The 72,089-nt window shown below is 41.9% G+C and overlaps 1 protein-coding gene across 6 annotated transcripts; it reads left to right on the top strand.

Moving 5' to 3' along the window:
- Window positions 1-54,014: 54,014 nt before the first annotated feature.
- LOC133818517 (25.3 kDa vesicle transport protein SEC22-1) lies at window positions 54,015-58,099 on the top strand. Of its 6 annotated transcripts, none has more exons than XM_062251434.1 (7): window positions 54,015-54,409; window positions 55,528-55,612; window positions 56,284-56,472; window positions 56,989-57,149; window positions 57,229-57,375; window positions 57,487-57,563; window positions 57,700-58,099. In XM_062251434.1, exons 3-7 carry the CDS (start codon window positions 56,285-56,287, stop codon window positions 57,781-57,783), a joined length of 657 nt encoding a protein of 218 aa, XP_062107418.1. In that variant the 5' UTR covers window positions 54,015-54,409; window positions 55,528-55,612; window position 56,284; the 3' UTR covers window positions 57,784-58,099. The 6 variants fall into 6 exon arrangements, with proteins under 6 accessions (XP_062107418.1, XP_062107419.1, XP_062107416.1 ...); XM_062251432.1 differs by having other exon boundaries at window positions 54,016-54,409; window positions 56,250-56,472; XM_062251435.1 differs by lacking the exon at window positions 55,528-55,612.
- Window positions 58,100-72,089: the final 13,990 nt, after the last annotated feature.

Raw genomic sequence — 72,089 nt, 5'->3', positions numbered from 1 at the left:
TTGTTAGTTTGTTTATTCTGTCTAGACCAATATGTCCCAATCTCAAATGCCACAGATATGTTTCACTATCGGAATCTGTCTTTTGTCTCTTAATAGATTTGGGATTTTCAGTTTTAAATAATTCAAAATTATAAACATGCTCGACGTTGGACTCTAACTTGTAAAGTCCACCTTCAAACTTTGTAGAACAAATGTGAAAACCATATTTTGAAATTACAATCGAATTATTATTAAAACCTTGCTCATGCAAATTTGATAAGGAAATCAAATTTCTAGTAAATCCAGGAATAAAATAAACATTGTCCAACACAATAAATTTATTATTATAAAAAATAAGGTGAGCTTTTCCAACTTCAGCTACCGAGATCTCCTGCCCACTTCCAGCTCTCATGGTCACCTCTCCATGAGCCAGCTTCCTTGAGGTACTAAGACTCTACGAAGAAAAAAAAACATGATTAGTGGCTCCAGAATAAACTATCCAAGATGAAAAATCACCTTCCACTAAACAAGATTCTAAAACAAGCAAATCAAATTTACCCTTCTTTTTGTCTTTGAGTTCAGCCAGGTACTTAGGACAATTCCTTTTCCAATGACCATCAACTCCACAATGAAAGCATGATCCTTTTCGGTGCCTTCTTTTTGGAGTTCTTTGCATAATCATTCTTTATTGGAAGACTTTTTGGTTTTCTCTGGTTGTTTGTCCTTTTTCTTATCCTTTCCTTGGCCACCCTTCCTTTTCTTTGAATTACCATTTGAAGAGGAATGCTTGGATTCAGCAACATTTGCCTCCTCAACTTTAGTGGAACTTTTGTTTAGAGATTCAAAAGTTTGCAACTCATTCAACAGTTGGGTCATGTTGTACTCCAACATGTTCATGACATAGTTGGTAGTGAATGCCGCAAAAGCTGGTGTGAGAGATTCAAGTATCACACTTACATGAGTACTCTCATCAATGGTGTCACCATGGATTGTTGCATCATGTAATTTTTTGATCATGTCTAAGACATGTTCTCTGACAGAAATATTTTTCTTCATTTTCATATTCACGAAGCTTCTAGTAGCATCATGACTGCACTTATCAGATTGTTGGCCAAACATGTCTTGTAGAGATTCTCAAATCTCATAGGCTATTTCAACAGTTTCAAACTTCTTTTTGAGCACATCGCTCATACTAGCAAGCATATAACATTTGGCCTTATTGTTAGATAAGATCCAATTGTCATACTTCTCTCTAGCAATTTTGGCAGCAGTGAGAGTAGGAACCTTTGGAAATTCCTCATTAAGGACAAACATGTAGATTTTACATATCAAAAAAATGTTCATGTTTGATTTCCATTTCATGTAGTTATCACCAGTCAATTTCTCATTAGCAAGTAAAGCAATTACAGGGTTTGGATTGGACATATTGCTGAAAATTAAATAAATAAAATATAATGAATTAATACATATAATAAATATCACTTTATATTTGGAATAGTAAATATGATGCATGAATGCAACACATAAAATAACACACACAAAATAGTTACTAGTCCACAATAGATTAAATTGAAAATTAATGGACCGCCTTAGGGTAGGTCAGACTAATCACATATTAATCTTGAGACAAGTTCTCAACTCCATAAGTCAAAACTTAAAAACTATTTTTTCTCTTTTGACTTATGAATTACCATTAGTTTGGTCAAGATGCACTCATGCTCGAAAGCCTAGATACACCTTCGGAGTGTAACCCATTATTTTTCGATCAATGACTTAACTCAAGAGTGTGCCTTAGGGCCAATCAAACTTTAAATACATCACTAATCTTATTCTATTATGAGAAGTCATCCTTGAGATAAAATAAACATATTTGGAAGCTTTTCCTTAGGGAGGTCGCAAACGGAGGCAACACGAGGCCCTTCCTATGATTCTCGGTGTTCAACCAATATTGGAGACCACGAGACTTATTGTCATAATTCCATCTCCCACTCTATTTTTAAAATTGTGTTTTTCTCAAAATCAATATTTTTCAATTTGGTTGTAAGACTAATTAAATTAATTTTACCAAATGATATTCTAATAAATACTAATCCAATTATGCAAAATAAATAATCGTGTCCTAAATTTTATTTTTCCTTTTTAAATAGAATACCATTTTATTTAATAAAAAAAATTTATTAAATAAGAAAATAAATAACTGCAAATTTTTTTTACCATCTTAACTAATTAAATCTAAATTAATTATATGAGTTATCAAATAAAAACATATAATCAATCCTAAGCATGTTTAAAAAAATGCTAAATATGTATTATGTGGGTAATATGCATGGCATGTTATCATGCATGATAAAATATTAAACAATTTAATCATGTTCAAGTAAATAAATAAATTTGGGTTGGGTGCTTTAGGTATTTCTAGAAAATTACAACACTTGCAAAAAAATACACAAAAATAATTAAACTAACTAAGGCCTAATGAAGAACAACTCCTTTGATCTTGGACCTTCTCTTTTCGTATTTGGGTCATTACCATTTTAATTAACCATTATGAATTAAATAACATTTTAATTATTTTAAACAAATTTAAAATAATCAAACTTTGGGTTTTAATACCCAACAAGTTATTGAGGCCCAATTGGAATTTGGACTCACCACAATTAACTCAAACTTTATAATTAAAGCACTTTTAATTATATTGGGCTTAAACATGCCCAAATGGATAATTACACATCCATTAGGGTTTGCAAGACACAAACCCTAATGGATGTGTCAATGGTGGTCGACAGCTGGCAGAGGTGCAGGTGGCTGGTAGGGGCACGGCACCGCGCGGTGCATAGGTGCACTGGGCCCAGGGCGTGCTGGAGGCTCGAGGTGGGCACTAGTGCAGACGCGCGGGGTGCTGGACACACAGGGGCGCTGGGCCACGGGTGCACAGGCTACAGGGGTAGCGACTCGGGCCTCTGGGTTTGTGCTCGGGCCTCGGGCCATTATAGAATTTTTTCAAAATTTAAAAGATAAATTACAAAATTCCTATGCCCCAAAAATGGCTTACAAAGTTTGTATATCTAGAAAAATTAAGAAATTTTCCTAACCAAAAAAATACCTTGAAAACCAACCCTTAAGAACATAAACATCCATCCATTCATATATTACACATAATATAAAAAATGCATATGATACCCACACAGTAATTAACATATGCATGGATTAAAGATGGCTCTGGTACCAATTGTTAGGAACAGTTCCTAGTGCGTAGCGGAAATTGCGGTAATGGTATACAACAAAAATTTTCATATAAACAACTTTATATGAGGATCCTTTAATATGCAATATGTTAATCAATATATAATATGTATATGAAAAATAATATGAAACGATTTACCTCTTGTAGCCTATCAAGAATCTTTGAATCTTTTTGTATATATTTCGATCTTCCTATCCTCGCTAGAGTACTCACACCTAGATCTTCCAAGCCATTCTCTACACCTCAAGATGTGGGTGGGCACATAGAGAACAATGATCAATTTTGTGAATCAAAAGTATTCTCAACTCATGAGACCTTTGATTATAGGCTAGAGAGAAAAGAGTTTTTGTTCTGTGAAAAAGATGATAGTTTTTCTTCTCTGTATAGACTTGTTGTTTCTATTTTCTATCATATACATTATTACCATAATAATAAAAAAAAATCAATCATCTTTTTATAATAATAATAATGATAAAAGACAAAGTATAACATTCCATTTTAAAACCCCTTTTAAAATGTGTTATTAATTAAATAAAAATAAAAATAAAAATATATATATGATTACATCATAAGTGCCACACGCATAGAGCAGTTCAAGCCCCATGTATGAAGTTCAAGCCCTATGTGTGTGGCATATCCCTGAAAATGAGATTTGATTTTTCATGTGTTTTTTATTTTAATTAATTAATAATTAGAAATTCAAATAAGGTATCATTTTTTTAATGAAAAGATAACAACTTAAATTTCAAAATTCAAAATTTGAATTTCCATTATCATCTTATTATTAATTAAATAAATATAATAATCAAAACCAATTTTGACTGTCCATATTTATCTATTCACACTTAAATAAAATAATTGATTAAAATTAATTTCTTATATTTCTACACAATTTCGAAAATTGCACGAATGCAATAATAAATTGTGCAACTTCAATTATCACATAATTACAAATTCATCCCGAAGAATAAATATTCTCTCAAATAGCTCATTCACAATTTAACTCTTGTATCAACTCTTATCTCCATAAGTGTTGATAGAGTCGCCCCGGGGACCCCCGGACCAATAATTCCAAGCTCCAATAAATGAAAGATTATTAACCAAAGCTCTTTGATTCAATAATCATATTTATTAATCTCATGATTATTCCACTATAAATATGAGACTGAACTCTTGAGAATTAAAGACATATTTACTGAGTACTTTATTGTACCCATAAAGTCTCCATTGATATAATCATACATACAAAATAATCCTCTATTGATGATTCATAATTAGGTGGGAATAAAATTACCGTTTTACCCTTTTAATTATATCTTGATTCCTAGTGTACCATCGACTTTACTAGTGAAGGTTAATTCATAATCTGATTATGAATTTGACGTCAATAACCTTTTCAGTTCTAAAAGCCAATCCAATAGGGAATCATCATTCAATCTATAAGATGGTATAGATTCCATGTCTGTTAAGTTATGTCCCCAGCCATATACATCATTGAGTCCCCAAAACAATAGTTGTTAGCCTAATCATTCTAACAAACCGTAACACATGAATCAAAGGATCAAAGGACATATATAAGAGTTCATAGTAACTTCGAGATTAAAATCAGTTTGTATATGATCATCAGTTGATGTGTTTTATAATACTACGAAACAGTATTTAAACAAGTATCATTAAATTACATCTGTTGACACGGTTCTTCGCCAACAGGTAATTAAGAAAAGAAGAGAAAGGGATTAGTGCTTAGGTTGAACCGAAACAGATATATGATCTTATGAAATGAAATGGTGACTCAAAATACATTTTTTAAGTGGTTCAAAGGTTAAAACCCTTCTACTCCGCTAGTCAGTATTATTGCTATATACTGGGTATTTGATTACAAGGTATTTCTTACAATCGAGAATACAACCCCTATTAACTCCCAAGGTCTCCATATTTATAGGAGAAGGCACCTGGGAGTTGGTAAGAAGGTCATCCCGTGACCTTCTTACCTATCATGTCAACTCTGTGACACTCATGATTAATTCCTAAACCTGACACATAAGTGTGGTCAAATCAATAAGTAAGGGGATAATGGGCCGCACGGCCCAACCCAGTCGTGGGTGTCTGAATACGCACGTTCCTGCTGCGTGTCCGAGAAGTCAGGGGTATATCAGACACATGATGTCTGATATATGCACGTTTACCTTGCGTGATTGACTTTATAAAAGGTCACAGCCTCCAACTCTAGCTCGTACAACGAGCTGGATGCTTCCCTCGACCTGCGGTCCTTAGAGCCCAGTTTCAGTCCTCAGGCACTCTTGGTGAGCCCTTAGGTTACCTCGAGCTAAAGAGGTAGGACCTTACGATGACAGCTCCAGTACTGGGTACATCCATACAGTAATCATGATTAGGCTGTGTCTCAGCTCGCTAATCAGCCTGTGGGAAAATCAGGGCGTACATCTGCCCCCCAAGCCTCTGCTCGTGGTACATGACGTCGTGTGGGGCCACAGTAGGGGCTTTTAGGCTTCCCCAAGAACTCTTCATCTTCCACATTCTACGCAGGCGCCGAATACGTGGAATATCATGGTTGGTGACGGTACGTCTTCCGAGAACCGCATTTAATGGCCTAGCCTATGCCCAGCCGTCGTTTCGTATTTCGAGTGGAGGGCCTTGGATCTCACATCAAGGCCATCCAATGGCCCTTTTTACGTGACCCTTTGCGTATATAAAAGGGGTGGCCACCCTACGCATGGGCCACCCTTTCATTTGAAATTTCTCAGAAATTATCTCCTTCTTCTCTCTTCATCTCAGAAGAAAAACCATCTTCTTTCCGACTGCCATTCTCAGCGTTCAAGAAGCTCAGGCGTAAGGACTCCTTCAAAGCTTTGGAAACAAATACTCCGATGAAGCTCCCACCTAGGCGACACCTTCATCCACCTCCCAGCCAAACACTCTGTAAGTCTCCTGACTATGCATGTTTTGAAAATATTTTTCACTGTAGCTTAGGTAAATATTTATTGTAGCCCCATGCAAGGGTTTACTGGTTTTTGTGGGTATGAAGGGTGAAATCCTTTTAGGTTAGGGTATTTTGGCTGTAGGAAATCGTTTAGGAGTATGGTTTACAGGATGCATTTTCTGGGGAAAATTTCTGGGTTGGAGTTTTGGAATTTTGGGTGCAAAACCGGGTAGCTTAGGGGACACGCTTCACAGGCGGTTTTGCCCTCTTTGCCTATCGAAACTTTCCTTCCAAGGAAAATTCTATTCTGACCCTCCTGACACACGAATTCCGAGTAATCGGGGATCTGTTGGGAGCACAGGCGCGTGTTCATTGAACCGCGTGGTCCCACTCTCCACGGGCTGGGCTTATCTCAGATCGTGCAAAGAACACTCCTTTTGACTCTTCCTTATGCTTAGGTCGCCTTTTTTGAAATTTTTTCTTTTGTTCGCTAGGCGACCAGATGGCACCGAAGAGGAACGCTCCAAAGAAGACCATCGGCAGCTCGGCCTCGCAGCAAGACAAAGGAAAGGCGGTGATGCTGGAATCCCCGATCCCCAACTTTAGGCCGGCAGTGGAGCAGGAGCTCGAGGTGGCTCCTGACGCGTTCTTTGAGGCGGAGAGGATCGTCTCAAATATTACCGACCAGACGAAGATCAACAAGCTATTCCTCTCCCGCAACATCGGGCTGGGGAGAGCGTCAGTGGTTGCCCGACCTCCCGCGGAAGGCGAGCGGAGCTGCGCGCCGCTCGACGAGGCATTCGCGTCCTGGAGCGGCGAGCATTTCAAGGTGGGGGCCTTCCTCCTGTTGGATCAGTATTTCACTGACTTCCTCAATTACATGAGGTTGGCCCCATTTCAGCTCCCCCCCAACTCTTATCGGTTGTTGGCGGGGTTGAGATATTTATTTTTGAAGCACGAGTGGGAGGTCCCCACTCCTGCGGATATTTTGTACTTTTTCTGCCTCAAGGCCAGCCCAGATCAGCGGGGGCGAGGTGACGGGTTTTACTATTTAACCCGATTTCCCAATACGGCTGCAGTCATCGAGCTGCCTAGCCACCCCAACGACTTTAAAGATCAATTCTTTATGTCGACGGGGTTCAGAAACTACGAGCTCCACTACTTCAATCGTCCTCGTAAGTGCTTTTTAACCTTAGCTCGTAAGTTAAGTGTCATTTAGCTCTTCTTGTATCCCTTTCTGACTTAGATTAATCCTGCAGATATCTTCGCGAGGACAGAGAAATTTGTGACCCTCGGGGCCCAATACGAGACACTGGCGGGCTTGCCCTCCAGTGAAAAGGATTACCGCGTGCTCGTGACAGACGAGACGATAGTGGCCTGCAAGCTGATTTTCCCAAATCAGACTCTGAACCTAAGGAGGCCCCGGGGGCTTCCCCCAGCCCGTGATACCAGGCCCATCATTGTGGAGGAGGTCGTGGGGGACGAAGATGAGGAGGACGAGGACGACGAAGTTCCCCTCGTGAGGAATAGGAAGCGGGCGCTGGAGGTCGCCCAGAGAACGGATGAGGAGAGGATCCGGTCCGGAGCAGCCGCGGGTCCTTCTGGCCAAGGTAACCCTTACATGTTTAGGAATTTAGATAGGGCCATTGCCGACCCTCGGCTAGCTAGGTTCAATCCCAGACAGATCATCCAACGTCACGGAAGGGATCCGGACCTGGACACAACCCTGCTCCACTGTGTCGACCAGCTCGTGCTGGATTACCAAGATAGCCGACCTAGGGGTACCGTAGTTGTAGATAACACCCTAGCCTTTAGGTCGATCCTATTTGAGGAGTATGGGACCAATCTTCGGTCATGGCCATCACTCCGGAGGGGTGCCGTAGCTCCGGGGCTTAGGCAATATGTAGAAGAATCTAGCCCTGAATCAGCCTCGGACCCAGAACTTGCGTCAGCTCGGGAAGTAATTGACTTAGATTCTTCTTCTAGCTTGGGGGGTAGGATTCCCTTTAGTATACATATATTTGAATTTCTCTTTTTCCCCCTTTGTTTTTGTTTCTGTATGATTGCTAACTCTTGTACTAATCATGTCTTTGTTTTGACAGAAGAGATGTCTCAGCCCGAAGAGAGCCTGCGAGGTGCGTTCATCGGGGGGAACCCCTCAGCCGGGGCCTCTGGGCCAAGAATGAAGAGGCTTCGGGCGTCTAAGCATGCCACGGGGCCCCCGCCAAGTCTCCTGCTAAGGAGAAAGAGAAAACCCCCACTGCCCAGGTTGTGGGAACGGTTCCTCCTGCTGCAGGGGGGAGCAGCATGCTCCCACCTCCTCCGCGAGCTCCGACCCCCGTCCAGGACGCAGGGGCAGGGCCTGAGGCTTCGGCAATTGTACCCTCCGAGGTACACATCCCAGTCAATCCCCAAGATCTAGAGAAGATTCTAGAGGCCTTCCGGGGAACGGTGTATGAGTCAGCGAACTACGCCGTCAGCCACATATACAAGTTCAACGAGAAGGAGCTCCGGGCCATCGAGACAATGAGCCCGGTGGGCGTGATGGAGTCTTCATTGGGCATGACCCTAATGGTAAGCTGACTTTACCCTTTTATGGCTTTTTGTTATCATGCTTTGCCCTGTGTTTCTTTTCTCCCTTCTCTTTTTTTCTAAGGCAATTGTCCCTCATCTCTCGCAAGGCACCGTTGCCCTTCACCGGAGCATAGCCAGGGCTAAGGTTCAGCTCGAGGAGATGAAGAGCGAGTACCAGACTTCTCTGCAGGCGGCTAAGGATGCCTTGGCGGCCTCGTAGGCTGAGTTGGAAAAAACCCGCATAAAGGTTCAAGAGCTCGAGACCGCCCTCACCACCGCACGGACAGACCTAGATGCCGCGATGGCTGAGGCCAAGGCCGCCCTCGAGGCTGAGCGGACAACTTCGGAAAAGTCCTTGGAAGACCTGTTCTACCATTGTTGGGCCTACAATCCAGACGTTGACTTCTCCTTCCTGGCAGCGAACCTCTGGGAGCGCTTGCTGGTGAAGTTCCAAGCTCGCCTTGATAAAGAAGCGCCCTCCAAGGTCGGGGAAGGCTCTGGCGCAGCTGAGCAGGGCGAGACGGCGACCTCCAAGGGCCACCTGGCGGAGCTTAGGGCCTTATTCTCTCGTGCCCAATCTTTCAACATTTTTAATTTAATTTTTTTTGTGTAACCTTTGCATGAGGTGCCTCCACCTCGAGACAATTTAACTCAATTTTATTTTAAATTGGTTTACTCCCCTTTGCCTCTACGCATTTCAGTTACAATTTTGAAAAACTTAGTTCGCGCTAATTTTTATCTATATCTCGAGCTCTTTAGGAAGAACAATGATCAATCGATATGAATCAACCTCTAAGTTTTATGACCTAGTTATATCCAGGAACTTAATTTGAAAACTTAGTTCGTGTTAATTTTTATCAATATCTCGAGCTCTTTAGGAAGAACAACGATCAATCGATATGAATCAACCTCTAAGTTTTATGACCTGGTTATATCCAGGAACTTAATTTGAAAACTTAGTTCGTGTCAATTTTTATCAATATCTTGAGCTCTTTAGGAAGAACAACGATCAATCGATATGAATCAACCTCTAAGTTTTATGACCTGGTTATATCCAGGAACTTAATTTGAAAACTTAGTTCGTGTCAATTTTTATCAATATCTCGAGCTCTTTAGGAAGAACAACGATCAATCGATATGAATCAACCTCTAAGTTTTATGACCTGGTTAAATCCAGGAACTTAATTTGAAAACTTAGTTGGTGTCAATTTTTATCAATATCTCGAGCTCTTTAGGAAGAACAACGATCAATCGATATGAATCAACCTCTAAGTTTTATGACCTGGTTAAATCCAGGAACTTAATTTGAAAACTTAGTTGGTGTCAATTTTTATCAATATCTCGAGCTCTTTAGGAAGAACAACGATCAATCGATATGAATCAACCTCTAAGTTTTATGACCTGGCTAAATCCAGGATAGGACTTAGTTCGCGTTAATCCTTACCAATATCTCGGGTTTTTTAAGAAAAACAACGATAAATCGATATGAATCAACTTCTAAGTCATTAAGGTGACCTGGTTATATCCAGGTACCATATGCACCCCAAGTAACTGGGAAAGGGTCTTTCGTGGTTACTTTGGATTACACTTTGAAAACATGTACAAACAAAAAGCTGATTCTCATTGCTTAATACATAAAAAATGGCCTTCCAAGCCTTACAAGTGAATCATTGATAATATTTCTTTAAATGGATGGCGTTCCATGTCCACGAGACTTCCCCTCCATCGAGCCGAGCTAACTTGTAAGTTCCCTCTTTAATGACTTCGATGACTTGATACGGCCCCTTCCAGTTCGGTCCCAAGACTCCATCTTTGGGATCCTTACTGGCTAAGAAGACTCTCCTTAGGACCAGGTCGTCAACGCTAAAGGCACGCTTTTTGACTTTGGAGTTGAAACAGCGAGTGATCTTCTGCTAATAATGGGCGAGCTGGAGCTGCGAATCTTCTCGCCTTTCATCAACTAGGTCAAGGGAATTGCACAGTAGCTCGTGGTTGCGGTCCTGGTCGTAAGACTGGACCCTATGCAAAAGCACCTTAATTTCCACAGGGAGGACTGTCTCACTCCCAAAGGTTAGTGAAAAAGGAGTATGACCCGTAGGAGTCTGATGCGAGGTCCGGTATGCCCATAGGACCTGGGGGAGCTGTTCTGGCCAGACCCCCTTCGCTTCATCTAACCTCTTCTTGAAGCTCGCTTTTAGAGTCTTGTTGACAGCTTCGACCTGGCCATTCGCCTGAGGATAGGCCACGGAGGAGAAACTTTTCACAATTCCGTACCTTTCACAAAACTCAGTGAACAGGTCGCTGTCGAACTGAGTGTCATTATTAGAAACGATCTTCTTGGGCAGGCCGAATCGACAGACAATTCTTTTAACCACGAAGTCAAGCACTTTTTTGGATGTTATCGTCGCCAAAGGTTCTGCCTCAGCCCACTTCGTAAAGTAGTCGATGGCTACCACGGCGTAACGGACCCCGCCTTTTCCAGTAGGGAGGGCGCCCACCAAGTCGATCCCCCAAATTGCGAACGGCCATGGGGACGAGATCATTTTCAGCTCGACTGGAGGAGCTCGGGCAACTGCGGCGAATCGCTGGCACTTGTCGCACTTCTTCACGTATGAAATCGAGTCTTTGGACAGAGTCGGCCAGTAATATCCTTGCCTCAGGACCTTTAAGGCCAGGCTCTGCCCCCCAGTGTGGTCTCCGCAAAAACCCTCATGCACCTTCTGCTGGATGGCCTTTGCTTCGCCTGGAAGAACACATCGCATGAGAGGTAGGGAATGCCCACGTCGGTAAAACACTCCATCTAATATCGTATATCTGGGAGCTTGATAAAGGACTTGCCGCGCATCATTACGCCCTTCAGGTAGCTTTCCCTCGATGAGATACTCAAGGATGGGAGTCATCCAGGTCGGCCTGGCGTCGATCATCTCGACCTTCGCCCTGGCTTCCTCCACACTTGGTTTCTCCAAGAATTCTATCGGCATTAACCCCAAGGTCTCCATCTCCCCGGAGGTGGCGAGCTTGGCAAGAGCGTCTGCATTAGCGTTCTGCTCCCGAGGTATCTGCTCGATCGAGCCTCGCCTAAATGCGGACAGCTCAAGTTTTACCTTTGCCAGATAGGCGGCCATCTTGTGTCCCCGTGCTTGATATTCGCCCAGAAGCTGGTTTACCACGAGCTGGGAGTCACTAAAGCACTGGACGGAACTCGCCTTAAACTCCTGGGCTATCCTCAGCCTGACCAGCAAAGCTTCGTATTCGGCCTCGTTGCTGGAGGCCTTGAACCCGAACCTCAGCGCCGAGTGGAATCTATGTCCTTCAGGGGATATCAAAATGATTCCAGCCCCGGAGCCATTCTCGTTGGATGAACCATCCACAAATATCCTCCATGACGCCTGGGGCGAGGTGACTTGGGGTGAGTCTTCTGCAAGGTCCTCCCAGAATCCTGCGCACTCTGCTACAAAATCGGCCAGGGCCTGACTCTTTATGGCGGTTCGCGGAGTGTACAAAATTTCGAACTGGCTCAGCTCGATTGCCCACTTTAACAAGTGTCCTGATGCTTCAAGATTTTGCAAAACCTACCTTAAAGGCTGATTGGTCATGACGTGTACTGAGTGGGACTGGAAGTACGGGCTAAACTTTCGCGAGGCCGTGATAAGGCAGAACGCCAATTTCTCCGTCAACGGGTACCGGGATTCCACCCCGAGAAGTCTTTTGCTGATGTAGTAGACTGGCTTCTGAATCCGGTCTTCTTCCCGGACCAACACGGCACTGGCTGCATCCTCCGTGACAGCCAGGTAGAGAAAAAGAGGCTTTCCTGCTTTTGGTTTGGATAATACAGGTGGCTCGGCCAGATGTGCTTTCAGGTCGAGGAAAGCGCTTTCGCATTCCTCTGTCCACTCGAACTTCTTGTTCCCTCGGAGCAGGTTGTAGAATGGCAAACACTTATCGGTGGACTTGGAAATAAACCGATTGAGGGCTGCCACTCTCCCTGTCAGGCCTTGGACATCTTTTCGCGACCTGGGTGAGGGAAGCTCGAGCAACGATCTGATCTTGTCGGGGTTTGCCTCGATTCCTCGGGTATTGACGATGAAACCCAGGAATTTTCCCGTTGCGACTCCAAAGGTGCACTTCTGTGGATTTAGCCTCATGCCATACTCCCGTAGTATCTTAAAACATTCTTCCAGGTCGGAAACATGGTTATCGGCAGTCTTTGACTTGACTAGCATGTCATCAACGTACACTTCCATGTTTTTTCCGATCTGGTCTGCGAACATTCTATTTACCAACCTTTGGTAGGTAGCTCCGGCGTTCTTCAGCCCGAAGGGCATGACCTTGTAACAATAAACGTTAGTTGGGGTCATGAAACTGGTGTGCTCCTGGTCCGTCGGATTCATGGCAATCTAATTGTAGCCTGAATATGCGTCCATAAAGGAAATGAGCTCGTGCCCCGCTGTGGCATCCACCAACTAGTCAATCCTTGGCAGTGGAAAACAATCCTTGGGGCAGGCTTTATTCAGGTCGGAGAAGTCGATGCAGGTCTGCCATTTCCCGTTGGGCTTCGGGACCAGCACGGGGTTGGCGACCCAGATTGGAAACTTGGCTTCACGGATAAAGCCGCATTTTTTTAGCTGGGCCACCTCTTCCTCCAAGGCTTCAGCCCAGGTCGTTCCTAGGCGTCTCTGCTTCTGGGACTTTGTAGGAACGCTCTTATCCAGATGAAGTGTGTGCATGATGACACTTGGGCTGATTCCCACCATGTCCTCATGTGACCACGCAAACACATCCAGGTTATCCTGCAGAAACCTGACCAGCTCCGCCTTCCTCTCACTACAGAGGTTTTTTCCGAGCTTGACCATCCATAATGGGTTCTGTGGATCAATATTTACTTCCTCGAGCTCCTCGATAGCTTGGAGCTCGGATCTGTCCTCGCCTATTCGGGGGTCAATATCCTTACTTAAGATGATATTTTCCCCTTCGGCGCTTTGAGGTTTTTCAATCTCAGGATCAGCTAAGGGTTCCCGAGATTCCTCTTCACCACCTTGGATGGCCATTGCTAGCTGCCCGGGTTTAGATTTTCCCTTCATGGAAACGATGTAGCATTCCCTGGCAGCGAGCTGATCGCCGTGGACGGTGTATACTCCCGTGGAAGTAGGGAATTTCATCGCGAGGTGACGAACGGAAGTGACAGCCTCAAAAGCTATGAGTGTAGGTCGTCCCAAAATTGCATTGTATGCGGCGGAGCAGTCAATGACCACGAACTCGAGGAGTTTGGAGACTGTCCGAGATCCTTCTCCTAGGGTGATCACCAGCTTGATCGTCCCTATTGCTGCTGAATCCTTCTCCCGAAAAACCGTACAGCATCATGGAGGTCGCCTTAAGCTCGGCAATGGTCAAACCCATCTTCTCCAATGTGGACCGGAATAGGAGGTTCACAGAGCTCCCATTGTCGATCAGCACCCTCCTGACTCTCCGATTGGCGAGCTGAACTGCCACGACCAAAGGGTCATTGTGAGGGAACTGGACATGGCCCGCATCTTCCTCTGTAAAAATGATCGGTTGCCTCTCTAATCCCTGCTGCTTTGGCTGACGCTGCTCCAGGATGAACACCATTCCGTTATGCGTCTTTAGTTCATTCACGTACCTCTTCTGGGCGCCCCTGCTCATGCTAGCCAAATGCAGTCCTCCAGAGATGGTGGATATCTCCCCTCCTACCACGGGAGGGGGGACGTCCTGATCTATCCGAGACCCGGGCTGACTGGCCGGGACTTCTGGAGCAGGTCGACCTGCTAGGACTCTATTCCGCGCATATTGATCCAAGGGGCCGGCTCGGATGAGAGTCTTGATCTCATCCTTTAGATTCCTACAATCATCAGTATTGTGGCCAACATCGTTGTGAAAGCGGCAAAATTTGGAGCTGTCTCTCTTCCCCTTTTGGTGCTTCAATGGCTCTGGCCTCTTCCAGGGGACTCGAGTAGAATTAGCTAGGAAAATATTTTCCCTAGACTGGGTGAGCTCTGTATAAGTCACGTAGACGGGCTTGAACTTGTCCACGGACTTATTCTTCTTTTGGTCGTGCTAGCTGCCTTCACCATTCCCCTTTCTTTTGCCTCCGCCGAGATGGTTGTTCTGTGTGACGTTTTGGGTCGCTGCCACGACCTCCGTCCCCACTCCAGCGGACTGATCAGGGACCTGGCTGGTTCCTGCAGCTGAGGCTTTGGCCTCCTCCAAGTTGATCCATTCCTGGGCCCTGTTAAGGAATTCGTTAACCGAGCTGACTCCCTTTCTTTGTATATCTTTCCAGAGATCCCCACCGACGAGGATTCCAGTTCTCATGGCCATGAGCTTGGAGCTATCATCCACGTCTCTGGCCCGAGCAGCAACGTTCGCAAATCTGCTCAGGTAGGCCTTCAAAGTTTCGTCGGGCTGCTGCCTCACGTTAGCCAGAGAGTCGGCCTGAACGCGGGCGGCCTGGGAGGCTCGGAATGCCCTTTTGAAATCTGCCGAGAAAGTCTTCCAGGAGCTGATTGACTGTCTTTTACCTTGCTTGAACCATTGCCTGGCAGGTCTAGTCAGTGTGGAAGGGAAGATTAAACATCTCAGCTCAGGGCCAATGTTGTGGGCCATCATCAGGCTGTTGAACATCCCCAGATGATCCGACGGATCTCCGTCTCCATTGAACTTGGACAGGTGCGGCATATGGAAACTAGGTGGGTACGCCGTTGCTGCTATGCTGGGGGCGAAGAGCTCCATCTCGTCCCCTTAATCATACTCATCTTTCTCCTTCTCCAACAGGAGCTTCCTCATCAGCTCCTCCATCTGGGCCAGGCGCTTGAGGGTTTGGTCCTGATGTCCTTGGTTATTCTGGGGCTGTTCAATAGCTCCGGATCCATTGTACATATTTGGTGGGTTATTGCCCCTCCTATCTTGAGATAGGTTATTTGGGGCATTCCCGCCGTTACGTACTTCGGACAGGCCCCCCCCCCTGAACGAGCATGGCTGTCACCTCCTACCGGCTCCCCTCTATGGCAGTTAAGGCGATCTCGCAGGTCACCCCCTTGGGTGGCTTGTGGACTTTGTGCCGAGCTCAAACGTTGACACAGGTCTCTGCCAGAAAGGTCACTCCGGTGACTGCCGGTCCAGTAGCTCCTGCTAGAGAGGCTTGGAGCTCGCCTTTGGTGCTGAGGATCTGAGCTTTCCCTTGGCGCCCTGCTACGCTGGGAAGGTCCAGCTGATGGCGGGTTCCTCCTGCTACTCCCATAGGCTGGAATATCTCGGATGGGCCGAAGAGGAGATGGATATCTGATTGGAGATGAAGGATGCCTGATTGGAGAGGCGATCCTAGTTCCGTCAGGACGGATCAAGTTCAGTGGGGGCCTTTCGGCCCTGCCAACTTGCTGGTCTCGCGCCTGGCGATCTGGACGAGGTGCGGGATGGCTGTTGAGGACGGGCTGACACTGCGAGCCCTCCCCAAACCACCTTCTGGAATTTCTTCGAGCTGCCCTGGGCGCGCTCGAGGATGGTTGGGAGCTAGGAGTCGAAGTTCTGACCGAACGGTTGTACTGCTGTTGTCCGGCTCTAGGCACTTCTTTGAAGTTTGCCTCTCGATGGTGTGATGAAGGAGTGGAGTTGGCTGTCGGAAGTCTGTCCGAGCAGCTATGCCTGGACCGGTTACCCCAGCGAGACTTAGGAGCCTCGCCTTGCCTCTCTCCGATGTTAGCGTCGGTTGTGAGAGGGGGTAGTCAGGCCAGCACATCCTTGATCTGCTGGCTAGCTATTACTAGTTGGCTCCTCAGCTGAGCATTCTCCATCTCCACCGCAGTGTAATAACATGGATTTGGATTAGGTGGCCGGGGCGCCGAACTTCCGGTGTCATCTTGGCCCGCCGGCTGCTTTCCTGGCCGCTGCTGGGCTTCGGGAATTTGCTCACCAGGGATGGCTGTATGATGAGCCTCCTGTCCATCATGCTGTTCTGTCTCGTTACCGTGCCTGGATCGAGTAGTCACCATAGTTGGATGTTTGCGACAGCACTAATCGAACTTGCTCTCAATGAAAGCACCAAACTGTTGACGCGGTTCTTCGCCAACAGGTAATTAAGAAAAGAAGAGAAAGGGATTAGTGCTTAGGTTGAACCGAAACAGATATATGATCTTATGAAATGAAATGGTGACTCAAAATACATTTTTTAAGTGGTTCAAAGGTTAAAATCCTTCTACTCCGCTAGTCAATATTATTGCTATATACTGGGTATTTGATTACAGGGTATTTCTTACAATAGAGAATCCAACCCCTATTAACTCCCAAGGTCTCCATATTTATAGGAGAAGGCACCTGGGAGTTGGTAAGAAGATCATCCCGTGACCTTCTTACCTATCATGTCAACTCTATGACATTCATGATTAATTCCTAAACCTGACACATAAGTGTGGTCAAATCAATAAGTAAGGGGATAATGGGCCGCACGGCCCAACCCAGTCGTGGGTGTCTGAATACGCACGTTCCTGCTGCGTGTCTGAGAAGTCAGGGGTATATCAGACATGTGATGTCTGATATATGCACGTTTACCTTGCGTGATTGACTTTATAAAAGGTCACAGCCTCCAACTCTAGCTCGTACAATGAGCTGGATGCTTCCCTCGACCTACGGTCCTTAGAGCCCAGTTTCAGTCCTCAGGCACTCTTGGTGAGCCCTTAGGTTACCTCGAGCTAAAGAGGTAGGACCTTACGATGACAGCTCCGGTACTGGGTACATCCATACAGTAATCATGATTAGGTCGTGTCTCAGCTCGCTAATCAGCCCGTGGGAAAATCAGGGCGTACAACATCTGGTCTAGTTCTACATACTCTCAGCATACAAAGTACCTCCACTAAAGTGTTCTACTACACTAGTAACTGGGATCTAGGTCACATGTATTCATAATACTAGTGGACCGTACTAGCAGTAATTAATCTAAAGATTCCATAACTTTATTTTACTGCGAACTATTTAAGTTCATTATCTTAATCTTGATCCCCTCATGCCAGTATGAGATTGAGACCACATAGATGAACTTGAGAATTTTCTGATATTTACTTAATATTATCAACAATAATATATTACTTAAGCTACATATATACAATAATGTAATTCATTCATTTATTTCATTAATACCATTGTCAACTACAATTGCTTTAAGGGCACTATTCCCAACATTCCAAACATGTATAATGCTATTAAGCAGAAAAACTCCTAGACATAACTGTCACAACCCAAATTCCCTAATGTGGCTTAGTGCCTAGATTAGGGGGCTGGGAGGGTCATAATTGATTTATTATGTAATTAAATGATTATATGCACAATTATGTGAATAATATTATTATATGATGATAAATGCATGCATGTGGGTCCACTTTTCATTATAAGGGTATTTTGGTAATTTGGCCCGTTGAGGGCATAATTGTATATTTTCATGCATGTTGGTGAGATATGGATGAGGCCACATTATTACGTGGATATGTTCGACCTTTTTGGCATGAGACGATCTTAGAATGTAAGTTAGCGGTTTAGTCGTAACGGGGTTAATTTCTGGGCTCGGGGTGAGTCTCGGGGTAATTTAATGATTAGTGCATTACCAGGAATTAAAGGGTAATGGGATATGATTTTATTATTATTTGAGAATGTTGAGAATAATGGGAATTGGAGGATGTTAATTATGATTAACAGGATATATGGGAAATGACGATTTTGCCCTTGGTGGCTATTAAGGTAATAATTAGGCATGGGGGGCATTTTGGTCATTTGACCTTAGCAATATATGTTAAGTTAGATGGATGTAGAAGAAGTCAGCCAAAACAGAGACTCTTCTTCCTCTTCCTCCCGATCATCTTTTTCTTTCCTTTCCTTTGAAATTTTTAAGCTCAATTTGAGGATTCAAGCTAGGGAATCATGGCTTGAGGTTTTAGGATTATGTCCAGCCATTGAAGGAGATTCAATATTGAGTTTGAGGTAAGAATTCATCCATGATGTTTTGGTTTCTCGCTCTGTTTTGAATTGGTTTTTGAGCTTTAGGTTTTGATTATAGAAGTAGCAATTTGATGAGGTTTTTGGGAAGGTTTGATTGGGTTTTGATGTCTAAGACATGTAGAATTGGTTTTTGGGTTCATTTGTTGGTTTGGTTGAGGTTTGGGGTCATTTTTTGAGGTTTGGAATTTGTAGAACTCGAAGAGGAAAAACCAGAGTTTGAACACTCTGGTTCTGGCGCTACAGCGCCCAGTGTTGGGCACTACAGCGCTGGTCAGGGCTTGGCTGCTCTACTTGAAGCACCTGGAAGGCAGCGCTGTAGCACTGCCCTGTTTTTCTAGGGCATTCTTTTGGGTACTTTTTAGGGCTTAGGCTCGGGGGTTCAATTCCTAAGGCTCGGGATCGAATCTACTAACCGTTTTAGTACGATTCTAGGTCCCGGGAGCGAGGTTTTAGACCATGAACCTTTTATGATTTGTTTTATTAATGGGATTCCATATTTGGTTATGACTAGGTGACCGCTAAGGGACCAAAGGACCGATCGTTCTCAAGGGTCGTTCTTTTATTATTTCATGCTCGAACCAGAGGTAAGTAAACTGCACCCAGTATGTGACATGCATGGTTATAAATGAGGCATGCTGAGTGCTCTATTTGTATATATATGGAATGCATATTAAATGCTTAGCATTTTGCTTATCTGTGTATGGCACTGACCTATGAGTCAGGAAACGGCAATGGTGTCAGTATTGATTGTGAAGCTGTGACTTATTAGTCAAGTTCGACAGTAGTACTAAGCACTGGCCGTATGTTATTGGCTTATGAGTCAAGAACGACATTAGTGTGCCTAACGCAAACTGAAAAGATTAGATCTAATCGACATAAGCATGAAATGCTTGACCAACCTTAAGTTCGATGAAATCAAAAAGTGATTGTCTAGTCTAAGGGCTAGTTACTTAGAGCGAGAGCCAAAAGGCTAAGGTGACCTATATGTCACATGGCTTAGGGAGCGGATCCCCATAGATGGACTCATTAGCCATCTATTCAAGGAGCAGAACCCTAAAGATGGACTCATTAGTCATCTTTACTGGGAACAGATCCTTGGAGGTAGACTTATTAGTCACCTATTAAGTGTGTGAATCATTAGTCACTTAAACAACGTGTGATTCATTAATCACTTATCTGATTGGGCAGTAAGCCCCAGAATGATTACCATAATCATTTATTGATCTTCACTTATCTGATTTGGGCTACAAGCCCCAGTATGATTATCATAATCATTTATTGATATTGAATACATGCAGTAATTGTTATATTATTTTATAATATACTGTAATATTATATTATATTATAATATAATGTTTTAGATTAAATAAATGTGACAAAGAGTGTCACATATTGTAACATATAATAAAGAGTTACAATATTTAGATATATGAGAAATATCCAAATATGTAACATATTTGGTGTTACAAATTCAGCTACAAATTTGTAACTTCCAAATATTACCCTTTATTGTGTAAATTTGGTGTTACACAATATTGAGATGAATTTCATAAAGCCATATGTGAAATGGCTGTTCGAGATATGATTTTAACCCCAATAATGTGTTTTGGGGGTTACAAAATCAATTGGGAAGGTTTAGAACCGTTTGGAAAGACAGCACAATTTGGAGTTCTGAAACTGGGCTGTGGCCGCGGCCACTGAATGATGGTGGCCGCGGCCTGGGGGACAATGAGCAGTGGCCGCGACCACTGATGTCCCTGGCCGCGGCCACAGGTACATTTCAGGCCAATTTTTCAGTTTTTTCCAAATATGTTGAACGGTTCCAAAAACCCAAATAACTCTCAAATCTCATTTTTAATTCCATAATAATCCAATTAATCATTGGTAACAACCATGGGGTTTGGTGGAATTTTAAATTCAAAGGATGTCTCTAAACTCTATAAATAGGAGCCTATAGCTCACTTGAAAGACACAACATTTCTACCCATTAGAGCACTTGGCTAGAAACACCTTGAGGCTTGATAATTCCATAAAGCATTTCCAATATCTGAGAGAGATCCCTTAGGGGAAATAAACTTTTGGACAAAGGCTTTAAACCTTGTTCAAGTTGGTGATCCCCAACACTCTTCACTTAGGTTGTGTAAGTGAGAGTTTACTTTTGTTTTTGTTCTTACTTTTTACACTATTACTTTTCTTCTTATTCTCTTATTCTATTTACTTGTAGCCTTTGTTTAAAGTTGTAATCTTATTTTCTTTTGTTTCAAACACCTTTACTTTACTTGTAATCTTTTGCTTAGAGTTGTATTATTCACTATTCTCTTCTTCTTCTTCTTTTCCTTGTTTATTTGTATTTTTCAGTTATAGAATTGTAACTCTTTTTAATCAATCATTATTTATTTGTAATATATTGCATAGAGTAGTATTTTCTTACCATTTCCATTGAGGCAAAAACTATTTTTCCTAACATTCAAAAGCTTACCCTTGTTTGTTTCAATGGAAGGTGAGAATATCAAGATAATGAATCAAGACCTAGTGAGGTTGGATAGGTTTGATGGGTCCAATTTCACTAGATGGCAAGACAAGGTGAGGTTTCTTTTGACCACTCTCAAAATCGCCCACATTCTAGAATCCACTTTAGAACCTCTCCCAACGCCATTCGACAAAGACACTCCCGAGGAGGTGGAGAAAAGAAGGAAGATGGAGGAGGACAATCTCCTTTGTAGGGGTCATATCCTCAACGCCCTTTTCAATAGGCTCTATGACCTCTACACCGAGACCAAATCAGCCAAGGAGATATGGGATGCACTTGAGACAAAGTTCAAGGCAGAAGAGGAAGGTACCAAAAAGTTTTTGATAACTTAATACTTTGATTTCAAATTTTCTGGTGATAAACCTATTCTTCCTCAAATACATGAATTGCAAATAATTGTTAACAAATTGAAAGTGTTAAAGATTGAGCTTCCTGAGGCCTTTCAAGTTGGTGCTATAGTGGCTAAATTACCACCAACTTGGAAGAGCTATAGGAAAAGAATCCTTCATAAAAATGAGGATTATTCTTTGGAGGAAATCCAAAAACATATTCGAATTGAGAAGGAAGCGGTATGTAGAGATAAACTTGTGGAGGGGTCTAATGAAGAGACTTCCAAAGCAAATGCGGTGTCACAACCCAAACATCCCAAAAACAAGGGGAAAAAGTGTAACGAGAAACCTTTGGGTCCAAAAACCAACTCAAACAAGTTTAAGGGAGAGAAAGGTCCTTGCTTTGTGTGTGGGAAAAAGGGTCACTATTGTAGAGAGTGTAGGCATAGAAAAGACCAACAAGGACCTAAGGTGAATGCAACTCAAGAGGAAAACATAATTGCTACCCTTAGTGAGGTGAATGCAGTCTAAGGCAAGGTGAAAGGGTGGTGGTATGATACATGTGCCATCGTCCATGTCACCTATGACAAATCATTGTTCAAGACCTTTGAAGAGTCAATTGGCAACCATGAGATTCAAATGGGCAATGAGGGAAAATCCAAGGTACTTGGCAAAGGTATCATTGAAGTTTTTTTCACCTCCGGCAAGAAAGTTACATTAGTGAATGTACTTTATGTTCCTGAAATGAGTAGAAACTTGGTAAGTGGTGATTTTCTTGGCAAGCCCGGCATTAAAGCCATTTTTTAGTCCAGTAAACTTATACTTACCAAATCAAATGTACTTTTGGGAAAGGGGTACTCTTGTGAGGGTATGGTTAAATTGTGCACCAATGATGTAACTTTCAATGTTACAATAAAAATGCTAATTCCGCCTATATTGTTGAGTATGATTCTTTATTTTTGTGGCATCTTAAACTATCGCATATAGGTTTTTCAACAATGAAAAGAGTAGTAAAATGTGGTATGATTGCATGCAATATTAAAAACTATGGTAAATGTGAAACATGTGTTAAGGCAAAAATGATTAAGAAACTATTTCCTAGTGTAGAAAGATCATCTAATTTACTAGATTTAATCCATAGTGATCTTGTGAATTAAATGGTGTTTTAACTAGAGGTGGTAAAAGGTATTTTCTTACTTTTATAGATGATTTTAGTAGATATATCTATGTGTTTCTTTTAAAGCATAAAGATGAAACCATTGATGCTTTTAAATTGTATAAATTAGAAGTTGAAAATCAACTAAATAAAAAGATTAAGGTGTTAAGAAGTGATAGAGGAGGAGAGTACTTCTCTAGTGAATTCAATACATTTTGTGAAGAAAATGGTATAATTCATGAGAGCACCACACCTTATACACCACAACACAATGGTGTTTCTGAAAGGAAAAATAGGACTTATCTAGAGATGATAAATTCTATGTTGGTGTTTTCTAAGTTGAATCTCAACTTATGGGGTGAAGCGTTATTAACCACTTGTCACATTCTTAATCGAATACCGATGAAGAAAAATGAGATATCTCCATATGAGTTATGGAAAGGAAGAAAACCCAACATAGGGTACTTCAAAGTGTGGGGGTGTCTTGCATATTGCAAGAAAAACGAACCTAATAGAACAAAGTTAGGTTCAAGAGCCATAAAGTGCGTGTAAATGTGGAAATTTTTCCTTGTGAATTCTATTCACGAGTGAAGCTCTATACTATGAGACATCCTAAAAGGGCGTCACATGATGGTGATAAGAGAGTCACCCTCACTAGGCGAGGGCCTTCGGCCGCTTGCCAATCCAAACGTCACCCTCATTATGCGAGGGTCCCCAGCTGGTTGTCCGCGTGCGCCCCGTTCCATCAGGCATCAAGCCTCGCGACGCCTGCACCCAGGGAGAGGAGAGGCAGCCTCGCTATGCGAGGGTGCTGCCTTGTTGCGGCGCTCGTACCCCGAGCCATGCCTACACCTGAGGGAAAAGGACCAGCCTCGCTACGCGAGGTACCCTCGCTATGCGAGGGTGTGGCCTTGCTACGGTCCCCATGCTACGAGCCTCGTGTCCATGTGACCTGCATAAGCCGGCCCTGACCCCTGGCGCCTTGGCTTCTCAGGACACGCATAGGTTGAAGCCTCCTTGACATAGGCATGGGGACCACTTGGAGGAACCTTATTGATATGACAAACGAACATGGGGCATTGAATGGGGATTGATGAGGATGACCGAGTACGGAACACGTGCGCTGACACGGGGCGTACGGTTGTGAAGAACAGAGGCACGACCCTGTGATCTGCATCTGAGGAGTAGTGGCAGTACGGACCTGTACGAAGAGTAGTGGTACCACTTGGACACCCCCGACCATACGCCAGAACCAACAGTACTATGTCCTAGGCCACAACTCTAACACCATCAGGGTAGACACCACTACGCCCTGAGCCACTACACTATCAGAGTACCTATGTACGTCCCTGTCGTTTGGGACTTATTTGTATCCAGGGCCAATAGAGCCCCCCTATAAATAGGCCCCAACCCCTCAGGCTAAGGGGTTGGAAAACTAAGTGTATGAAAGAGACTTAAGAACTATGTGTTTCTGGCTTTCATTGTTGCCTGAGTTTTCTTCTACTGATCAGAGTTCCTTCTATCTAATTCAAAGCTTTCTAACCATCAATCGTTGACGAGTTCTTACCGTCAACAGTGCGCTTTTGTTGGTTATGCCAACAATAGTAAAGCTTATAGGCTATTAGACTTAGAGTTTAATATTGTGATTGAATCTAGAGAAGTTTAATTTTTTTAGAATATGTTATATGACAACAATTCTCAAGCTTCAACATCTCTAAAGGAGAATTTGTTATATGAGAACAATTCTCAAGCTTCTACATCCAAAGTTGATTCTCAAGAGGAGAATTCTCAAAAGAATGTAAAGCAACCCTTTGAACTTAGAAGAAGTCAAAGACTTAAAAATCATAAAAGTCTAGTAGTGGATGAGATAGATTCTCAACGAATTTCATTCTACATGGTAGAAGGAAATAGAGAGGAAGTCATTAGGAAAATTCCTATTGTACTTCTCATTGAAGATGATCCTAAGATTTATGGAGAAGATATGCAATCGAGAGATAGTGCATTTTGGAAAGAAGCCATCAATGGTGAGATGGATTCCATTCTTTCCAACAACACTTGGGAATTGGTAGACCTCCCACCGAGGTCTAAGCCAATTGGGTGTAAGTGGGTATTTAGGAGAAAATACCACACTGACAACACTATTCAAACCTTTAAAACTAGATTAGTAGCTAAAGGGTTTAGGAAAAAAGAGGGTATCAATTATTTCGATGCATATGCGCCTGTTGCAAGAACAACTTATATAAGAATTTTGTTCGCTTTAGCTTCTATACACAACTTGTATGTTCATCAAATGGATGTCAAAATGACATTCCTTAATGGTGACCTCAATGAGGTCTATATGGAACAACTCGAAGGGTTTGTCCTACCAAAATATGAACATAAAGTATGTAGACTTGTAAAATCCTTATATGGATTGAAACAAGCTCCTAAGCAATGGCATGAGAAATTTGATCAATCCATCATGTCTAATGGGTTTAGACATAACAATGGAGACAAGTGTTTGTATTCCAAAAATTGTATGGGATATGTGATCATTGTTTGCTTATATGTGGACATGCTTATTCTAAGTGATAGCATGAAATGGATTGAAGAAACAAAGAGGTTTCTATCATCAACCTTCAAGATGAAAGATCTTGGAGAAGTTGACACCGTACTTGGTATCAAAGTAAAGAAACATAGTGGGGGTTTTACATTGGGTCAAGACCACTATGTTGAGAAAGTATTGAACAAATTTAACCATCTCAAGGTTAAATATGCCAATACTTCATTCTATCATAGTGTAACACTATAGAAGAATGAAGGAAGAGCGGTGGCTCAATTGGAGTACGCTAGTGCTATAGGGAGTCTAATGTACGCTGCCCAATGTACTAGACCTGATATAGCATTTGCGGTAAGTAAACTTAGTAGGTTTACAAGTAATCCAATTGTGGATCACTGGAAGGCGATTGGAAGAGTCCTAGGTTATCTCAAGAAAACCAAAGGACTAAGCCTTCACTACTCCAAATTTCCTTCAATCTTAGAAGGATATACAGTTGCAAGCTGGATATCTAATCTTGGGGACAACTTTTCCACAACTGGTTGGGTATTTACACTTGGTGGATGTGCAATTTCTTGGGGTTCCAAAAAACAAACCTGTATATCTCATTCCACTATGGAAGCAGAGTTTATAGCTCTAGCTGCTACCAGCAAAGAGGCTGAATGGTTAAGGGATCTGTTAATAGAGATACCCCTAATCAAAGAGAATGTATCCACTATATCGATACATTGTGATAGCCAAGCGACATTGGCTAGAGCATACAACGGAGTGTATAATGGGAAGTCTAGACACATTAGTCTAAGACATGGATATGTAAGAGAATTGATTCAAAGAGGAGTCATCTCAATATCCTATGTGAGAATAAGTGAAAATCTGGCGGATCCTTTCACTAAGCCACTAACGAGGGATTTAGTGGCTACATCATCTCGATGGATGGGACTTTAACTCCCTAAAGAGATTCACGATTGATGGTAACCTATCTTAACACTAGTTATTTAACTAGTGTTAGGTTCAATAGGTAACAACAAGTCAATCAAGTGAATATTAGTTGTACTCAGAACAAGTCCCATCTGAGATATTGAGTACTTGTGAGTTACCAAGTTAAGGGTTAAAACTGAAAGGTTTTTTAATAGAATTCAGTCTTGTGAAGACAAGTATTTTTGGTAGCAAAATACTGTAAGAATTCTACCTATATGGACCTAGGGGTGGTGCCGCCTCTCATGAGAATTGGGAGTATTCTCAAGAACGTCCATGAATTGAAAGTGCACATGGAAATTAACGGTGCAAAGCGAGACATAGAGGTCTCAAGTGAACATCGCAAAGGTGTGTGTGTTATCATGAAAAGATGGTTCAATGCCTAGTGTAACCAAATTTTCGACAATTTTTGTGATAATTACACTATAGTAAAGTTCAAGTTGAAAAACACTTTACTTTATGCACTAATGCAATGACTCCTATAAGAGAGAGATCTTATTTAATCAAGTAGGGGATTTGTTATATTTTAAATATAATGATTGATTAAATAAGTGTTACAATAGATAACTATTTAATCTAGTGGGGGAATGTTATATTATTTTATAATATAATGTAATGTTATATTATATTATAATATAATATTTTAGATTAAACAAATGTGACAAAGAGTGTCACATATTATAACATATAATAGAGAGTTACAATATTTAGATATATGAGAAATATCCAAATATGTAACATATTTGGTGTTACAAATTCAACTGCAAATTTGTAACTTCCAAATATTACCATTTATTGTGTAAATTTGGTGTTACACAATATTGAGATGAATTTCATAATGTCATATGTGAAATGGCTGTTAGAGATATGTTTTTAACCCCAATAATGTGTTTTGGGGGTTACAAAATCAATTGGGAGGGTTTAGAACCGTTTGGAAAAACAGCACAAATTGGTGTGCTGAAACTGGGCTGTGGCCACGGCCTAGGGGACAGAGAGCAGTGGCCGCGGCCACTAATGTCCCTGGCTGCGGCCACAGGTGCATTTCAGGCCAATTTTTCAGTTTTTTCCAAATATGTTGAACGGTTCCAAAAACCCAAATAACTCCCAGATCTCATTTTGAATTCCATAATAATCCAATTAATCATTGGTAACAGCCATGGGGGTTGGTGGAATTTGAAATTCAAAGGGTGTCTCTAAACTCTATAAATAGGAGCCTATAGCTCACTTAAAAGACACAACATTTCTATCCATTAGAGCACTTGGCTAGAAACACCTTGAGGCTTGATAATTCCAGAAAGCATTTCCAATATCTGAGAGGGATCCCTTAGTGCTTGAGTTAGGGGGAAATAAATTTTTGGACAAAGGTTTTAAACCTTCTTCAAGTTGGTGATCCCCAACACTCTTCACTTAGGTTGTGTAAGTGAGAGTTTACTTTTGTTTTTGTTCTTAGTTTTTACACTATTTCTTTTCTTCTTATTCTATTTACTTGTAACCTTTGTTTAGAGTTGTAATCTTCTTTTCTTTTGTTTCAAACACTTTTACTTTACTTGTAATCTTTTGCTTAGAGTTGTATTATTCACTATTCTCTTATTCTTCTTCTTCTTCTTCTTCTTTTCCTTGTTTATTTGTATTTTTTAGTTATAGAGTTGTAACTCTTTTTAATCAATCATTCTTTATTTGTAATATATTGCATAGAGTTGTATTTTCTTACCATTTCCATTGCGGCAAAAACTATTTTTCCTAATAGTAATGAGTTTTCTTGCCGAGTCTTGGCTCACGGGTGCTATGTGGTGCAGGTAAAGGGAAGAAAAGCTCACCCAGCCTTGAGTGGAGAGCTTAGGTGATGATGTATAGATATGCGACCGCTTGACCACCACGACCATGGTGTTTCTCAGAGGAACTAGGGGTTAACCCTATTTTTGCGCTTAGGTCGGCGGGTTGTAATTTTTACACTGTAGTGACCATTTTGGATTGTAAATATCTTGAAATGCTTTTATGGGCCCATGTAGAGTTTTATGTTTTAAATAAAATATATCCATTCCTTTTGATCGAGATTTTTCACCTTAGCCTGTTAATAACACCTAGATGCACTTTTATAACCTAATGACTCGTTTAGCGAGTTAAGCACTGTTTAAAATTCACAGTAACGGTCTTGGAGTAACCAGGGCGTTACAATAACTAGATCTGAGGCTTGATTCCTAACAGGTATGACACTATTAGGCAGAAAAATCCTGGATATAACTAGGTTCGAGGTCTAGTTCCTAACAGGTAGGACGCTATTAGGCGGGCAAATTCCTGAGTATAACCAGGATATCTACCAAAATTGTTTGGTCAAGCCATCAGAAACCTATCTTGATCTAAAAGATAAACCCTACGATTATGAGTGTGCAAGAATTTGAAGTTCATAAGCATGACAAGATAATGGATTGGGGGAACAAAAATAGATCATAAAATAATGAACATGTACTAATAAGTATATGATTATCATGAAGAGAAATAACCTCGATCTAAGACCGAAGGCGATTATTTTAGTTTGTGAAAGCATAATTACAAAGAAAGAAAAAACGAAATACGAAAAAAAAGATGAGGTCGCATTGCAATATCACTAAGCTTTGGAAACTTGCTCATGAGATGACACCTCTTCACCATCCCCTTCGACAGCTCCAGAAGCATCCGCGGTCTTAGAGGGCTCTAGCGAGGTTCAACTCTGGAACTTGGCGAGATAACACCCCCAAAGCTCTGTCTCCATAAAGAAGAAATCCCCTTCTTGGTTGTAAGCCCAACACCGATAAAACATCTACCCTAGGGCATTCATTGATTTTACACCATCCAGCTTCACCTTCTCAGCATCTTCCTTGGCTTTAGCCTCAACCTCGAACAACTTATTCTTTAGTACATCGACCTCCTCAAGTTTCTTATTGAGGTTGTCGATCTCGGCCTGCAACTGATCTCATCGCTGGCTCACCTTAACGACCTGGTCTTTGGCTGTCTGCTCATTCTCTTGAGATGCGGCCAGGGCAGCCTTGAGCTCCTCTCTTTCAGCTCGGAATTGGGCGATGCCATGGATTTGAGCTAAGGCAAACTATAAAAGAAAGATGCAATACAGGATTAGCTCGCAAAAGTAAAAAAAAAAAAAAGGAAATACTATAGAAGGAAGAAAGATGACTCACTGTCAGGTTCATTCCCAAGGTAGACTCCAAAACATCCCTAGGGGAAGCTCCTCCATGGCCCTTAGGTCCTTAACGTTCACTCGATAGGCGTGACCTGCCATATGGTTTTCCATGTCGTAGAGGGTTCCTCGGAGCGCTTTTGGGATCCTTGCCACCTCAAGGGGTTTGAGTGGGATCTTAATAGATGGGGCTTCACCCTAAACAACTTGGGGGACCGAAGCAGGTTCATTGTGAGGAAGAGGTGGAGGAGCCTCGAGAATGGTAACTGTAGTTACTAGAGCTGGTGGCTGTGTTTGCTATTTCTGTTTCTGAGTGGAGCTGGAACCTTTATCCTTTGCAGGAGATTCAGTGGCAACTCCGTATTTGGAGGCACTTTTATTTGATATTCTCACCTTCTTGATTACGAGTCTAGCTCTAGCCCCATCGGATTTGAAGGCACCCTTCAAGTCCATATCTACGCTTGCAAAAGGACAGATAGAAAATTCATATACAATAAATATTTGGTCAAGGTAATGCAAGGAAAATAATAGAGCAAGAACCCTACCCTCCGAGCTAGAGGAGGAAACTACTATGATCGGCTCTGGGCTATGAACTAGACTGGGTAAAACCTCTAACTCATGGACTATCGGAGGAGGGGGACTCTAATATTATTACGCTTTGGGTCCTCGGGGGTTCAGGCTATTTATCTAAGCTAGACTCATGCACGATCTGCCTATACCAGGGGAAAAGACACCCTGACGAAGGGAAGGCCACGAAAAAAGATTTGTATTGTACTCCTCAAAGATGGTGGACCTAAAGTGAAGGGTGTTATCTACCACTATAGTACACTGGGGATAGCTATGGTCGTAGCATACTACCAAGTGATCCACACATTGGAGGATGGTCATGTTCAGGTCCGGATCAACTGGATGTCAACTCTCGAGCTGTCATGGGTTGAATCAAACTAGCCTAAAACTGGTAGCAACTCGGTTTAATTCTCTATATGAGTTACCTTGGCCGGAAGTGCCGACTACTGCTCCCGATTCAGCTCAGTCTGAGTTAGGATGTTGCCCATCTTTAGGAACCTTTCTTTTGCGCACCAGTTGTGCGACTTCTTCTTCCTCTTCGGTGTCTTCAATGGTAGGGGACTTATTGAGGAGGAGGGAGCCCGGGGGGAGGACCTCAAGCTCTGATGGCTAGTGTTTGATCTTTTCGAATCAGTTTGTACGCCACCATGGTAGCATCATTAACTACCATCCAGAACTGCTTCTCTTTGGTAGGAATACGAGACATCATCTCATATTGACCTCTAAGGGTCTCTGATCGCCATGTTCTCTTGTATATAGTTGCACAAAGTAACAACTCAATCAGAATGTGTTTAAGCTCAATCAAGAAAGAATTCAAGTACAAAATTCGAAGAGCTAAGAAACTTATGTGGTCGGTTGAAATACCGATGGGTGTAATTCTTGAACCCATTTGAGTTGAAGAATTGATCCTTGTAGTCATTCAGGTGGCTGGGGAGGTCGATGATGGAGGCCGTATTGGGGAATCTAGTGAGGTAGTAGAAACCACCACCTCGCCCTTTTTGCTCGGGGTTTGCTTTGAGCTAGAAGAAGTACATGATGTCGGCAGGGGTGGGGACCTCCCACTCATGTTTCAAAATTCAATATTTCAGCTCCGCCAGAAGCCGAAATGAATTGAGGGGAAGCTGAAATGGCGCCAATTCGACTATAATGACCCAAATTTACTAATAGGGCTTTAGGGCCTTGATTAGTGTGCCAGGAGGGCATAACTGGATTATTTGTGATTTAATGATTAAAAGCATGTTATATGATTATTTGAATATCTGAGATGCATGACTATGTGTATTAGTATGCATGTCGGCCCTGACTAGGTTAGAAGGGCATAATCGTAATTTTGGCCCATTGAGGGCATAATTGTATGTATATGTGATAAATTGTCGAAACCACATTATTATGTGGATATATTTGTAATCTGTGACTTGAGGCGATCCCAGTGAGCGGCTTAGCGAAAAAGTCACGGCGGGGATTTATACCCAGCTCGGGGAGAGCCTGGGGGTATTTCTGGGAATTTAGAGAATATATTGGGGTTAATTGTAACATTGAGGAATATAGTTGGTGATTAGTTAGGTGTCGGGAAGTAAGCGGTAAATATTAGAGACACTCGAGTGAAATGACCAAAATGCCCTAGGTGGATTAAAAGGCTTAGGATTTATGGGAGGGTATTGTGGTCATTTGGATTATAAAGGATAAATGTTATTAGGCTTTATACTTAGCGGATTGTGTAGAAAGGGCTGTAATTCTGAAGGAAAGCAAAGAAAGTAGAGAAGGAAAAAGAGAATTGGAAGTCTTTTTGCTCTCTCTCGGTTTAAGCTCTTCCTCACCATCTCTTGAGGTCTTTTGGGGTAGAAACTCAGGATTAGTTTGGGCAAGAGCTTGAGGCTAGGATCCCTGTTCTAGTTTGAGGAATTGGCAGAGCAATCCATCCATTTGAGGTAAGGTTCAGGGTAGTTTTTCAGTTTCTAGTTCTTGGTATTGTTGTGGAATTTGAGCTAAGTTTTGGTGGGGAATTTTAGGGAAGTTGAAGCTGAGCTTTGAGGAGGTGAAGGCCAAGATAGTGAGGAGGATAACCTAGGCTAACCTCATCCAGCAAAGGTAAGGAATTCTAGTTTAAGTTATGTGGTTTCAGTTGTTGCTTTGTTGAGTTTCTGAACTTTAGGTTCAACTATGGTGAATTCTTTGTTTAGGGGTGCATGTGATTGGGTTATGTGTGTTTGGGATGCTTGGGATGAGTGGAGGATGTTGGTAGGCTTTTTTTTATATTTGGTTGAAGTTTGGAAGAGTTTTGGTAAGGTTTGGCTAGGGGAAAATCGAAGGAGGAAAAATGCAGGAGTTGTTGTGCTGTGACTAGCGCTACAGCGCTAGTCACTGGGCGCTGTAGTGCTAGGCCATGTTGTCTGGAGCGTTTTAGGCTCTGTTTGTAGCACTATAGCACCCTCCTTAGAGCGCTGCAGCGCTACCCTGTTTCCTGAAAATGGTTTTTGGGTTATTTTCAAGGGTTTTTCCCCGGGGGTTCGGGTTTTGATTCCACCACCCCGTTTGGTGGAATTAGGGCTTCCCGAGGGCTCGGGATTGGTCCCGAGGCTAGGTTTTGGACTTGAGGTTTGGTGATGATTATGATATATGGTTGTGACTAGGTGTACGCTAGGGCTCAAGAGGGATCGTGCTTGAGGATCAATTGAACGAAGCTAGCAAATCTAAAGGTAAGAAAACTTCACCCGATTATGTGTTTGTGATGGGACTAAGTGCTCCCGATAACTGTATAATGTCATAGATGGTATTACACCATGGGACATGTGATGAACGACCTAAGGGTGCCGTAAATTATATTTGCGCACAGGGCGCGACTCGGCCACTGGTAGCTGAGGACAGCTTAATATTCACTGGGCTCGGTTTAAGCAAGCCGGAGTCAGTGGGATAAATAGAGGGTGCGACCTAAGGGCGTTAACCCTAGTTATCATATGTGCATTGATTATTGACATCGAATGATATACTTGGTATGCTGAATACTTGGATAACATGAATGCTTAAACTGTTGAGTACATGCTTATGCGGTATGAGATATTTGATTGTCTGTCGATTGAATGTGCTTTGTTATTGTGTTTTCTTGCTGGGCCTTGGCTCATGGGTGCTACGTGGTGAAGTTAAAGGCAAAGGCAAGTTAGACCATACCTGAGATGGAGAGCTGCGGGGCTAAATGTACATAGTCAGCTGCTCGGCCGCCACTGAACAGGACGAGAAATGCTTATCCATCTGTTTTTCCTTAGAATGGCTAATCACTGTATTTAAATCTTGGGTCTTTTGTAAACAGTCTTTAATTATTTCTTTTGGGATCCCATGTAAAAAGAAAATGTTTATTTAGAAGAAATGCGGCTTTCGAAACCAAAATCTTTTAACCCTGGCTCAACTATAGTTTCAATAACATGTTTCTAACTAAATGACGTGATTAGCAAGTCTTGAACTTTTATAAACACGCAGTGTAACAGTCTTGGCTATCCAGAGCGTTACATCGACGTAGTTCAAAAAATCCACGAACTACTGGTCTAAGGGGAGAAAGGCACCTACCTTCAGATGTTTGTCACTCCCAGCCCCAAAGTCATTCTAAAGTGGGGTGAAGCTCTACTCTCCTTCTAGTGGAGGTCTGGCAACATGGCCCTCAGACCCCAATTCGATCCCATGGCTTAGCAAAATCTTGCTCACCTTGCCTTGAGTCTTTATTCGGGATTCGATGCGCTCAGCCTTAAAAATGGTGTTGGGGTCATCTACGATCTCCCTATCCACCACCAGGTTGAAGTGGGGAATCGGGATCTCAGATGAAATCTTCTTGTCCTTACTCTTGCTTTGAGAAGATGAGCTCGTGACTGTCTTCTTCTGATGGGCATGATCTAGCTCGCCTGACAACAAAGTGGCCTGTTAGAGGCGACCTAAGAGAAAACCTTGCTACGATGATAGAGGTACGACGACCCGAAGGTTTGAGTTCAATTTATTCAACCTAAAAAATAATCATGAGCTAAGATATCTCCTAGCAACAATGCGTGTGTCCACACGCATTCAGTAGCCACGCACTATAAACTTGGGAAATCCCCTGATTGTAATGCCCCAAATTTCCTAATAAGGTTTAGGACCTTGATTAGGAGGCCGGGAGGGCCATAATTAATTTATTATACTATTTAATGATTATATGCATGTTTATGTGAATTATATTATTATATGATGATAAATGCATGCATATGGGTCCACGTTTAATTTTAAGGGCATTTTGGTAATTTGGCCCGTTGAGGGCGTGATTGTGTATTTTTATGCATGGGGGTGAATTATAAATAATACCACATGATATGTGGATTGGTTCGAGCCATTCGGCATGAGACGATCATGGAAATGCAAGTTTTCGGTCTAGTCATAACGGGATTAAGTCCGGGGTTCGAAGTGAGTCTCGGGGTAATTTGATGATTAGAACATTGCCGGGAATTAAAGGGTAACGGGATGTGAATTATTGGTATTTGAGAATATTGAGAATAATGGGAATTGGAGGGTGTTAATTATAATTAACGAGATAGACGGGAAAGGACAATTTTACCCTTGGGAGTCTTTAGAAGCTTTTATTTGACCTAGGGGCAAAATGGTCTTTTCACCCCTAAGATATATATCATCCCATTGAGTTTAGAAGGCTGTGGAAGTGTAAAACAGAGCTTCATCCTCATCTCTTTCTCTCCCTCCCGTACATGTTCTTCCCTCCATCTTCCTTTCAATTTTTGAAGCCAACTTGAAGAACCAAGCTAGGAGATCAAAGGTGGGAGCTTAGGAACTTAGTTCAATCATTGAAGAGGACTCAAATCCAACTTGAGGTAAGGTTTCATCCAAGAACTTAAGCTTTACCCTGTTTTACAAGTTAGTTTTCAGTTGGGAATTTGAGGTGTTAGTTGTGAGAATTCATGGAAGTTCTTGTGTAAGATTGCTTGGGTTTTGATGAGGGTGTGGTGTAGATGAGGTTAGGGGGTTGAATTTGATGTTTTGATGATGTTTGGGATTAGTTTGGAGATTTGGTTTCAGAGGGAAATCGCAGGGGAGAAGACCAGAATTTTCTCTGGTTTGCTGATGGCGCCCCAGCGCTAGGCAAGGCTGATTCTAGAGCTCTCTAACTTTGGGGCAGCGCCCCAGCGCCACTAGGCAGTGCCTCAACGCTAGTGGATTTTCCAACAACCTATTTTTAGGGCTCGGGATGACTTTTAAGGCTCGAGGGTTAGTTCTTTTACCCCGTTTGGGTAGATTAAGAGTCCCGAGAATGCGGGATGGATCCCGGGAGTGTGGTTTTAGATTATAAACCTTTCTATGATTTATTTTATTGATGGGATTCCATATTTGGTTATGACTAGGTGACCGCTAAAGGACCAAAGGATTGATCGTTCTCAAGGGTCGTTCTTTTACTAATTCTTGCTTGAACCCAAGGTAAGAAAACTGCACCCCGTGTGTGACATGCATGGCTACTATTGATTCATGTTGGATGTTTAAATGTAAACATTGAAAGTATAATGAATGCTTAGCAATCTTGCTCATTTGCATATGATTATTACTGAGGCATGTTGGATGATTAAGTGTGATGCATGTGATGCACGAGAAACATGTGATTAAGGCATGCCATGAATGTTGAATATGGGATTGGTCAGAGCTTGAGCCTCTGTGTTTGTGCACGATCATTATTATGCTCACAACTGTTAGGTAAGCATGCTGAATGTTCTACACTTGGATAAATGACATGTGATACATATTGATAGCATTTCTTACTTGTGCATGGCTCTAACTAACTAGTCAAAATTGGCAAAGGTGTCAGTATCAACTATGAAGCTGTGACTCACTAGTCAGGTTCAGCAGTGGTACTGGGCACTGGTCAGGACGGCCTTAGCGTGATCCACGCAAGCCAACAAAGATTAGATCTAATCGACTTTCTGCATTGAATGGCTCAAATGAGCATTAATGTCGGACCGACCTCAAGGTCGATGAATACTAAAAAGCGCTTGTCTAGCCAAGGGCTAGCCATTTAGAGCCAGGGCCAGCGAGCCCCGTGACTGTTATGTCACATGGTTATGGGCACCGGCCCCACAGTGACGTGCTTGGCAGTCACTCATCTGATAAGAGCCATTGCAGGAAAGCCCAGGTAACGGTGTCGTTACACGGCTATGGGCACTGGGGCCCTAGTGACTTGTTTGTCAGTCACTCAGTATGGTTTACCAGAACCTCAAGTGATATTCACTCATCTGATCAGAGCTATGAGCTCTGTATGATCATTTTGATCATCATATGCATGGCTTCGGGCACTTAGCCCCTAGTGACTTGTTTGGCATCACTCAGCATGGTTTACCAGAACCTCAAGTGTTGAGACACTCATCTGATTAGGATTGACTTGATAGTCCTCCAATCAGAAAGGCAGGATTTCTTATCCTGGTTACCCCAGCATTGGTTTGAAATCATTTGCATGCTTGAATAAAGCTATGTTTGCTAGGCATGCCAGATATGATTTGATATCATGATATGACTGTTCATGAGCATATGAGTTTTCTTGCTGGGCTTCGGCTCACAGGTGCTTTGTGGTGTAGGTAAAGGCAAAAGGAAGCTGGACCATCCTTGAGTTGGAGAGCTTAGGTTATGACGTGTACATATGCAGCTGCTCGACCAATACTTGGGCGAGGTTTGAAAGAGGAACTAGGGTTAAACCCTGTTTTGCTGCTTAGAACGGCCTGTTGTAAATATTCTCTTGTAATAGACTCTGAAATTATATTTTTGGGATCCCAGCGTATGCAGTAAATGTTCTAGTGAAACGTTATATCTTAACCAAAAATTTTAATCCCTAAACCTCTAATCATACTTAGTTACACATTTATGACCAAATGACTCGATTAGCGAGTTTAGCACTGTTTGCAATGTGCACTATAACGGTCCCTGGAGTTGGGGCGTTACACTGATACTTCGGGACTCGCGTGTTAGACCCAATACCGTTTTGAAGGTGGTTTAATGCAAAACTGCTCGGGGAATCATAACCCTTAAGCTACCCAGAATTGAACCCAAAACCCTCAAATTTCTACGTATACATAGGCAACCTTCTTTCAAAACCCATAAAATTACCCATTTTTTACGCAGATTATTTCTAATCAAACCTAGTACCGTTGTTTTGGCCTATCGAAAACCCCTATTAAACCTGAACATACCCAAAGTAAAAAAATATACTGGAAATTTCGTAAAACCTATTGAAAAATAAGATGGAGAAATTTAAACCGGGCATAGAATACTTACATATTAGATGATTGATCAAGGGAAGTAATTAGAGCTCCAAAGATGGTGCTTCTGAAGAATGGGAGAATGCCAAAGGTTTTTGAAAGTGCTTTGAGAAGAAAAGGGAATTTTTTTTAATGCAATGGTGGTGATGTTCAGGTCTGTTTCTCCTATTTATATGTAAAATTTGGGAACCAATCTGGGCCACTCGATTAGGTCAGTTCGGGATCCAAAGGCCAAGATTAAATAACCCCTACGGCGGCAAAAAGTTGATAGGGCAGTTGTCACAGTACTCGAAACCCGAACAGGTACCTATCACAAATGAACACGTGTTTAACACTCGAGTAGTGGATGGGCACGATTTCACAAAACAGAAGCCTCAAAGCCCCTATTGTGCGTGTCAGAGGTGACGTCATGCACGAGCTGGAACTTGGGGGGCAAATTTTGTACCCCAAAATAAACACGAATTGAATCACTCAATTCGGGATACAACTGACAAATAAGCACATGAAGAAAGCGAGCAGGTAGAACATCTTGCTGACTCTGGTGCAAGCAGTTCGAGTCAAACTTGGCAGTACGACAACCAGATAATCTCCAGGTCACCTCTTGAGCCTATAACCTAGTTCGAGACGCGTGATGGCTAGATTTCCTTCTAGATACTCTAAACTTGGCCCGTGTCAAGTTCTGTTAGCTCTTCGACATCCAACTCAAGGGAAGTGTTCAGCTCGCGGAAGCCTGATCATGACACACAGTGAAGGATCCCAAAAGACTCAGAGACTCCTTATACGCTCATTAATGCCAGATTGTATTACACATTTATTACCCAAGATAACGGACGTAAATTCCATATACAATCATATCCTTGTGTAAATGGGATATTATTCTGATTGATTATTTACCATATTTATGCATGCAGTTACTCAAAGCTGTCCAGGAAAACCCACTATAAATATGAGGGGAATAGATAGGAAAAGAGGCTGCTTCTTGATAAATAGAAACTCTACTGAAATTACAAGAAACAATTTCATCCAAAACCTAAAAGAGATTAATAAGATTCGCTCGTGGACTAGGTGAATTTTAACCACTGAACCATGTTAAAGTGTGAGTTTTTGATATATTGTTCATTTGATTAATTACGATTTAGAAAGAGAGCACTAATATCTCTGTTGTCGGATTCCTTAATCCATTGTTGGCAAAAAATCGCGACAACAATGAGAAATCAAAGTGTTTAAATAAATCAATGAATGTTTATTTTCCTTGATTTAAAGTGTTTAAAATTGACATCTTCAAATTGATTTTGATGAGAAAATCAATGGATGTCAAAGTGGTGTTTTCAAAAGAATCTCAAAGAGACTCTTAGAAAATGCACAAAAGTTGTTTAAGTGATTCTCATATTGTTTAGACAACTAAAAGTGAAAATTAGTGATTATTTTCTTGAGAATTTTTCACATTTGTGCTCAAATATTTCATTTTTTGAAATATAAAATAAAGCGACCAAGTGAAGATTACTTTCAAAGGGGTGTGCCTTTCTTTTGCAAGTAAATAAATCAAAATAAACTAACATTGATGTTTTGTTTATGTTGATCTATTGAGAGTTTATCATGTTGCTTAAGGACTCATTATAAACTTTGGAAATTATAAGTCTAGATTTATCTTTAATGACTTAATGGGTAGTGAAGAGATTTCTATTCTAAAGTGATATTTTATTATCACTTTATGTGAGAAATGTGGGAGTGATGCTCCAAAGTTAATCAATTTATTTTGTTGAAAATGAATGATTAATTTAGCCATCTTACTAAAATATATACATACAAGTTATGTGATTTGGAATTCCACTTTCTAAATTACTTTAGCTATATATGTATAGAATGAATAAACCTAGACATGCTTGATGTCTAAAGTTTTTATTTGTGAGATATTTGATTCAAGAAGGAATCAATTTAAAACATAAAGGGAGTTATAAAAACAAAGAGGTTTCTAGAATTCAAGAAAATGTATTTATCTTAGATATTGAAGTATAAAATAGTGGGGGTGTTGACTATGATCAAACTCACTATTTTGATAAAGGTGTAACCATTTTAATCAAACTATAGCTAGCACAAGGTTTGAATAAAATAATGAGAGATTGATTAATTGTGCTTACATGAGAAAAGAAAAGACTCAAATGGAATCGTTTCTACATCTCAAGGGATGAGACTTAGACTCCCTAAAGAGATTCACAATTGATGGTTACATATCTTAATACTACTAACCAAATTAGTATTAAGTTCAATAGGTAATAACAAGTCAATCAAGTGAATATTAGTAGTACTAAAATTTTAACCAAATGATGATTAAAACTGAAAGATTTTTTTAATAGAACTCAGTCTTGAAAAGAAAAGTATTTTAGGGTAACAAAATAATGTAAGAATTCTACCTATATAGACCTAGGGGTAATGCTGCCCCTCATGAGAATTGAGAGTCATTCTCAAGAAAAGTCTATGAATGGAATGTGCACATGGCCATTAATGGTGCAAAGCGAGACATTGAGGTCTCAAGCGAAAATAGAAAATGTGTGTGTGTTATCACCAGTTTGTTATCAATGAATAGTGGTTCAATGCTTCGCAAGCAAAATTTCAACAAATTTTGTGATAATTACATTGAGGTAAAATTCAAGTCGGAAGACATTTTACTTTATGCACTAATGCAATGGTTCCCATTAAGAGAATAGTTATTTAATCAAGTGGGGGAATATTATATTTTAATATAATGTTTGATTGATTAAAAAAGTGTTACAAAAAGTGATTATTTAATCTAAGTGGGGGAATGTTATATTATTTTATATAATATAATGTTATATTAAATAATGTGACAAAATATGTTTGTCACACAAATGTGATTTGTCACACCTTGTAAAATAATATTGAGAGTTACAATATTTGTACATATGTGTGTGTCCAAGTGTAACATATTTGAAATTACAAAATCAGTTACAAATTTGTCACTCACAAATATTACTCGATAATGTATAGATTGAGAGTTACACATTTGAGATTTAATTTTACAAAGCCACAATGTGATATGGCTATTGAAGATGTGATTTTCACTCCCATTATGTGTGTGGAGGTTACAAAATCAAGTGGGAAAGAGTTTGAGACGTTTAGGAAAAAACTGAAAAAGTTGGGAGGCTAAAACAACCATTGGCCATGGCCGTTAACATCCTAGTCCGCGACCTTGAAGGCAGGGACTAACGGCCGCGTGCGTTAATGTCCTTGGTCGCGGCCGAGTGTGTTGACAACCAAATCCTAATTTTCCAATTTTCAATTTTGAAGGGGTTTGAGATCTCAAATAACTCCTAAATCTTCATTTTAATTCCACAAACATCCAATTAAACATTGGTAGCAACCAAGGGGGTTGGTGGAATTTGAAATTCAAAGGGTGTTTCAAAACTTTATAAATAAGAGTGCTCACTTGCAAGATACACCATTTTCCATCCATAAAACACTTGGCCGTAAAATATACTAAAATGCTTGATAATTCCATAGAGCTATTTTCAAATATGAGAGTCATTTAGTGCTTAGAGAATAGGGGAAATAACTTTTAGACAAATGTCTTGAACCTTGTTCAAGTAGGCGATCTTCACTACTCTATACTTTGGTTATGTGAGAGTTCTTGTTTTTATTCTTGTTATTTATGTCTTTTGTTTTATTTCTTTCTTAGTTTATATATTTGTATTATTCATATTTTGAGTTTGTAATTTTCTTCTCTTCTATTACTTCTCAAATCTATATACTTGTATTTTTAGCAATTGAGTTTTGTACGCCCTGATTTTCCCACGGGCTGATTAACGAGCTGAGATACGGCCTAATCATGACTACCACGTGGACATCCCCAAGACCGGAGCTGCCATCATAAGATCCTACCGCCTTAGCTCGAGGTAACCCAAGGGTTCGCCAAGATTGCTTAAGGACTGAGTCTGGACTCTGAAGACCACAGGTCGAGGGAATCATCCAGCTCGTGGTACGAGCTAGAGTTAGAGGCTGTGACCCTTTATAAAGTCAACCACGCAAGGTAAACGTGGATATATCAGATATCACGTGTCTGATATACCCCTAACTTCTCGGACACGCAGCAGGAACGTGCGTATTCAGACACCCACGACTGGGTTGGGCCGTGCGGCCCATTATCCCCTTACCTATTGATTTGACCACACTTATGTGTCAGGTTTAGGAATTAATCATGAATGTCCCAGAGTTGACATGATAGGTAAGAAGGTCACAGGATGACCTTCTTACCAACTCTCAGGTGCCTTCTCCTATAAATATGGAGACCCTGGGAGTTATATTGTAAGAAATACCCTGTAAAAGAATACCAAGTATATAGCAATAATACTGACAGGTGGAGTAGAAGGATTTTAACCTTTGAACCACCTAAAAACGTATTTTGTGTCACCATTCCATTTCCAAGATCATTCATCTATTTCGATTCAACATAAGCACTAATCCCTTTCTCTTTCTTTTCTTAATTACTTGTTGGCGAAGAACCGCATCAACAGATTGGTGCTTTCATTGAGAGCAAGTTAGATTGGTGCTGTCGCAAACATCCAACCATGGTGACTACTCGATCCAGACACGGTAACGAGATGGAACAAGATGATGGGCAGGAGGCTCGTCATGTCGCCATCCCCGACGAACAAATTCCTGAAGTCCAACAGCGGCCAGGAAAACAGCTGGTGGGCCAAGATGACACTGGAAGTTCGGCGCCCCGGCCACCTAATCCAAACACAGGTTATTACACTGCGGTGGAGATGGAGAATGCTCAGCTGAGGAGCCAGCTAGCAACAGCTAATCAGCAATTTAAGGACGTGCTGGCCCGACTACCCCCTCTCACAACTGACGCTAACGTCAGAGAGAGGCAAGGCGAGGCTCCTAAGTCTCGCCAGGGTAATCGGTCCTGGCATAGCCACTCGGACAGACTTCCGACAGCCAACTCCACTCCTTCATCGCACCGTCGAGAGGCAAACTTCGGAGAAATGCCTAGAGCCGGACAACATCAGTACAGCCGTTCGGTCAGAACTTCGACTCCTAGCTCCTAACCGGCTTTGAGTGCGCCCATAAGAGCCCGAGGAAATTCCAGAAGGAGAACCGGTGAGGGATCGCAGCATCGGCCCGTCCCCAACAGCCGTCCTGCGCCTCGTCCTGATCGCCAAGTGCGGGACCTGCAGGTTGGCAGGGCCGAGAGGCCCCCACCTAACCTCATCCGGCCTGACGGAACCAGGATCGCCTCTCCGGTCAGGCATCCTCCCTCTCTAATAAGATATCCATCTCCTCCTCGGCCCGTCCAAGATATTCCTGCCTATGGAAGTAGCAGGAGAGACCCGCCTTCTGCAAGGCCTTCCCGACGTAGCAGGGCGCCGAGAGGAAGCACGGATCTTCACCACCAAAGGTGGACTCCGAGCCTCTCTAACAGAAGCTACTGGACCGGCAGTCGCTGGAGCGACCTCTCTAGCGGAGACCTGAGTCAGCGTCTAAGTTCGGCACAAAGCCCTCGAGCCACCCAAGGGGGCGACCTGCGAGATCGCCTTAACTCTCATAGAGGGGAGCCAGCAGGAGGCGATAGCCATGCTCTCTCAGGGGGGGCCCTGTCCGAAGTACGTAACGGCGGGAATGCCCCAAATAACCTATCTCAAGATAGGAGGGGCAATAACCCACCAAATATGTACAATGGATCCGGAGCTGTTGAACAACCCCGTAATAACCAAGGAAATCAGGACCAAACCCTCGAGCGCCTGGCCCAGATGGAGGAGCTGATGAGGAAGCTCCTGTCGTAAAAAGAGAAAGATGAGTACGATTCGGGGGACGAGATGGATCTCTTCGCCCCCAGCATAGCAGCAACGACGTACCCACCTGGTTTCCGTATGCCACACCTGTCTAAGTTCAATGGAGACGGAGATCCATCGGATCATCTAGGGATGTTCAACACCCTGATGATGGCCCACAACATTGGGCCCGAGCTGAGGTGTTTAATCTTTCCTTCCACCCTGACTGGACCAGCCAGGCAGTGGTTCAAGCAAGGCAAAAGACAATCAATCAGCTCCTGGAAAACTTTCTCGACTGACTTCAAAAGGGCATTCTGAGCCTCCGAGGCTGCCCGCGTTCAGGCCGACTCTCTGGCTAACGTAAGGCAGCGGCCTGATGAAACTCTGAAGGCTTACCTAAGCAAGTTCGCAAACGTCGCTGCTTGGGCCAGAGACGCGGATGACAGCTCCAAGCTCATGGCCATGAGAACTGGAATCCTCGTCGGAGGGGAACTCTGGAAAGATATACAAAGAAAGGGAGTTAGCTCGGTGAACGAATTCCTTAACAGGGCCTAGGAATGGATCAACTTGGAGGAGGTCGAAGCCTCAGCTGTAGGAACCAGCCAGGTCCCTGAGCAGCTTGCTGGAGTGGGGACAGAGGTAGTGGTAGTGACCCAAAACGTCACACATAACAACCAGCTCGGTGGAGGCAAAAGAAAGGGGAATGGCGAGGGCAGCCAGCACGGCCAAAAGAAGAATAAGTCCGTAGACAAGTTTAAGCCCATCTACGCGACTTATACAGAGCTCACCCAGTCTAGGGAGAATATCTTCCTAGCCAACTCTACTCGCCTCCCCTGGAAAAAGCCCAAGCCGTTGAAGCACCAAAAGGGGAAGAGAGACACCTCCAAGTTTTGCCATTTTCACAACGATGTTGGCCACAATACTGATGATTGTAGGCATTTGAAAGATGAGATTTAGACTCTCATCCAAGCCGGCCCCTTGGCCCAGTACGCGCGGAACAGGGTTCCAGCAAGTCGACCTGCTCCAGAAGTCCCGGCCAGTCAGCCCGGGTCTCGGGTAGATCAGGACGTCCCTCCTCCCATGATAGGAGGGGAGATATCCACCATCTCTGGAGGTCCGCATATGGCTGGCACAAGTAGGGGTGCCCATAAGAGGTACATGAACGAACTCAAGGTGCATAATGGAGTAGAGTTCGTCCCGGAGCAGCGCCTGCCAAAGCAGCAGTGATTGGAGAAGCAACCGATCATTTTTACAGAAGAAGATGGGAACTATGTCCAGTTCCCTCATAACGACCCTCTGGTCATAGCAGTTCAGCTCGCTAACCGGAGGGTTAGGAGGGTGCTGATCAATAATGGGAGCTCGGTCAACCTTCTATTCCGGTCCACGCTGGAGAAGATGGGTTTGACTGTCGCCGAGCTGAAGGCGACCTCCATGATGTTGTATGGTTTTCAGGAGAAGGATCAACGGCTATAGGGACTATCGAGCTAGTGATCACCCTAGGAGAAGGACCTCGGACAGTCTCCAAACTCCTCGAGTTCGTGGTCATCGACTGCTCCGCCGCATACAACGCAATTTTGGGACGACCTACACTCATAGCCTTTGAGGCCGTCACTTCCATTCGCCACCTCGCGATGAAATTCCCTACTTCCACGGGAATATGCACTGTCTGCGGCGATCAGCTCGCTGCCAGGGAATGCTACAGCATTTCCATGAAGGGAAATTCGAAACCCGGGCAGCTGGCAATGGCCATCCAAAGTGGTGAAGAGGAATCTCAGGAACCCTTAGCTGATCCTGAGATTGAAAAACCTCAAAGCGCCGAAGGGGAAAATATCGTCTTAAATGAGGATATTGACCCCCGAATAGGCGAGGACAGGTCCGAGCTCCAAGCTATTGAGGAGCTCGAAGAAGTGAGCGTCGACCCGCAGAACCCTTCACGGATGGTCAAGCTCAGGAAAAACCTCTACAGCAAGAGGAAGGCGGAGCTGACTAGATTTCTGCAGGACAACCTGGATGTGTTTGCGTGGTCGCACGAGAACATGGTGGGAATCATCCCAAGTGTCATCATGCACACCCTTCATCTAGATAAAAGTGTTCCTTCAAAGGCCCAGAAGCAGAGACGCCTAGGAACAACCCGGGCTGAAGCCTTAGAGGAAGAAGTAGCCCGGCTCAAGAAATGCGGCTTTATTCGTGAAGCCAAGTTTCCGATTTGGGTCACCAACCCCGTGCTGGTCCCGAAACCTAACGGGAAGTAGCGGACCTGCATCGACTTCTCCGACCTGAATAAAGCCTGCCCTAAGGATTGTTTTCCATTGCCAAGGATTGACCAATTGGTGGATGCCACGGCGGGGCACGAGCTCATGTCCTTTATGGATGCGTACTCAGGCTACAATCAGATCACCATGAATCTGGCGGACCAGGAGCACACCAGCTTCATGACCCCGACTAACGTTTATTGTTACAAGGTCATGCCCTTCGAGCTGAAGAACGCCGGTGCTACGTATCAAAGGTTAGTAAACAGAATTTTCGCAAACCAGATCGGGAAGAACATGGAAGTGTACGTTGATGACATGCTAGTCAAGTCAAAGACTGCCAATAACCATGTTTCCGATCTGGAAGAATGCTTCAAGATACTACGGGAGTATGGCATGAGGCTTAATCCACAGAAGTGCACTTTTGGAGTCGCATCGGGAAAATTCCTGGGTTTCATCGTCAATACCCGAGGAATCGAGGCAAACCCCGACAAGATCAGATCATTGCTCGAGCTTCCCTCACCCAGGTCGCGCAAAGATGTCCAAGGCCTGACAGGAAGGGTGGCAGCCCTCAATCGGTTTATTTCAAAATCTACCAATAAGTGCTTGCCATTCTACAACATGCTCCGAGGAAATAAGAAGTTCGGATGGACAGAAGAGTGCGAAAGTGCTTTCCTCGACCTGAAGGCACATCTGGCCGAGCCACCCGTACTATCCAAACCAAAAGCAGGAGAGCCTCCTTTTCTCTACCTGGCTATCACGGGGGTGCAGCCAGTGTCGTATTAGTCCAGGAAGAAGACTGGATTCAGAAGCCAGTCTGCTACATCAACAAGAGACTTCTCGGAGCTGAATCCCGGTACTCGTTGATTGAGAAATTGGCGTTTTTCCTTATCACGACCTCACGAAAGCTCAGGCCGTACTTCCAGTCCCACTCAATACACGTCATGACCGATCAGCCTTTAAGGCAGGTTTTACAAAAACCTGAAGCATCGGGACGTCTGTTAAAGTGGGTCGTCGAACTCAGTCAGTTCGAGATTTTGTACACTCCGCGAACTGCTATAAAAAGTCAAGCCGTGGTCGATTTTGTAGCAAAGTGCACAGGATTCCGGGAGGATCCTGTAGAAGACTCACCCCAGGTCACCTCGTCCTGGGCGTCGTGGAGGATCTTCATGGATGGTTCATCCAACGAGAACGACTCCGGGGCTGGAATCATTTTGATATCCCCTGAGGGACACAGGTTCCACTCGGCGCTGAGATTCGGATTCAAGGCCTCCAACAACGAGGCCGAATACGAAGCTTTGCTGGCCGGGCTGAGGATAGCCCAGGAGCTGAAGGGGAGCTCCATTTAGTGCTTCAGTGACTCCCAGCTCGTGGTAAACCAGGTTCTGGGCGAGTATCAAGCACGAGGACCCAAGATGGCTGCCTACCTAGCAAAGGTAAAAGTTGAGCTGTCCGCATTCGGGCGAGGCTCGATCGACCAGATACCTCAGGAGCAGAACGCCAACGCAGACGCTCTCGCCAAGCTTGCCACCTCCGGGGAGACGGAGACCTTGGGGTTGGTGCCGATAGAATTCTTGGAGAAACCAAGTATAGAAGAAGTCAGGACGGAGGTCGAGATGATCGACGCCAGGGCGACCTGGATGACCCCCATCCTTGAGTATCTCGTTGAGGGAAAACTACCTGAAGGGCGTAATGATGAGCAGTGAGTTCTGTATCAAGCTCCCAGGTATACTATAGTAGATGAGGTGTTATACCGACGTGGGCACTCCCTACCTCTCCTACGATGTGTTCTTCCAGATGAAGCAAAGGCCATTCTGCAAGAAGTGCATGATGGTTTTTGCGGAGATCACACTGGGGGGCCAAGCTTGGCCTTGAAGATCCTGAGGCAAGGATATTACTGACCTACTCTGTCCAAGGACTCGATCTCATACGTGAAGAAGTGCGACAAGTGCCAGCAATTCGCCACAGTTGCCCGAGCTCCCCCAGTCGAGCTGAAGATGATCTCGTCCCCATGGCCGTTTGCGGTTTGGGGGATTGACTTGGTTGGCGCCCTCCCTACTGGAAAGGGCAGGGTCTGTTACACCATGGTGGCCATCGACTACTTTACGAAGTGGGCTGAGGCAGAACCTTTGGCAACGATAACTTCCAAAAAAGTCATTAACTTCGTGGTTAAGAGCATTATCTGCCGATTCGGGCTGCCCAAGAAGATTGTTCCAACAATGGGACTCAGTTCGACAACGACCTGTTCATCGAGTTTTGTGAGAGGTACGGAATTGTGAAAAGTTTCTCCTCCGTGGCCTATCCTCAGGCGAAGGGCCAGGTCGAGGCTTTCAACAAGATGTTAAAGGCGAGCCTCAAGAAGAGACTAGACGAAGCGAATGGGGTATGGCCAGAATAGCTCCCCCAGGTTCTCTGGGCATACCGGACCTCGCATCGAACTCCTATGGGCCATACTCCTTTCTCCCTGACCTTCGGGAGTGAGGCAGTCCTCCCTGTGGAGATTAGGGTACTTTCGCATAGGGTCCAGTCATACGACCAGGATCGCAACCACAAGCTACTTTGCACTTCCTTAGACTTGATTGATGAAAGACGAGAAGATTCGCAACTCCAGCTCACCCATTATCAGCAGAAGATCACTCGCTATTTCAACTCAAAAGTCAAGAAGCGCGCCTTTAGCGTTGGCGATCTGGTCCTCAGAAGAGTTTTCTTAGCCGGGAAGGATCCCAAAGATGGAGTATTGGGACCGAACTGGGAAGGACCATATCAAGTCATCGAGGTCATCAAAGAGGGAACTTATAAATTAGCTCGGCTTGATGGAGGGGCAGTCCCACGGACTTGGAACGCCATCCATTTGAATAGATATTACCAATGATTTCCTTGTAAGGCCTTAAAGGCCATTTTCTATGTACATATTTACGAGTGTAATCTTAAGTAACAACGAAAGACCCTTTCCCAGTTACTTGGGGGGCATATGGTGCCTGGATATAACCAAGTCGCCTTAAAAGGCTTAGAAGTTAATTTAAATTGATTGATCGTTGTTCTTCTTAAAGAGCACGAGATATTGATGAAAATTAACGTGAACTAAGCTGTACCCTGGATACAACCAGGTCATAAAACTTAGAAGTTAATTTAAATCTATTGATCGTTGTTCTTCCTAAAGAGCACGAGATATTGATAAAAATTAACACGAACTAAGTTTTCAAATTAAGTTCCTGGATATAACCAGGTCATAAAACTTAGAAGTTAATTTAAACCAATTGATCGTTGTTCTTCCTAAAGAGCATGAGATATTGATAAAAATTAACGCGAACTAAGTTTTCAAATTAAGTTCCTGGATATAACCAGGTCATAAAACTTAGAAGTTAATTTAAATCTATTGATCGTTGTTCTTCCTAAAGAGCACGAGATATTGATAAAAATTAACACGAACTAAGTTTTCAAATTAAGTTCCTGGATATAACCAGGTCATAAAACTTGGAGGTTAATTTGAATCGATTGATTGTTGTTCTTCTTAAAGAGCACGAGATATTGATAAAAATTAACGCGAACTAAGTTTTTTCAAAATAATAACTAAAGTGCGCAAAGACAAGAAAATAAGTCAATTAAAAATAAAATTGATAATTGAATTGTCTCGAGGTGGAAACACCTCGTGCAAAAGTTACACAAAAAAATAAATATAAAGGAGGGGGAGCAAGAAAGGAAGGCCCTAAGCTCCGCCAGGTTGCCCCGTGGAGGTCGCCGTCTCGCCCTCCTGCTCAGCTGCGCCGGAGGCTTCCCCGGCCTCGGAAGGTGCCTCTTTCTTGAGGCGAGCTTTAAACCCTTCCAGCAAGGGCTCCCAGACGTCCGCTGCTAAGAAGGAGAAATCACCGTCCGGGTTGTAGGCCCAGCAGTTATAGAGCATGTCCTCCAGGGCGGTGCTGGAGGCTGCCTGCTCGGCTTCCAGGGCGGTTTTGGCCCCAGCCTTCACTGTATCCAACTTCGCCCGCGCAGCGGCAAAGGCAGCCTTGGCCTCCTCGGCCCCAGCCTTCGCGGCGTCTAGCTCCGCCCGCACGGTGGCAAGGGCGGCCTTGGTTGCCTTGACCTCCTGAAGCTTGGGACGGGCTTCTTCCAGCTTGGCCTGCGTGGCAGCCAGGGTGTCCTTAACCACCTGATGCTCGCCCCGCATATCTTCGAGCTGGGCCTTGGTCCTGGCTATGCTCCAATGGAGGGCAACGACGCTCTGCGAAAATGGAGAGGCAACTGCCTTAGAAAAAAGAAAAGAAAGGAAAGACAGGGCAAGGCATGATAAATAAAAGCCATAAAGGGTAAGGTCAGCTTACCGTTAGGGCCATGCCCAGTGAAGATTCCAGCACGCCCACCGGGCTCCTTGTTTCGATGGCCCTGAGCTCCTTCTCGTTGAACTTGTAAATGTGGCTGACGGCGTAGTTCGTCGTCTCGTACACCGTCCCCCGGAAGGCCTCTAGAATCTTCTCCAGGTCCTGGGGGTCAACCGGGATGCGCACCTCGGAAGTTGAACTTGCCAGAGTCCCGAGCTCCGCCCCTGTGTCCCAGACGAAGGCCGGAGCTCGCGGAGGAGGTGGGGGCATGCTGCTCCCCCCTGCAGCAGGAGGAACAGTTCCCACGACCTGAGCGGCTGGGGGCTGCTCTTTCTCCTTGGCGGGAGACTTGGATGGGGTCCCGGCGCCTTTCTTCAGCGTTTGGAGCTTCTTCATTTTGGGCCCAAAGGCCCTAGCTGAGGAGTTCCCCCCAATGAGTGCAGCCCGCAGACTTTGTCCCCCGGACTGAGACATCTCTTCTGTCAAAACAAAGATATGGTTAGTACAGAAGTTAGCAGTCATACAAAAACAAAGGAAAGAAAAGAAAAAATGCAAAATTCAAGTATATTTATGTACTAAAGTGGAATCCTACCCCCCGAGCTAGAGAAAGAGTCTACGGTTACGACCATCGGCCCCAGAGCTTCTTCAGGGGAATTTAAGACAATCACTTCTCGAGCTGGCGCGGGTTCTGGATCCGAGGTCGGCTCAGGACTAGACTCTTCTACATATTTCCTAAGTCCTGGAGCTACGGCACCCCTCTGGAGTGATGGCCATGACCAAAGGTTGGTCCCATACTCCTCAAATAGGATCGACCTAAAGGCTATGGTGTTATCTACGACTACGGTACCCCTAGGGCAACTATCTTGGTAATCCAGCACGAGCTGGTCGACACAGTGGAGCAGGGTTGTATCCAGGTCCGGATCACGTCGGTGGCATTGGACAATCTGTTTGGGATTATACCTAGCTAGCCAGGGGTCAGCAGTAGCCCTATCTAAATTCCTAAACATATAAGGGTTACCTTGGCCAAAAGAACCCGCGGCTGCTCCGGACCGGATCCTCTCCTCGTCTGTTCTTTGGGCGACCTCCAGAGCCCGTTTCCTCGTCCTCACGAGGGGCACTTCGTCCTCCTCGTCCTCTTCATCTTCATCCCCCGCGACCTCCTCCACAATGATAGGCCTGGTGTCACGAGCTGGGGGAAGCGCCCGGAGCCTCCTTAGGTTCAGAGTCTGACCAGGGAAGATTAGCTTACAGGCCACCATCGTCTCGTCTGTCACGAGCAGACAATAATCCTTTTCACTGGGGGGCAAGCCCGCCAGTGTCTCGTACTGGGCCCCGAGGGTCACAGATTTCTCTGTCCTCGCGAAGATAGCTGCAGAATTAATCTAAGTCAGAAAGGGATACAGGTGGAGCTAAATGGTACTTAACTTACGAGCTAAGGCTGAAAAGCACTTACGAGGACGATTGAAGTAGTGGAGCTCGCAGTTTCGGAACCCCGTCGACATAAAGAATTTATCTTTGAAGTCGTTGGAGTGGCTGGGCAGCTCGATGACCGCAGCCGTGTTGGGGAGCCGGGTTAAGTAATAAAATCTGTCACCTCGCCCCCGCTGCTCCGGGCTGGCCTTGAGGTAGAAGAAGTACAGGATGTCCACAGGAGTGGGGACCTCCCACTCCTGCTTCAGGAACAAGTATCTCAACCCCGCCAACAAACGATAAGATTTGGGGGGGAGCTGGAATGGGGCCAACCTCACATAATTGAGGAAGTCAGCGAAATACTGATCCAACGGGAGGAAGGCCCCCACCTTGAAGTGCTCGTCGCTCCAGGCCGAGAACGCCTCATCAAGCGGCGCACAGCTCCGCTCGCCTTCTAAAGGAGGACGGGCAACCACGGATCCTCTCCCCAGCCCGATGTTATGGGAGAGGAATATTTTGTTGACCCTCGCCTGGTCAGTAATCTTTGAGACGATCCTCTCCGCCTCAAAGAACGCGTCAGGAGCCACCTCGAGCTCCTGTTCCACTGCTGGTCCGAAGTTGGGGATCGGGGATTCGACCATCACCTCCTTTCCTTTGTCTTGTCGGGAGGACGAGCTTCCTACCGACTTCTTGGGGGCATTCTTCTTGGGTCCCATCTGGTCGCCTAGCGAACAAAAAGAAGAAATTTTAGAAGAAGGCGACTTAAAAATGGAGAACAATCTGTTTCCTTGACACGAGCTGAGGTAAGCCCAGCCCGTGGAGAGTGAGACCACGCGGTTCTATGAACACGCGCCTGTGCTCCCAACAGATCCCCGATTACTTGGAATTCGTGTGTCAGGAGGGTTAGGTTAGAATTTTTCCTTGGAGGGAAAGTTCTAATAGGCAAGAGAGGCAAAACCGCCTGTGAAGCGTGTCCCCTAAGCTACCCAGTTTTGCACCCAAAATACTGAATACTTTAAACCAGCATACCAAAAATCCTACCCATAAATTTTCCCCAGAAAATACATCCTATAAACCGTGTTCTTAAAGGATTTTCTACTACAAACAATCCACTAACCTAAAAGGCTTTCACCCTTCATGCCCACAAAAAACCAGCAAACCCTTGCATGTGGCTACAGTAAAATATTTACCTAAGCTACAGTGAAAAATAATTTCAACACATGCACGGTCAGAAGACTTACTGAGTGTTCTGGTTGAGAAGAGGATGAAGGAATCGCCTGGGTTGGGGCTTCGTCGGAGTAGTTGATTCCAAAGCCTCGAAGGAGCCCTTGCACCTGAGTTTCTGGAACGCCGAAGATGGTAACCGGACAGAGAAAAAGGGGGGATTTTTTAGAGCAAGAAGAAGAGAAAATTCTGGAAAATTTCAAATAAACGGGTGGCCCATGCGTAAGGTGGCCACCCCTTTTATGTACATGAAGGGCCACGTGGGGAGGACCGTTGGATTGCCTTGATGTGTGATCCAAGGCCCTCCACTCGAAAGGCGAAACGACGGCTGGGCATAGGCTAGGCCATTAAATGCGGTTCTCGGAAGACGTACCGTCACCAACCACGATGTTCCACGTATTCGGCACCTGCGTAGAATGTGGAATATGAAGAGTTCATGGGGAAGCCTAAAAACCCCTACTGTGGCCCTACACGACGTCGTGTACCACGAGCAGAGGCTTGGGGGCAGATGTACACCCTGATTTTCCCACGGGCTGATTAACGAGCTGAGATACGGCCTAATCATGACTACCACGTGGACATCCTCAAGACCGGAGCTGCCATCATAAGATCCTACCTCCTTAGCTTGAGGTAACCCAAGGGTTCGCCAAGATTGCTTAAGGACTGAGTCTGGACTCTGAAGACCACAGGTCGAGGGAATCATCCAGCTCGTTGTACGAGCTAGAGTTGGAGGCTGTGACCCTTTATAAAGTCAACCACGCAAGGTAAACGCGGATATATCAGACATCACGTGTCTGATATACCCCTGACTTCTCGGACACGTAGCAGGAACGTGCGTATTCAGACACCCACGACTGGGTTGGGCCGTGCGGCCCATTATCCCCTTACCTATTGATTTGACCACACTTATGTGTCAGGTTTAGGAATTAATCATGAATGTCCCAGAGTTGACATGATAGGTAAGAAGGTCACGGGATGACCTTCTTACCAACTCTCAGGTGCCTTCTCCTATAAATATGGAGACCTTGGGAGTTATAAGGGGTTGGATTCTGTATTGTAAGAAATACCCTGTAAAAGAATACCCAGTATATAGCAATAATACTGACTGGTGGAGTAGAGTGATTTTAACCTTTGAACCACCTAAAAACGTATTTTGTGTCACCATTCCATTTCCAAGATCATTCATCTATTTCGGTTCAACATAAGCACTAATCCATTTCTCTTTCTTTTCTTAATTACCTGTTGGCGAAGAACCGCGTCAACAAGTTTGTAACATCTATTTTAGTAAACACACTGTCTATTGTATTTACTGCTTAGAGTTGTATCTTGATTTCTATTTATTCCACTTAATATTATATTCTCTAACAAATATAATTTAACTTGCTGACTTTCCTAAAATTCATATATTTGTACATATATTTTATAGTTTTATATTTATTTGCTAGATTCTACTTCGTTTTTCTATTATCTCTTTTAATTTCTAGTATTTATTTAATGTTATTACTAATTGTGGTTTGTTTTTTAATGTTATATTTTGTAGGATGTTTCTCAGTGATCCAATGATGTTTTTCATTGCCAAAAAAAAAAATAGCCATAAATATTTTTAAGGGATAGAACAAAAAGTCCTTTGCCAAAATTATCTATTTGTTTAAATTATTTTGTACTAGGTCTAGTTTTCATAATTTCTTTTACAAAATGACTTCCAATATGTCGAAATTGTTCGGAGAGCTTCTCAAAATTTTCAAATAGCTAATCCAAACTTTAGACTTCACCATTTTGTAAAATATTATTAAAAAGAAACCGGATTGTAATATAACTAAAAAAAAATTACATTTTCACCGATTACTCGTATAATACTGATTATGATCCATCCATATTTTATTAGCATTCATTTTCCCTTTCATTTATTCCCATTCCGAGTTTATTAAACAAGCCATAAAATGGTTTCCGATCTCTCTCCCCCACTCCAATCCTCTGGTTTCTCGATCTCTCTCACTCCATTTGAGTTTTTTCGAGTTATATCGCTCTCCCAGTCTCTGACTCCATAGATACTGTATGAGTTTTTCATTTTTCCGATCTGTCTAATTTGAGCGTCTGTCATCTTCCTTTTGCTCTCCTGTTACTCAGTTTGGTTCCCTGGGTTGGAGCATTAATTTCATTCAGGTATCATGACGAAACCCTAAATCTAATTGTTGGTTTGATGATAGAATCCCCAAATCCTAAGTTACATGATGTAAACCTAACTATTTAATTTTTTGAATTTATGTTTGATGTTCGTTTTTTCGTATTTTAATTTTCTGGGGTTGTAATTTAAAATGTTGGTAATTCTGAGGCCTTTGGTCTCCAAGTTGGGTCGTCATTCCTTTTTGGGGGTTTCAAGGTCTTTCGAAAATGACATCTTTGAACAAAGAATTGGTCTTTCCTATACTCCAGTTCCTCGAGGAGGAGAGGTTCACGGAGTCCGTACACAAGTAAGCCCATGAGCCTCTCTCTCTTCGTCTCTCTCTTCGTCTCTCTTTTGTATGAGCCTGTTCTACGCATGTATAAGAAAGAAGTATGGGAGGTTGGGATAGAGAAAATGAAGGAAGAAGCTTTGGTGATTGTGTTCTAAATGTTAGATTATGTTATTTTATAAATTGTTATATGGTAATGGGTTTAATGTGATGAAAACAAATTCGTATAGTTGATTTGAGTCGAGATAGGTTGCAAAGATTTTCGGTTCTAGATAGTGATAACTACGTGGTTTAATTTCTTCGGCATTATGTCATAATTATTATTTGAGTGAAACTAGTCATATAAAACAAATATGTGACCGCAACTAGATTCTGTTTAGTTCTAGGTGTAATTTTTTAGTTTAATATGATTATTAATCTTAAACTGTTTAAGTAGGAATCTTTTGTATAACTTCAGAGTATGGCATTAAGGCTTAGTTAAATGATGGGGTTATGTTTTCTTTGGGTTTTACATGATGAAAGTTAGGGAGTCTTCTAGTCAGTGTTGATTTGCTTTCAATTATTATACCATGAAGCTAATATGTTTATAGATATACACTGTATGTGGGTTTGATATTGGTTTTTGTGTCATTGGAGTTGTTTTTGTGTTTTATGTAATATTATATTTTAAACTCCCTGTTTTATTTTCTTGGAAAGTGTTTTCTGTGGTAAGCTTATTTCGTTTGCTCAGTGAACTGCTTTCTTAGAAATTGTTTTCTGTAATTTACTTATTTTGCTTGCTCTGTTAACTTTCCCTATTCTCTGAAATTCATTTTGTGATTTTCTTAGGTCGCTGACACATTGTGGTTGCTCACCAATTTTTGTAATCTGAGGCCTGAGTAATTGGTTTTTTGGTCTTCTACGTTTGACTCTGGTTTGATTTTTTTGAAGGGATTTTTGGGTTACTAATTTGTATTTAGTCATAACTCTTCATCTCATTTGGTGTATGACACTGGTGTTTCATTAGTTTAATAAAATTATCAGATGGAGATCGTTAAATCACAGTTATCTTATTTGTCATATGCTTGTTCAATTTTTAAAGTTAATAGGTTGACCAAAATAGGCTGTTGTCGATTGAAGTTGACAACTAATTATCTAATAATGTGTGCGAGTGGGATTTCATGGACCTCATGAATATAATTTACTTCAATTTCAGGCTAAATATAGGATTTATTATCATATTATTTATTTATTAAACTTTATCTAAGTCGTGAGTAATTAGAATTAAGTATTTTAATTGTTTTAAATTCCTAGCTTTCGTGTTCTAGGAGGATTCATTAGGTTCCCATCCATCAATAGGTATTTATATGTCCGTTACCTTTACTGGCTTGTTAATGAAATTACAGATTTTTCACTCTCTAAACTATTATTTCGCTCTAAAAGTTCTGTGTTTTTTTCTTCTTCTTTTTCTAGATTTTTTCTCTTGTTTCTTCCTTCTCTTCTCTCTTGAATCTATAAGTATTGCCATATAAATTTGAGCTTCTGTAACTGACTGTTGATATATTGCGCAGTTAAAGTTTGATATCTGGGAATTTGGGTTCTCAGGATGGTGAAGCTAACAATGATTGCTCGGGTCACTGACGGTCTTCCACTGGCAGAGGGACTCGATGATGGCCGTGATATTAGAGATGTTGAATTTTACAAACAGCAAGTCAAAGCTTTGTTTAAGAACCTCTCAAGAGGCCAAAATGAGCCGTCAAGGATGTCAGTTGAAACTGGGCCTTACATCTTCCAGTATCCTTGTGTGTTGTGTCTCTGTTGTCCCCTCTATTTGCTTGTTCATTATTTCATTAATTATTTGTTACATTGAAGTTTCTGCGAATTTATTTATTATCATACAGAATTTTCAATTAAGACACTCAAATAGTGTTAGGCCGATGACATGATATGATGGGTTTGTGTAGTTGAAGTTGATGTAGTTGGTTGGTCTAATGATCGTAAGCATGCTTTGGGTGTTGGTTGTCGTAGATTTCTTTCTTGAATCAATAATGGCATTTCTTACATTCACATTTAATCATTATAGTTTAGATTCTTTACTCTAGAACTGTTAATGTTTGGAGAACAAGTTTAACAGACTTATCTGCATCAGTAAAGATTTATTTCAGCTATGCTTAATGACAGATAATTTCATTTTGAAAGTTTTCTATGTGGTTTCTACTTGTAACTTATACTATTTCTATAACTTGTATGAATTCCTATTTTGACTGCAGTCAACTCTAACTTGTATGTAACCTTGACCTAGTTTCTTAGCTATATAATAGAAGGGCGTGTCTGTTACTTGACAATGTGTGACCGTGCCTACCCAAAGAAACTTGCTTTTCAATACCTTGAAGACCTCAAGAATGAATTTGAGCGTGTTAATGGGGCACAAATTGAAACTGCTGCCAGACCTTATGCCTTCATTAAGTTCGGTGTGTTATTATTAATCCCTTTTTATTTTGAACTTGGTGGTTTAATTTAGTCTGATTTGCCATTCTTTTGTGTTTATAGATACATTCATACAGAAAACAAAGAAATTGTACCAGGACACTCAAACTCAGCGGAATATTTCAAAGTTGAATGATGAGCTCTATGAAGTCCACCAAATAATGACTCGAAATGTGCAGGAAGTCCTTGGCGTTGGTGAAAAGTTAGACCGTAAGATAATTGCCCATATCTCTGTCTATGAGATGCAACTTTTCCTTACCCTCAGTTATATTCTTTATATACAATATGAATGAGAGTCCCTCTCAAATTTTAATTTGGCAGAGGTCAGTCAGATGTCCAGTCGTCTAACATCAGAATCACGCATATATGCTGATAAGGCAAGGGATCTAAATCGTCAGGTCAGTTTTATAGCTTCGTTAATAATACGCACTGAGCTTAGTTTAGTTGCGTAGCACTGTATCAGATGCATTTGGAATTGTTTTCGACAATGTATTCTTTTTCCCCGCCCAATCCCTTTCTGTTCAACTATTGTAGGCGTTAATTCGAAAGTGGGCTCCAGTTGCCATTGTTCTTGGTGTTGTGTTCCTCCTCTTCTGGGTTAAAAACAAGCTCTGGTGATCAGGTTGAGTTATTATTTTGGAGTATGATGTTTTCACTGGGCTATATATAGCGGACTAACTTTTGCGTTGTCCAAACGTTATGATTGGGAATTTAGATTTGGTGCCACAGGCTCATGAATGATTACGTGTTGTTACAAGTTCATCTTAATTGATGGTTGAGGTTGTGAACTTGTAACTGAGTGCGGAGAGGAGACCCTTGTTATCAGATTAACTAGTAAATTACAGTATTGTAAGTGAATAGAATTTTCATTTTTGGTACATTGTATCTGTCATTCATTCAGTTTCAATTTTAATAGAACGGCATTTGAGGAATAGTCTGAGAACAAGAATGTTTCAATTTATAAGAACCACGGCGTTGCATATAATCTGCAACCGCTTCAATGACAAAATAAAGTAACCTCAAATTGATAAATAAAATAAGGATTCTTTAATTAGAGTAATGACATGTCTATTCAAAATATACACTTAAATATTATACAGATGTGTTACTGTTTTTTTTAAATAGTTTCAATTTTAATAAATATTTTAAATAGTTTCAATTTTAATAAATATTATTAGTTAGATTAAATTGTTACATCACTATGTGTAATGTTTAAGTATATATTTTGGATGCATATTTTATGTTCTTTTAATTAAACTAGTTTCCATCAAATAGTGTCCAAATTATTTATTGTAATGAGAACTTTAAAAAATATTACAATGATTGTGATTTTGAATTTTTTCTGAAAAAATACGAGCTATGCCCATATTGTAAGAGAAAGAAACTCGCTTATACTTTTTTTAATGATTTGATGTATTAATTATTTTTATTTGTTCTGTGTTGAGCAAACATCGAAAAATAACAATGTCTTATAACTTTTTTGCAATGCCTAATTATTTTAGATTTTTTTTTTTCGGTATACCTATTTTTTATTATTTTGATAAATAACAAGAAAGCGAAGGAAAAATATAAGATTTTAATTATTTTTTAAATTTTAAATTATTTTATCTTTCATATTCTTTCTCAAAATAACTATTTTAAATTAAACATTAATAAACATTTTATTAACATTGTTGCCTTGTGAAATTAGCCAACAGTCGTATGTACAGTATACGATACATTTTGAACGAAATAAATAGAATGAACAACATAGTACGATTATCTTAAATAAACACACACGAATTTTATAGTGGTTCAGCCCTGTTATGATGAACAGTAATAACCTAATCCACTTAGCTTTTAGTATTGAATTACTCGACAATTATAAGTACGAACTAAGGAGTTCACCCGTCTGAAAGATTGTTCTCCCAAAATTCAAGAAAAAGAGATCCCTCGAAATGAAGCCCTTGGTCCTTTATTTACAATACCCAAGGGTTGTTACATGACTAGTAATACTGGGATCGTGGTTTGGTACACAATTATAGATGGTGGAGATATATGTCCACCTCCCCATGATTCGCGGGTCTTTTCATTGTTTCTCTAGATCGTGGTGGATAAAACACGATAGAAACCTTTGGGAAGATGTTAAGTCTCTGTTGGTATGTGAGACTTAGGTGCTAGGGCGGACGACCCGAGCTTGGGTGCTAGGGCGGACGACCCGAGCTTGTGTGCTAGGCCTGTGACCTTTCAGGTGCTGAACCTATTGATCATGTGGGTGCTAGGCCTGTTGATCATGTGGGTGCTAGGCCTGTTGATCTCAGTTTAAACGAGAGTGAGTATTTCTCAGTGAAGTGTACTTGGGGGTTTGAGCCGACCCCCATATGAAGAATAGGGTGGGCCGACCACCCAGGTAGTTCTTAAGCATGTCAGGCTGACCACCCTAGGGGTTGGGGTCAGCCCGACCACCCCTAGGGATCCTTGGGCATACTGGGCCGACCACCCCTGGGGTAGGGGTCAGCCCGACCACTCTCTTGGACACACTGGGGCCGACCACCCCTGGGGTAGAGGTCAGGCCGACCACCCCTAGGAGGAGAAGTCGGTTCAGATTCTTAATCGAAAAGATAAAGTCTTGAGTAACAAGACCATCGCCTTGGTGAAAGTGTTGTGGAGAAACAACAAGGTTGAGGGGGCGACGTGGGAACTTGAGTCAGAGATGAGGGAGCGGTACCCCGAGTTGTTCAGGTTATTTCGTGGACGAAATTTCTGTAAGGAGGGGATAGTTGTAACAATCCGAATTTGCTAATCGGGCTTAGAGCCTTGATTAGTGTGCCTGGAGGGCAATAAATGATTTAATATACTAATATATGGATTTATGTGAATATATGATAATGATGCATGTTTAATTGAGTTAAATGTGCATGTGGGCCCCGTCTGGATATTAGGGGCATAAGTGTGATAAATGTTATATATATGTGATATGTCTGTGCAGCACAATCCGAGACAGTCCTGGAGAGCGGTTAGTCGGAAAGTCACAACAGGGTTGAGATTCGGACTCGGGGTGAGTCGAGGGGTAATTTGGGTACTAGGTGTGTTACGGGATTATCGGGACATGAAAATAAATATTTGGAGATATATTTGAGGATATAATGACTAGGCGGGAATATTGGGGAAATTTACCATTTTCCCCTCGGGGACGTTTTAGTACCCCGAGCCTTGAGGTAACCACATAGACTTAAGGGAATAAAACAAAAAGGGAGAATTGTTTAGAAACTTAAGAAAACCGACTTATACTCTCCTTCTCAGCTAAGGATAACTTCCTATTGCTCTCTCTATCTCACCTCTCTTCTCTAAGACATATCAAAGGAGAACTTTGGAGGAACTAGTCAGGAAATTGAGGACTTTGGGCTGTGAAGTTAAGGAGCTAGGAGCTTGAGGATTAAGGTTCAACTTCAGAGGTTTAATTCAGCAAAAGGTAAGCTTTACCATGGGAGTTATGCTTGAATTTCAGTTGTGTTTCTAAGCTATGCATGTGGGTAGAATCTAATTTGTTCTTGGGGGTTTTAGTTGAGTTTTGGAGTAGATTTTGGTGGGTTATGATGTTATAACAGGGCTATAATATTGGTGTTGAATATATGAAACTGTTAGCTTGATTATAGGATGAGCTGGTTTGAGGAAAATGCAGGAGAAAGATGAAGATTCTGGGTTTGGAGGTGAGGGCCGCGACCCTAGGAGGGGCGCGCCGCGGCCCGTGTGGGGGTCAGTGTGGTGCTAGCCTCTATTTTGAGGCTAGCCGCGATGCCTGTGGGTGGGGTCGCGGCTCTTAGTGCCAGATTGTGCTTTTAGGGGTGTTTAGGCTTGGGAACTCAATGGTTAAGGCTCGAGATGGATTTTATCACCCAGATTGATAGAATTCAGGCTCTCGGAGGTTAGGGTTATGGCTTAAAGTTATTTATTGGATTAGAACTTGATGGATGGATATTGTTAATGTGTTTTCACTAGGGTTTCGGCGAGGCTCAAGCTAGAGGACTGTGCTTGGGGCATCAGTGCTCAGAACTCAGGTAAGAAAACCTTGTTCCCATAGAGCTTGTGTGCAGGGCTGAGCCCAATGTGTTTGAATAGAATTGATATGCAGAGCTGAGCCCAATATGTTAGAACTGCGGGGCATAGCCCTTTAACTAATTATGCTAGAATTCTGTACTTGTTTGCTATGCTATGTATGTTATGATGTGAATGATCGGCAAGAGCCGGGAACGGCGTAGACCGAGAACGGCGAAGGGCCAGGAACGGTGTTGGGCACGTTGAGTGTAAGGCCGAGAATGACAAGGGGCCGGGAGCAGCGTTGAGCACATGGAGTGCGAGTTGCCAAGGCGAGTCCCTAAAAGGATACCTGGGATATCCTCACGGCATGGTCCGCGAACCCAGGGCTTGGTAGACGCCTGGGACGGCTAGGTCGTATGTGTTTAGCCCATTGGTGGCCTGTTTATATGCTTGATATATGTGTTGCGTATGTTATCTGTTTGTGGGTTTTCTTGCTGGGCTTCGGCTCACAGATGCTCTGTGGTGCAGGTAAGGGTAAAGAGAAGGTCAACCAACCATGAGTACAGCAGGCGTGAGGCAGCGTGTACATGTTGGGCCAGCCTGGCTGCCACAGCCAATGGATTTTGGGAGATGTTTGTAAATGAACTTAGATTTTGTCGTTTAGCCGACTTGGTTCTATTTTTATGTTGTAAATATTCCAAACTGTATTTTGGGATCCCAAGTGTAAAACTTTTATGATTTTCTGTGGAAATTATTATTTCTAAAGTTTTCCTCCGTTTATGACTTAATTACACTGTTTAACCTAAAACCTCGATTAGTGAGTTGAAAGCACATTTTTAAACTCACTTAGTAACGAGTCTAAGGAAGTAGGGCGTTACATCACGCCTCTCAGATGTTTGACCCTCATCTCCTGCGTTGTTTCGTCGATCCCCCTGGGAGGGGGTGTAACGACCCAAATTCGCTAATAAGGCTTAAGGGCCTTGATTAGCGTGCCAGGAGGGCATGATGGGATTTATGTGTGATTTTAATTATTTAAATGCATGGTTATGATTTAAAGCATGTTATATGACTATTTGTTTATCTGAGATGCATGACTATGTAAGTTAGTGTGCATGTAGGCCCGGATCGTGTTAGAAGGGCATAATTGTAATTTTGGCCATGATTGGGCGTAACTGTATTGATATGTGTTGATTGTTGAGGCCACAGTGGTATGTGGATGTACCTGTGCTTTGTGACTCGAGGCGATCCCAGTGAGCAGGCTAGCGGAAAGTGTTGACAGGAATTTATACCCAGCTCGGGGCGAGCCTGGGGGTATGAGCAGGAATTCAGAGAAATAGATTGAGATTATTTTGATGATGGGGGATAATTATTTGGTGATTTATCAGGTATTGGGAAGCAACGGGAAAATATTAGAGACACTTGAGGATTAGCGGGAATTGGGTGAATGACTAAAATGGCCCTACTTGAACAAAAGGATTTAGAATTTATAGGAAGGGCGTTTTGGTCATTTGGCTTTTGGAGATAGGTTTTTTTAGGCTTTATAGAGAGAGGGAATGCTGAAAGAAGAAGAAAAGAAAGAAGAAGGAAAGAAAGAAAAGAGAGAAAACAGGGGGGGTTTTCTCAAGGAACGGTTTGTGCGTTCTTGCACCGTTCCTCTCCGTTTTTCTTGGGGAAAAGCTCGGTGGAGAGCTAGGATAGGCTGGGCATCAAGAATCTTAAGGTTATACTTGAAGATTTGGCAAGGATTAGCAAGAACACATCAATGTTTGAGGTAAGTTTTAGAGATTTTCGGTTTTAAGGGTTTTGATGGTTTGAGCTGTGTTTTGAGCTGGATTGATGGGAATCTCAGGGGATTTCTGGGCAAGCTTTGGGGGATAGCAAGCTAAGGAGGCCTAGGGTTGATTCAAGGTCGAAATTTGCAGCAATGGTATGATTTCTAAGACTTTATCTTTGTGGTTTGCATGAATTTCTGGTTTAGGGTTGTTCATGGTAGATTTTGAGATTTGGGATAAATGATCTTGGGATTTGAGGATTTGGGATGCTTGGGATGAATGGAGAGTGTTCATAAGCTTGATTTTGAGTTTGGTAAAGATTTGGGGAAGTTTGGTTTGAGATTGGGTGAAAGAAATCGCAGAAATGCGATTTTGGGTTTTCTGGGCTGCAACTAGCGCTACAGCGCTAGTCAGTGGGCGCTGTAGCGCTAGTCCCTGTTTCTGGGGGGTGCATTCTGCTTGTAGCGCTACAGCGCCCTCTTTAGAGCGTTGTAGCGCTGCACTGTTCACAGAGGTGAATTTTGGGTTTTTGATGAGGGATTTTGACCTAGGGTTCGGGGCTTGTTTCCGCCACTTTGTTTTGGGGATTTGGGACTTCCCGGGGGCTCGGGATTGGTCCCGAGGCTAGGTATTCGGACTTGGGGTTCGGTGTTGACTTTGACCTATGTTTGTGCCTAGGTGTGCGCTAAGGCTCGTGTGGGATCGTGCTCAAGGAGTCAGGTGATCTAAGCTATTGAAGGGAAAGGTAAGAAAACTATAACACCCGAGGTTAGGGCATGGCCCCAGATTGTATTATGTGCAAATGTTTAAACCTTAAATGAATCATGATGTGTGTGAATGATTATTTCGAATGTGCTATATGTGTGATTATGATGAAATGAGCGGAAAGGGCCGAGTACGGCGTAAGCCGGGGCGGCCGTGGGCCGAGTACGGCGTAAGCCGGGGCGGCCGTGGGCCGAGTACGGTGTAAGCCGGGGCGGCCGTGGGCCGAAAGTAACACCTAGCACATGGGATGCTATAATCAGGGCGGGGCCCGGTGGATTCATGTGTTATGCTATAATCAGGGCGGGGCCCGGTGGATACATGTGTTTGCTTAGTCTAAATGGTTGACTTATTTATTTGTGGATTATCTGTTATGATAAAACTGTATACATTGCATATGTTATGTTCTGCATGAGTTTTCTTGCTGGGCTTCGGCTCACGGGTGCTCTGTGTTGCAGGTAAGGGTAATGACTGAGTCAACCAACCATGAGTACGGAGAGCGTGAAGCGACGTGTACATGTTTGGTCTGCCCGACTGCTTTGGTTGGGGGTTTATTCGAAAATGGCTGTAATAATCTATGATTTTATGATTTCTCAACTGTAACCTTATTTCAAGATGTAATTAGTTTTCAAAACTTATTTTGGGATCCCAAATGTTTAATAATAGAAGTTTTAATGAAAATGACGCATTTTCAAAGATTACAGCCTTAACTTTTAATTAGTCACACTTTTGTTTCAAAACCTCGGTTAGCGAGTCCATTGCACACTGTTTTGTCTTAAAAACTCACTTAGTAACGGCTCTAAGGAAGTAGGGCGTTACAGGGGGCCTTCGGGTTGGTAATACTCCTACTCCGAGATGAAGTGTTATTCTTCTTAGTCATGGAGGAGGTAGTCTTGGACTGTGCCTCTTCATCCTATCTCTAGGAAAGTGGTTTTGAGAGTGTCCTTGGGTCCTACTCCTCCCCTGGGACTCTCTGTTACTGTTGTCTCGCATTCCTGCTGCTTTGGCTTGAGCCTCCTTCACTGCCTGAGCAGTAGCTTCAGCGTTAGCTCGGGGTAATTGAGTAGCCGCCTCCAAGGCCACAGCAGCCTCCTGGTGTCTCCGGTCAGCTTCCTACTCCCTTTGGATCATTCTTTGGACTTGCTCATCTATCTCCTGTCGTTGTCGTTCCATAGTCGCCCTCTAAAGGGAAATTTTTACAGTAAAGGCCTCATGCCTTGCCAAAAATTGCATCATCTCCTCCTGGTGAGTGTCCTGTGGATCTTTTGTATCAGATTGATCTCCAACCTCCACCTGAGGTTCGTTCATGGGATTGATGGGATCCTGAGTGTCGAAATCCCTGGAAGTCGTCTTCTTGGTCTGACTGGATTTTGGAGGCATCGTATAAATGATGAAAGTGTGTTTCCTGATTTCGTACTCTCAATGAAAGCACCAAAATGTTGACCTGTGAAATTGGCCAACGGTCTTATGTATAGTATACGACACATTTTGAACGAAATAAATAGAATGAACAACAGAGTATGATTATCTTAAATAAACACACAAGAATTTTATAGTGGTTTAGCCCTGTTCTGACGAACAGTTATAACCTAATCCACTTAGATTTTAGTATTGAATTACTCGACAATTACAAGTACGAATTGATGAGTTCACTCGTCAAAAAATATTTTTCTCCCAAAATTCTAGAAAAAGAGATCCCTCGAAATGAAGCCCTGGGTCCTTTATTTATAGTACCCAGGGGCTGTTACATGACCAGTAATACTGGGATCGTGGTTTGGTAAACAATTATAGGTGGTGGAGATACGTGTCCACCTCCCCATGATTATGAGATCATGGGTCTTCTCGTTGTTTCTCTAGATCGTGGTAGATAAAGCACGATAGAAACCTCTAGGAAGATGTTAAGTCTCTGTTGGTATGTGAGACTTAGGTGCTAGGCCCGACGAACCAAACTTGGGAGCTAGGCCTGTGACCTTCTGGGTGCTAGGTCTATTGATCCTCTGGGTGCTAGGCCTGTGACCTTCTGAGTGCTAGGCCTTTTGATCTCAGTTTGAATGAGAGTGAGTATTTCTCAGTGAAGTATACTTGGGGGTTTGAGCCGACCACCCTATGAAGAATAGGGTGGGCCGACCACCGAGGTGGTTCTTGAGCATGTCAGGCTGACCACCCTACGGGTTGGGGTCAGGCCGACCACCCCTAGGGATCCTTGGGCATACTGGGGTCGACCACCCCTAGGGTAGAGATCAGGCCAACCACCCTTAGGGTAGAGATCAGGCCGACCACCCCTAGGGGGTATAGGCTTGGTCGACTTCCCTATAGGTCTTGGACCTATCTTTTTTGCTCGTCGGTGTTTTCTCAATACTTCTTCGTTTTTCCCTGATTTGTGATGTTACGTGCCGCATTCTCATTCGCCACGTCATCCTTGTATTTTTTAGGGATAAAAAACATTAATAAACATGATTTAAAATAATTAAAAATTTATATATTTTCATCAATTTAAAATATAAGTTTTTTTTAAAAAAAAAGTAAATAAAAAAATATAAGTTTAATTATTTTGATGAATTTTACTAATCTTAATTTTTTTATTATTTTGAAAGTGAAAATAATTTAAAATTTTAAAAATAACTAAAATCATATATTTTTCCTTCACTTTCTTATTATTTCTCAAAATAATTTTAAAAAGTATGTATAAAAATGCAACATTTTAGTAACATTAGGTATATTTACCTCAAAAAAAGTTTGGATATAAAAATATAACATTTTGAAAATATTGAATATTTACCGCAAAAAAAATAGGTATAAAAGTGCAACATTTTGAAAATATTAGATATTTTAGCTGCCATTTACTCTATATTTTATAATTAAATAATAAATTCATATAATTGTATTTTTAAAATAAGTAAAGTCCATAACATATGTTAGAAGACGAGAAATCATTAAAATGTCATATAAAAACAGGTTATATTTTATATCTTTTTTATTTAGAATCATATTAAATAAAATAATAAAATAATGATTTCATATAATTGTATTTTAAAATAAGTAAAGTCCATAACATATGTTCTAAGAGAAATCATTAAAATGTCATATAAAAGTCCCAAGGAAATTACTTTAGTGATGAGGCATGCAAGGCATAGCACGTGTTAAAATTTCACTTATTCAAAATGGTGTATTTGAAATCAACTCAGGAACACTTTAACTTTTCTACAATTTAGACAATAGAATTATCAGTATAATATTCAAATTTAATGACTTTTATATATAACGCATTAAAATTATCATTAACAATAATGCTTATTATGAATTATTACTAATTTGAAAATAATTTATAAGTGAATGATCATAAATAATTTATAAGTGAAAATTATTCATCATTTAAAATTTTCTATAATTTTAGTAACAAATTGTGCATTATAAATATTAATATTTATATATAAACATATAATAATAAGATTGAACACTTATCAATAATATTTTTTTTTTTTATATTTGTGAAAACTTTTCTTTGATCAATTGTTTCTATTCAAATTATTATAGAGAAGTATTATATATACTGCATGCACGTTTATTGCATGCACGTTTATGTAGTTTTATTTATAGAATTTATTAAATTTATATTAATGTCATATAAATTTGAAATAATTATCATGTTTTAATTAAATAATTTTTTTTAAAGTTTATACTTGTTCTAGTTTTTGAATTTGGGAGTGACAACAAGAGATTATGTATTATATATTTAATGCAATATTAAATATTATACGTGGATTTTAAATTTAAGTTTCTTGCTATTTTTTTTAAAAATAATTTGTTGTTAATTGATAGTAGATTATATTATATGTTTAAGTTTAAGTTTAATTAAATTTTATTTCAGTTATAAAACGTACGATTTTATTATTTTTAAATAATTATTATTATAAAATATCTAAAAAATATCATATTTTAATTTGTTTAATTATTTATTACTTTTAAATTATTATCATTGTAAAATATCTCAAAAATATCATATATTAATTTATTTAATTATTTATTATGTTTAAATAATTATCATTGTAAAATATCTCAAAAATATTCTATTTTAATTTTTTTAATTATTTATTTTATTTTATTTAAGTTTAAGTAATGTTTATAAATTACCATTAAATATAAGAATATTATGTTAAATATAAGAATATTTCGTCAAAGTTAACATTAAAAAAATAAAAAACTGTTAAAATTAAGAATTTCTGTTATTTACACACTTATTATAGAAGAGATATTTGCATATTTAGTTGCAAATGAGAAAATTGTTAGATCTTTATCCTAGATTAAAATTTATCCTAAATTAATTTTTCTAATAGTATGACAAATATATTTTATATGACATAATACATATCAAAATAGAAACATGTTTTTTTTTTTTGCAAGCAAAAATAGAACCATATTAAATCATTAGTTAATTTATTAATCACATATTACATCGTATTTTAAAAAAAAAAAAAAACACGTGCATTATGTATATTATATTATTCCACAATAGATTTCACCTAGATTTGATGATGCCCTAAATCATCAATAGTTCTGTCAGCATTCTTTTTCACTCGAACATTCCATTCCACTTTGCCACCCTTAAATATTTTCTTCTCCATATACTTTTTCTTCTATTAAAGCATCCAGTGCCACAGTACAAAGCTGCACCATATCCACCCGCTCTACCATGTTTAACCTTAACACATTATGGAGAATCAAAACATATATGAGTACTCATTAGAATGATCATCTACTGGTTTCCGAAAACAGAGACCAAGTTATATCTATAATATTTTCCGTACTCACATCATTAATAGAAGGGGGACTATGTGGATACATATCATTCTTAGTAAGATTTTTATAGTTCTGTGGAAATTGGACAAATTCAAGTTCATCTCCTTTCGCTTGCTTCATCAATGAAAAAGCATAATATTTCTTGGATTGTATCTGCATTGTTCAAATAAATGTCGCAGTCTAAGCTGAGAATCAATGTTGCATTGATTATCTCTGAAGATACCCTTAACTGCATATTGAACTTCAATACATAAATTATTGAAAATCTAACCAAAAAAGAGCTTTTCTTAATATATCAATGCTCAAGTTTTGAAGTTGTGATGCCATTGGGGTCTCTTTTCTCTTGACATGTGTACCAATGATGGCAATCGATTTCACTCATTGTCCACACCACTTAAATCCCTTACCATCTATCAAAATCTAGGAAAATCAGGAAACAAATTAAAAAAAAAGAGAACCAAATGATATATATATATATATATATAGATATAGATATGAAGCAACTTCAACTATAGTATTACCTGGACAATGGACTGATGATCTTGCTTTTTGATATTGAAGTTCAATTCAGCAAATCCTTCATGTGTTTCGTTGTTTCATTTCTTCATACAGTTTCCGTGCATAGTGTAAATGCATATTTATATAATCAAACTCTAGGTTGAGGTACAGATGCAATAGGTAAGAAACATACATATTTATTTTTAAGATTATACGGCACATTTTATTTAATTAATACCAAAAATTACTTAATAATTAATGTTTACCGAGTTTTTCGGAAACTAGACTAATAAAAGATAAGAGAGATTAGGGAGAAAGGGTTTAGGAGTTGTAAGCCGGATTTTTACGTGGTTGGGGCGTTAGTGAGCCTTAGTCCACGAGTCAGTTGTATTAGAGCTCAGAGAGCTTCTTACAATGGAGTTTTCTACAAGTTTCAGTAGAGTAACTGTATACACGCCAAAATGAGATCCCTTCTCCATTGCTCTATTGCATGTATTTATAGGTTCACAGGTGCATTGGGCTTGGGCCGGGCTGACCCGGGCCCAATAAAGGTATAAATACTGCTGGCTCCTCTATTGGAAGCCCAATACAAAGGATTAAAACATAAAAGAAAAATATTAATCTGAACCCACTGGGCAGCCCAAACCATATCTATCATGCGACAAATTGGAGCTTTGGTCTGGGCATTTCGAGTTACGAGGCAGATTCAGGGGACAAGATTTGTCAGATCAGTGGCTGCGCAGGTCCGAACCAACGACGTACAATCCCGAGGTGGCCTTTTCTACAGGGGAAACGAGGGGACAACTCCCACGCTTCCTGTGACGAAGTCAGGGTCACTGATGCTTTATCCTGCCAACCATGGAGAACCGACCCGGGTTCGTTTACCCATGTCCCTCTCCGTTTTTCGAGGTCCCGTACCGTTTACCATGGGCCCAGACCATTTACCAGGAGCCCAGACCGTTTACTAGGCTTCGGGATCACCCACGTTGACCTCGATTGTTATCCAAAAGCCAAACATACCACTTTCCGGATGAATGTCCCGGAAAATACTCCCCGGACGCCCTTTGAGCCTCGCCCAGAATCGGGTCGTCGATATCTATTATACTTCTTGCCAAACGGGCCAGGGCTGGGCCCAAACTCATTTGGCCAGCCCGTGGGCCTGAAACGCGGACCCGGGCGCCTGGCAGGAAACGGGGATAACAATTAAAAAATCAATATAAAAACATCACTTAAACATAATTTTAGTTAAATCATATTCCAATAGATATATCTTTGTTAATATAGCCAATATATATTTTTTAAAAAAATTGAATGGCTGAGAAAAGATAATATTCATTATCAACTAATTGTTAGAATATTTATTTATATGGTAAATTGATTTAATATATCAAAGCCAATATTTTATTTATTGACAAATATTCTAATTAATGGTCAACATTATTTGTTACCCGAATTTGTATATCCCAACTGATTAAGAGAATATCTCAATATGTGGCAGAGACTCTGATGGAATGTCTCACTCTATAAATATAGAGTACCGGTCCCCAAGCTCGCTACTCATTATTCTGTCTTTCAGTGTCTCCATCTAAAAGAGTTAGTGAGAGCTTGGAAGCCTATGTATTCGTTCTAATTTCTCTTCTTTTCTTTTGAAGATCCAGTTTATCAATAGCAATGGCTGGAGGTACATATATTCGATCCTCTAAATTTTATAACAATCTGTTTATTCCACACTAGGATTGTTATGCATCTAGATTAATATTTAATCTAACATTAGGTATCAAGAGCCAGGTATATCTCTGCCTTGTTATTTTTGTATGCATATATACATATATATATTAATGATTTATATATGCATATGTCATTATATACATCTATATATATATGTGATTTTCAGATTTTGTATGGGTCGTTGTACGTCCATAAATTCAACACGAGCCTTTTAGACAGCTCGGATACAGCTGGCTAGCCAAGAACTGTAATAGATGATCCATCTCACCTGAAAAAAGAGAACAAACATTAGTATTCAAAAGTGTTTGTAAAAAGTACGAATATACTTCTAAGTAAAGAAACCTAGCTGGAAGATCCCCTCTTGCTCGAACTTGGGGACCAGGAAATCCCTCTATCTTCAAAAGATTCTATGGGATTTCCTTCTCGAAAAGTAGGGGACAACCTCAACAAATCACTATAGTCATTAGTCCCATGTTGGACAACTATCCCTTCCCAAATCTCGTTTACACTATACACGGTTTGGTATTTACCTAACCAACTATCGTTCTTATGTACCTTAAGATCTACCCTCGACCAGGTCATAAAATTGTTCCGGGATCGTTAAAGAGGATTACAATGTTGGGTTCTTGTTTTAAAAGGGTTAGAGACCACATAGACAGGTCTAACATGATTTTACCTGTGTTAGACGAGCTTGGGGAGGCCTCGTCTTGTGCTTCAGTCGCCAAGCTTGAAGGTTCAACTAGGCGAGGGATAAAGGCTCGAGAATGCAAGCTCAAATGCTTCCTTTTGGACAGAAGCTTGGCACTTAGGACATGGACAGTTTCCCACCTCACATACTTACAAGTCCCAGCATCATCTGTAGACTCGCCTACATCAAGGAGACCGCATAGGCAGAGCTAGTCCTCGTGAAGGAGGTAGTTGAGGGACCGCTGGCCATACATGAGCCCCAAGATTTCTTCCCTATGGTTCTTTATTTCCTTAGTGGGCTTTTGGTAGTGGTAATTGGCTGCACAAGTAACTTGGATGAGCATCTCAAGCTCGTGATGAAAGAATTCAAGAAGAAAATTACGAGAAAATACTTACATATTAGTTGAAAAGAATAAAATCTGGGTGGATCGAGTCCGTCTGTCTAGAAAAAAAATGGTCTTGAAGTTCGGAGGGTGATTAGGTATGTCTTCAAACAACCTCCTCTCCCTCGGATAGCTCCACAGGTAACAGAAGTCGTCCCCACTATGAGCTCGGGAAGGGTTGCTTTTCAGGCAAAAAAGAGACAAAATCTCGTCCACCGAGGGCCAATCTCATTTCTTCTCGTGGTATAGCTACTTCAATGTCGCAAGGACCCTGTATGAG

Source organism: Humulus lupulus, chromosome 2, assembly GCF_963169125.1.
Source record: "Humulus lupulus chromosome 2, drHumLupu1.1, whole genome shotgun sequence".
Taxonomy (NCBI): domain Eukaryota; kingdom Viridiplantae; phylum Streptophyta; class Magnoliopsida; order Rosales; family Cannabaceae; genus Humulus; species Humulus lupulus.
The sequence above is the reverse complement of the archived record's forward strand: the minus strand, read 5'-3'. Positions and strand labels throughout refer to the sequence as shown.

What these genes read in the sequence shown, in the direction of transcription:
- LOC133818517 (XM_062251430.1), top strand. Translation starts at nt 54,638, where the DNA reads ATGACATCTTTGAACAAAGAATTGGTCTTTCCTATACTCCAGTTCCTC. An exon ending in CGTTGGTGAAAAGTTAGACC is followed by an intron (nt 57,376 to 57,486) that starts GTAAGATAATTG and finishes TTAATTTGGCAG; the next exon opens with AGGTCAGTCAGATGTCCAGT. An exon ending in CAAGGGATCTAAATCGTCAG is followed by an intron (nt 57,564 to 57,699) that starts GTCAGTTTTATA and finishes CAACTATTGTAG; the next exon opens with GCGTTAATTCGAAAGTGGGC.